The sequence below is a fragment of the Salminus brasiliensis genome, chromosome 5 (genome assembly GCF_030463535.1).
Source record: "Salminus brasiliensis chromosome 5, fSalBra1.hap2, whole genome shotgun sequence".
NCBI lineage: Eukaryota > Metazoa > Chordata > Actinopteri > Characiformes > Bryconidae > Salminus > Salminus brasiliensis.
The window spans coordinates 22352256-22413203 of NC_132882.1; the positions used below are offsets into that span (position 1 = coordinate 22352256).

The 60948-nt window shown below is 40.4% G+C and overlaps 1 protein-coding gene across 1 annotated transcript; it reads right to left on the reverse strand.

Moving 5' to 3' along the window:
- Positions 1 to 30234: 30234 nt before the first annotated feature.
- On the reverse strand, positions 30235 to 60329 carry emc2 (ER membrane protein complex subunit 2). The gene is made up of 11 exons (XM_072679861.1): positions 60252 to 60329; positions 57513 to 57626; positions 54527 to 54591; positions 53400 to 53485; positions 50301 to 50358; positions 42567 to 42652; positions 42348 to 42407; positions 38712 to 38793; positions 38320 to 38430; positions 35887 to 35991; positions 30235 to 30866 (listed from the first exon to the last, which is right to left on the reverse strand). The coding sequence occupies exons 1-11, from the start codon at positions 60289 to 60291 to the stop codon at positions 30780 to 30782; spliced, it is 894 nt and encodes a 297-aa protein (XP_072535962.1). The 5' UTR covers positions 60292 to 60329; the 3' UTR covers positions 30235 to 30779.
- Between the last annotated feature and the right edge of the window lie 619 nt (positions 60330 to 60948).

The window sequence follows — 60948 nt, forward strand, 5'->3', positions numbered from 1 at the left end:
TTTCTGAATCAAATATGAAAGCTACTTTATTACAGAATGTTGTATTCCTTGTAGTTTATAGGGCCAATAGCCCATGCCTTTGAACGTCAATTAAAAAAATGTGAAAAAAACGAAAGGATTGCTGCAAATTTGGGAAACGCTGAGGAAACCCTGACAGTAATGACTTTTGCAGTACGAAACACATCAGTTTTGCTCTGGGCTGCACATGCTCTCCTGTCCTCTGTCAAAGCAGGACTTTATGAATAATTCATTCAGGACTGTCCCCAGAGAGCGGACAGATCAAACTAACCTACTATTTCACTGCAAGCAACAACTCTGCAACATAATCTCCAAGAGTGATCTCAGCCCATCAGAAAGTGGAAGGATGCTCCTCGTTTTGATCAGGGAGCAGTGCATTGGGTTTGTGGCTATGGAAATGCTCTTCACTGGATTTGTGAATTGTTTTATCTTAGCATCCTGGAATTCGGAATTCTTGTCAACATCGGTTAAGCCTCCTGGCTTAGTCCCATGTCTCCAACAGACTGTGCTTCGGCCCTATGTGATGTATGCGAACATATGCGTGCACACTCAGGTAATTGCATGTGGAATTCCTCTACACTCTCTGGAAATCGAAAGAAGGCCTGGATCATGACAGGCACACAAGTTGCCATTAGGCCGATGGATGGGGCCTGTTTGCCTCGCCTTGTCTTATTTCTCCTACAAATCTGCCCCCAAACTGTCTGGATTCCTGCAGCAATTAAATCCCCCGCTTTCTTTCCTGCCTCTTTGGCAGGAGAGGTGACCATGTTGGTCAAGTTGTCTCAAGGCTCGCGTGCCAAAGCTGCCAGAGTCGATTCGCAAAGACTGCCGTGATTTGTCAAACAAAAGGAATGGCGGATTATTGTGCATGGAACGTCTGGGGTTCGATGAGCGGCGAGAATCGCACAGGGCGTGCCATTGTTTCCCAAACGCCAGTGCTTTTCTGGCAGCTCTGCCAGCAGTTTTCTTTCCTCTTCTGAAGAAGTCAGGACGCTCTGTCAAAAAAGCCTCGCCGAGGAGACGCGCAGAGAGTAAAGTGAAAATAAGAAGCTTTTGTGGCTGTTGAGGGATGTTGGAGAAGTGGGGACTGGGGAAAGGGGTTGACTTTGGTATGAGTGTAAGAGGTTCTGCCCACATCACACATATCTCAGACACCCATGTGCATGACAAAGCAGCCAAGAAGCAAATAGCGGAGAAGCATGCAATGTCTGCTTTTCTCAGTGTGTTAGGGTGGTTTATTTGGACACTGACATGGGTTTGAGCACTTACTCGGCTATAGTTGTATGCAAAAGCTTAGACAGCCCTGTTCAAATTGCATGTTTTCTCTTCTGAGAGGAACCATAAACATATGTTTTTCCACTAGCTTTAGAAAACACTTTCTATTTATTTGCTGAATTTAATATAATGTTAAAAAGGTATATAACATGTTAAAATAAGCAAACCTGGGAATGTGTAGCCAATGCTACAAATATTATAAATCTGAAATATTATGAAATAACTGAATTGTGGGGGGAGGAACATGCCTGAAGCTCCTAAATCCATCTTTGCCACCCACCACACTTTAACTCATTTCTCCTCCCTAACTTTGTTATATCTCTCATAGCTCCACTTATCAGAGGGGGTTTGGACCACAAGGCCACCTGAACTTCAGCCCAAAGTTCTCTGAATTCTACCCCCTCTCTTACAGTCTCCTCCCATTTAATTATATGCTGATGGCATATGTCCAAACTCACAAAAAGAAAACCTGTGGTCTGCACTGGATAGTGCTAGAATATTTACAAGATAGGCCACACAGAGCAAAGATCTGTGAGATAAACCAATGACTAATGGCAAAATGTTAAATGTAAAAACCCCTTTACAGTCTACTTATTGTGTAGCACATACACTATATCTAAATGTTACTTTAAGTTGCACCCATTGCTGTCTTGTCTCGTTGCTGTAGAGACATATTGCTGATAGAATTGAACTCTCCGGAGCAGATAAGTATGAACCTATCGGCACCATGTCTAAATCCAGTTGTAGGCTACAGGGGTATAAAGCCTGCATTGAGCCAGCATTGAGCTGTGAAGCAGTGGAATGATGGTGCTCCATGCAGTACTTTTAGAATGAGTTGGGGAGTTTAGGGGAGTTGAGGTGGGGTCGTGATCCCCAACATCCTGACCTCACTAATGCTCTTGTCGCTAAATGCAATCAAATTGTCATAGCAATGCTTAAAATCCAGTAGAAAGCCTTCCTGGGTCAGTAGAGAAAGTTATTCCAGCAGGCACAGGGTTAACAATTGTTTATGCCCTTTTGCTCAAGCTCACATGATTCAACTCACCTGTTAATTGCCAGGTTTAGTAAGTCTGGTAGAGCAGGGAAATCAGCAAACTGTGCTGGACCCCAGCCCCCATTGCCTACCTCTGCTCTATAGGATCTGCTTTGCCCACTACAGCAGCGAGACCACTCGCAAAAGGGATTCTGTATGGTAATGGGGCCATTAGAGATTTTTTTTTCAAAAGGTTCTATAATGAATCATCCACAACCTATTGTCACCATCATCTGGTTGTTATGAGTGTATATATAGAGCCATTGTCTCTAATAAGGAACCCTTAAAGAACCCCCTTTTTTTAAATTGTAGGGAAGCATATAGCACCAAGTTTGACAAAGACACTCTGTGTTCCAGCACCTTTGCAGAGCAGGCTGTTTATATTACGAGTAACACTAGACAATAATAGTCGATTACATCACAGCTGTCTACATTTTAATAAACACAACATTCATCATGTGATGATTGCTGGACACTTGTATTAACTGCAGAAGGTTATGAATAGCCTGCATCAAGAAAAGTATAAAATGACACTACAGTGAAGTGATTGTTAGATCTTGGTGACGTGCAGGTTGAAAAATCAGAAATACTCCTGCCTTGGTCTGAGGTCAGTAATGTACTGAGCACGCTGTTGCCTTTTGACTTTTAGTGTTTGGATTATGTTTCTGTTTCTCGTGGGAAAGCTTTACAGCCGAAAAACACAAATGTCCTTTTTTTAACGGTCGACTGAAGTTTGTCGGAATGATCTTATACGGGTTTTTATTTAACGAGAGCACTGAAAAACGAGCACGAACTTTAAAAAAGGGCTACATATTTTTGATCAGTGATTAGTGGAGTTGGGCTGCAGAGCCACGTGGGAGCAAGGTTGTGTGTAATTAGGGAGGAATGAAATCCCAGGCCTTACTGACAGTGCTGAAGCGCACTGTGTTAATAACACAGAGCACTGGGCAGTCAAATGCAGAAAGAGCTGTATGAAAACCATCTGTTTCAACATCTCCCACTGCCACTGCTCAAACTGACGGGGCCATGAGAGCCTTGAACGTGTTTAGCTTTTATTTGGCCATTGGGCCTTTTTAATGCAAGCTCCTACAGCTTAACCGGCTGGTTGTGAGAATATGTTCATTCATTCATTCATTCATTCATTCATTCATTCATTCGTTCGTTTGTTCACTCTTTTTAACCTGCATGACATTTTGACAAAGGTGCCTTGATGAAGGGAAGGAAGGAAAATAAGTCATGTGGAAGGTGTAGAGTGGCGCTGAACTATCCTTTGGGTAGACCCAACTAGAATGGATGGAACTTGTATCATTGTGATCTGAACATTATGTTTGTGCATTTACTCGATATTATAAGGAGTTAACATGCACCATATGAACAAAAGTATTGGGACACCAGCTCATTTATCGTTTCTTCAGAAATGAAGGGTATCAAAAATTGTGTATCCTGCTTTTGTTGAAGTAACTTTGTCTACTGTCTATGGAGGGCTTTCTGCAAGATTTTGGAGCATTGCTGTGAGGATTAGATTCAGCGACAGGAGCATTTGTAAGGTCAAGATGTTGAATGATCACCACCACACCTCGTCCCCAACTTCCCAATTCATCCCAAACGTATTGGAGGAAGCACCATCTTTCCAGAAAATACAGTTCTACTGCTCCACAGCTCAGTGCTGGGGGGGGAGGGGAGGGGGTGGGTGACCCTCTAGCACATGCCTGGCATTAGGCATGGTACTAACAGGTTCATGTTTATCTGCTTTAGAGAGTCCTATTCTACAGCAGTACTTCTACACAACATTTGGATATATAGTGTATCACTATGTAGTGTATCACACAATCAGCACAGTATCACTCTACATTAGAAGCGTTTTAACAGCAATTTGATGTTTCATTGTGGTATCATATAGCTGTTGGGCCAAAGATTGAGACAGTAAATACTCAACACTGTCTGCCAGGCCCTTCCCGATAAATCTAGCATAAGTGTCTACAGCAAGAGTCACTGAGGACAAGGCAAGCATCTTTAGACCCAGGAGTACCCAGTAAGAGGTTCACAGCAAATCATCCTCTTTATGTGTATGAGTGCCTCTCACTGGGATACTCTCAACCTTCTTGCTCTTGTATGCTTTGATAGGTATGGTGAGGCTGCAAAGAAGTGAGAAACAAGTTTCAAATATAAGAGACAACATCCTCATCAAACACAAATGTTCTAAGGCTGGCTTTATATGACGAAATGCTCACGCAGTTGCAGATGGCAAGGTGTGTGAAACAGAAATACACAAAGCAATCCTAGGCATATAAACACTTGATTATTTTTCTAGTTATCAAGATTAGAAGCTAGTGTTGAATTACAGTGTACTCTCATGTCTACAGAAATAGAAAAGCACCCATGACAAGCTATGTAACAATGGAGGAGACAATGAATAATTTAGCAACTCAGATCATAGCCAACCAACAAAGAAGTCCAAATACTGGCCCAAGCAGCTGTTTATACAACTGTCATGTAACCTTTAGCTGGCTAGCTATCTAGTTAAATACACTGATTTTAAGGAAATATGCAGGGCTTGGGTGATTTGAATTTTTTTTACATATTTGAGACATATCTTAAGTTGTTCCAATCAAGCTTCAAGTGATTTCCTGGAGGCTTTACATTTTGACTGTTTACATCCGGTCATTTCATGTAACTAGTATGTGGACTGTGTCCTGATAAGATTTTAGCCACTCGCATTCACTGGTTAGTCAGACTGAAATCCAATTGCTGTGTGGGACAGAATATACAAATTCACTCATTGTGCAGCAATTATTATTGGTGTTTTGGTTGTTTTGGGAGGAGTTTTGGTTCTAGAATCCATCTTGGAGAGGCAGATGCGTTTACACTGCTATAACGTATGAAGGGTGCTGGAAAGGATTTTGGGCCCCATTGGGCTTCACAACTCTAACAATTCTGCCAAAATAGTAACCCAATACTTTTTATGGCTCATGTCAGTCACAGACCCTAAGAATTGTCCCACTTCCCTTCCCATACAGTGCCCCTAAACATGTGACTGAAATGCATCTCAGCCCACCTCCTGAAGTGGTTTGTATAATCAGATTTGTATCTGTTAAATAGGTCTTGGGTGCATTTACACTTGCAGTTTAATGTGACTTGACCTTAATCTTGACTATAATCCTGAGTGACTAGGTGTAAACGGGGTGTTTCCAACTTAAGTGAAATGAATCAAGGTGGTAAAAGTTATGCAGTGTAAAGACACTCTATTAGAACTGAGAATCCCAGTCAATCAAGAACATGCTAAGAACTGCCAATAATCACACATAGGTATGCAACACCAATCTAACTTCTGAGCCTGTTGGTGTTTTTTTGGAGAACATTGGGAGGGGGGTGTTCTGGGCTTTAGAATGCATCAGAATTTTGCTGGATTTACTTTCACACGCTGCCTCCAGACTCCAGGACTTTCTGCTAAGTCTGGACTGCCTCATGGACAGGAGGAGTCACCCAGAAAGCCAAATATTATTGCTCTGCAACCCAATATGCGGGCATGGCTATGACAGCTAATATCTTGGCCCTCACTCTACTTACCGCACCACCCACTGAGGGACTGAGGCGTGAGTATGTGCTCTCCCACAGTCCAGTTGAATGCCCTCACATTGAGACAAAGTCATGGGTCACCAAAGGTCTTCAACAAGGGCCATGAAAACTTGCCCTCCTCCTGTAATGAGCTGCTGACACACATACCTCTGGAATACTATATAACTCACCGTGGGAGCTTTTAACATGCAGTAATATTCTGTCCCCACACATTACATTTCCAATAGCGTGAGTTTGGTGGGAAGCAGTGGCCGTAGGTGTGTCTCCTTCAGCGTGGGCTGCAGCTGGCGCCTCCATTGTTCCCCTTTTGTTATTTCAGAGTTTAGGCACTTATGACGGCTGGTTTTCTCTGGATGTCAGGAGTAAGGGCTGTGCTAGAGGTGCTGCAGGAGTACCCACCACATCTCTTACGGTCAAACAGCTGATCCATAATTTCCTGGACAAGCTTTTAAACAGGCCACATGCAGATAAACCCTCCTTGCACAGAGTCATCAGTGCTCAGAGACTGCTTCAAGATGAAGCTTACGGGAAAGTGGTCATTTCTATACAAACTACTCCTGTGCAGTAGGACCAGAATGGCCATAAAACACATCTGCAGCCAGAGAAAAAAGCCACAGAGGATTAAAAACGGCCTGAAATAAAATATACAATGTATTACTGTGATAATTATATCTTCCTTTTAAAAACTGTGCAGGGCTGATTGATTCATTGGTTACAATGCCAGGGTGTTAAAAATCCTTCTTTTAGCAAATACTCTCCATATGAGTTCCAAGGTACATACAGTAAATTCTCCAGAACAAATGACAGATTATTCCAGGAAAAAATTTGAATGTATACAGCTGACTTTACCCATCTGGATCAAGCATCTTCATTTTTAAGCCAGTAGGCTGCACATACAAAAAAGTATTTGCCCCTACCTGCCTTCCTCTATTATTTTGTCCAAGTGAAGGCTTTTAGGTCTTTATCAAACACATTTCAATTATAATTTCAGTTTTTAACATGCAACTCACCCATGTGAAAAAGTATTTGCCCCTTTTTTGCATGTTGTTGAACCAACCAACATTTCCTAGAATCCGATATCAGATGTGAATTAGCTTGTCTGTTGTTTCAGCTTCAGCTCATGGGCAGGTAAACAGACAATCTTCTTAAGAATTCTTTCATAAAGAACAGAATTTGAGGTTCATTCAGTAATAGCCATTTGTTGAGGCTGTAAAGCATCCCCAAACCACGATTTTCTGGATTATTTGCTGCTGCAGCTTTGGAGACATTTGTGAAAACCTACCACTTCTGGGAAGATTCATTAACGTTCCTAGGGAACATTCTCTATTTCTGTTTAGTCAGTAAAAACATGCTTGAGTGATGTCTTTCCACATTAAAATATTTCAACAGTTCTTCACGTGATAATGATTTAGCATGCTTGTAAAAAAAAACTGGTGGTGACAGCATCCCAATTGTCTGATTGTAAACTTTATACATTCAGTAGGGCTGACTACACTTAGAAATGGCCTTGTTATATTAGTTGAATTGATTAAAATTATTATTTTTTGTCTGACTAATTATTGGGGTATTTGTTCTTTCATGTATGATGAAAAAAAAAAAAAAAGAACAAAAAGAACAAATCGCCGCTGTCCAATGAAAAACATGTATCTCCAAAATGGTGACTTTACAGGAGAAAGCAAAAATGTTCATAACTTTGAATGGAAGTCACAGGGAAATAAGAGTTTATTCCAAGTAATTTCTATTGGTCTATTCATCCAGGCTTATTTCCACAGTGTACAGAGCAGCTGCAGGGTTCAAACCATAGAAAAAATTAAAAACAGCCAAAATGGAGATTTGTGTTTTTCATTGGACAGCAGTGAAATACATTTTCACAGCTCTGTGTGTGTTTATATGACCATGCCCATTTACAGTGCCTATAAAACATATTCACTCTATTGGACATTTTCCCCTTTTATTGTTTTTATATGTGCATTTGACATTATATATTATTTATTTAATTGACATTACTTTGTAGAAATCTGTTTTCAAAATTAGATATCCTTGATTCCATTCATTAAAGCAACAAAAGAGCCAAAGATTCAAAAGGGTGAATACTTTTTTATTAGGCACTGTATAATTGTTGGACTCTAAATCCATGATAAAGATTGTTTGATGAAGCAAACAATAGACTTGTTTATCTCAATGCACAGTCATAATACTGAAATATACAGTACCTGCTCCACCCTTACAAATGAAAATGGCATTCAAATGGCAATTAATAAGCCAGAACTGCAGCTTTAGATACATGTAGACTTTGGCTTGCCGTTAGGTCCATTTATCTCCCTGGAGGCTATTAACTAAAAAGTCAATTTAGGGTAATTTCTGTGACACTTTTATGCTTAGAAAAAATGTATTGATCGATCCATGAGAGATTATGGTTAGAAACACAGGAGATGCCAGAAGGTACAGAGGACACACTAAATATAATCACCATTTGAATGATCGGGTCCTTTGGCCATTCAGAAAAAACATGGAGGAAGGAACTATTGCACAGCAAGCATTGATAACCCACGCCATATATCTGCTAACGTCACAACGCACCACTGATTATGACAGCCTTGCTGACGTGCGAGAAATGGACAGTGGGTCTCATTTGAACTGTCCACTGCTTTTAGTGTCTTCTGCAAGCAGGGCAATGACATGGGTAATTGGCGGCATGCCAGGCTTCACTGAACAAAAATGCCTTGGTGTCAGTTTGGGATTTTTCATTAGTAGCCAGCAGCTAAGGTGGTTGAGGAGAGGAGATAATTAGTGGCCAGCAGCTGGCCCATGTGCCGGAAGTTTTCCTTCTGAGTCAGAGTTGATAATGAGGAGATAAGACGGAATTGAGCAGCCTGAGGATGTCCTGATCAATCCATGTGGCATTCGACAGGAAGTGGAAGTAAAAATAGGGATGTTTATCGATGATATAAGGATGATGCTGTAAGATAAAAATAGGATAATGAGTTCTTCAATGGGCAATCAGTTTTCAAAGATGACCTGGTTGACCATTGCTTTGTGTCTGTCATGATATACACCAAGTTGTGTAAGTATTTGGCAGTGGGTGATTCGTATCCCCTAGATAGGAAACGTGACATGAAGTAGGTTTCCATTATTTTGAAGTAATCCCAACTGGAATTTTGTTAAGTAAAAGCTATGAGCCATTCATTGTTGGACTAACCTAACAAAATTACATACTACCAATATGACACTATTCAGCATCAGGAAGCTAAAATTTGACTCTACTTAATAGTAATCCTATTGTTTTGTTTGACTAACACAACTAAATTAAATTCAACCGCCATAATTGTATTGAATTAAATGATCTGAATATGCAAGTTAAATAAATTATTATTTATCTAATTATTTAGTTAAGCTAAACAATGACTCCAACTTTTACTTAAAGCTTCTCTATTATTTCAGTTTGATTCTGTACTTATTCTTTAATTCAAAGAGCAACCTTGTGCTTGAGTTTGAAAATACACTTCTGGTATAAATCCAGTGCCAAAGCAGTGATTGGGTTCAGGTCACCTAAATTCCATAACACTGTAACTAAACACTAAACGCTATAAGCATATTTAAATATACTATTTCTGCAGGTCCCAGTGCTGCAGGATTACAGCTGATGAGATGATGGTTTCACATCAATGTATTAAGAATATTGCAAAGTCAAACAGCAGACTGCCTTGGGTTGTTGATGGGAAAATGTATTTGCAGCTAGCAGAACATTTTTTCCACTCCACGGATTTATCAAAGGTTTCACCTTTTGTGTTATTCCTGCTGGCTGTGGATCAAAAATCAGTGGAATATATGCATTCCATGGTTCACTTCAGGCTATGTGAAAACATCTCACCGACTGACGGTTTGATGCTTTGCTCACAGCAGGCACCTAACCAGGCCTGAGCAGTGAAGAAAAAAGAACACTGAATATGTCCAAGACCTCTGGAAGAGTTCTGAGGAACAGGCGTACACTCTGTGTGCTCGCTGCTGGCTACGTCCAAGTCTGTTAAGATTTGGGCGGAACAGCTCTCTTCAGTGGCTTTGACTTCAGGCAATCTGAGAAGTCTTCAGCTGAAAACCAGGTCAAAACTGCCTCTTACAGCTATGATTGGGTATTATGTAGCCTGACCAGTTGGAATAACATTTTACTGAGTTCATAAACCTCTCATGGATGTAAAAATTACTCCTTTACATAAATTGTAAGGTGTTAAAATCAAAACCATAAAGTTAAAGTAGTGGAGAAAGATTATCTATGGAGGAGCAGAATGACAGTAAACCATAAACCTCCTTAACTGTAATAAAGTAATGATAAGTAGTTCCTTGTTTTAGTTCTTGTTTTGTTTGAAACCCTATTCTTCTAAATATGCACCACTCTTCTTAACAGTTAACAAGGTACACTCTAGGTTCAAATGTTTGTGGACACCCCTTTTAATACCTTTGGCTACTTTAGGTTGCTGACACAGATGTGCAAATACACACATACAGAGATTGTCCAGTCTATGCAGAAATATTGCCAATAGAATAGCACTTTCTGGAGCAGATAAACATGAACCTATTGGCACCATTCCTAATGCCAGATGTGGGCTAGAGGAGTATAAAGCCCACCAGTGTTGAACTGTGGAGAAGTGGAATTTTGGAATTCTGGTGCACCAGTCATTACATTTGGGATGAGTTGGGGAGTTGGGTGATGATCAAGTGGAGTGGTGATCATCCAACATACTTACCCCACTAACACTCTTTTCGCTGAATACAATAAATACAATAAAATACTTACAGCAATGCTCCAAAATGTAGTAGAAAGTTTTCCCTGGGCAGTAGAGACAATTACTTCAACAAAAGCAGGATAAACTATTTTTTATTAAGATAAGATAAGATAAGAGAATCCTTTACTATGCCCTTGATTTGGGAAGAAATAATAAATGAGTAGGTGTCCCATTACCTTTGTCCATGGTGACTGCAGCCAAAGAGTTTAATTTTAGCTTCATCAGTATTTGTTTCCAAAATGCCTTTGGCTTATATTGCTGATTTGCATACTTCAGACATTGACTTGTACCAGAATAATGGGTGGTAAAGGTAAAGAAATGATCATGGGCGTGAAGCACGCCAACTGTCAAACATGATGTTGGTATTCTTATTGTGTAGGCATGTATGACTGCCAATGGAAATGGCAGTCCCTTATATTTAATGATAATGTGATTCTCCACAAAAGCAGCAGGGTGAGTTCTGAAGTGCCCAGGGCTATTTGCTCAGATTCAGTCAGAAACCTCTACCTCATGAATAGCAAGCCAAACAAACCAAAACTTTGAAGTTGGAAGTCCTGCAATGGCCCCAGTCAACCCAATCAAGCACGCTAATAAGCATGCCTACCCTTCTTCCTTTTCTTCTTTTTTGCTTCCTTCGTCTTCCGCTTTGCAAATATAAAGCATCTTTTTTCTTCAACTCTGCTGGTCCACAACACATGGCAACTGTTTCAGTGATTCTCCCTCATCATAGCTGTTTCAGCTTGGGGTTAGTGAATGGTAAAACGGAAAAGAAATGAAAAAAGGGCTTTACATGCATAAGGAATTCTATCTATGACAGCACAGAGAGTCATTCATCTCCGTTGTGGTACAGTCCAGAATTTGAAACCCCTTTGGGAGTCAGCTATAACCTAGCATGTGTCATCCTTCTCTGGCCTGCAAGAGCAATCTTTTTCAATGAGAAAAGTCCATGCCTTTACCATGTGTAGGATGGTGGTGAAAAGATATTCCGACTCAGAGAATGAGTCTATAATCACTAGTATCTATCATCCAATAAATGCATATCTATATAATGTGTCCCAGGAATTCTGGAATATCTGTCTAGTATCAGTACTTCAACATTCATTTGTGGGCTGTGCTGATCAATACGTTGTTGAACAAGTTCATTTATATGTGTGTACGTTGGTTGATGGAGATGTGTTCATGCTTTTGTTTACCATGCAGGCAGTATATACATCCTTGGATCAAATGACCATCTGAAATATGTCTCATGCTTCCTAAGACATTGATTGGGAGTAAGATGATGATACGGTCATGACACAATACGGTCACTCATAAATGGTAACACAGGAAAGTTGAGTTATGCTCTGTTATTCAGTCACAGGGCACTTCACATGACTGGACATATTTATAATGTGTCTTCAGTTCACAATCACTGGAATATTGTAATGCAATACTGGAATATAGTCTCCTCACTATCTTCTGCATGGTGAGGGAGTCACTGAGGGCGGCTGACCCCATCCTTTCTCAATATTTGTCTGGTGCCAGTAGCTCTGAAACAAAGAAATCTCATGGCAAAAAAAACCCTGTTTAAAGTAAACACATTAATGGTTGGCTTTTTGGTAGACTTGCAAAGGCCAGCAGCATAACCTTTCCTAAGAAGGAGAATATGTGGTATGTTTTTGAAGTGATATTCGCTGGCTAGTAAAAGTGCTGGCTAAAATAGTCTGAAGATAAGATGGAATCTAGAGGCCTAAAAGATCACTTGAAAAAAAATGGAAAATGAACCTTAAAAGTACATTAGTTGATTTTCCCTCCTTTTTTTGACTTATTTCAACAAACTGTAAAATATGTAGAACATCATTAATAAAAATATTATGTTAGCAATGGTAATAGCACATGGGTATTAGATGCCTGAGAAAGCCTGTTTAAAGAACTGCTCTCTGGACCAGAGCCTTGTCTGTATTTACACTGATTTCTGTCAGTCCTTAATACTCCACCCTCATCTTTATCTGTTTAGAAAAACGTGGCGGAATCCGATAAGTGGTCTGAATTGGCAGGTACTTCAACAGTGGGCAAAAAAACTATCTAACGTCACTAAGCAATAGTCAACATTGGTGGAGACACACAAAACATGGTGAAGTTGGACACAGAATAGAAATATGCATGTGATATCACTGGCGGCGGGAATCACTGCAGCCACGGCCAATGAGTTTCAAAAGACTGAGTGGCAGCGTTTGCATTTTACTGTGAATGCCACTAAAACAGATAAACAGATTCAGCAGGAATTCAGAGCTATCCTTTTACAGACTGCTGAAATCTCAAAAAAGAGAAAAAAAAATGAATTGCTGCAATTCTGGAATCCAGGCATTGAAATGTGTAGAAGCTGTTTGGTGAAGTAACACTGAAAACAGGTTTGAAAAAACCTGAAAGCAAGCAAAACCCAAATGAACCAGTCTACTAAATATCCCTGAAAGCAGTCGAAAACACTCGTAAGGCCATTCGTCTGACTTTGAGATAAGAAGCTTTATTGTCTAAACAGGTGTCATTTGATTTTAGCCTAAGTTAGCTGGACATGGATGTACATGGACCATTGGTTCTTTGGTAATTTAGTTGGATTGCTTTTAAGTCCAATGCCTTGAGCAGACAATCACTTGTTTCATTCTCGGTTTGGCCGCTTTCCCTAATAAGCACAGCCGTGTTGCAGTATGTTTTGACACTCAGTCTGACTAAAGGGGGTGTGTTCCAGCTGGAATGTGATTCATTGCATATCCTCTATTAGCGATGCTCCCCTTGGTGAACTGATTGAGTGACAGACTTTACATTACAAGTTGAGTAGATACGTCTTTATCATTCACTTAGAAAGCTCTGAAAAGTAATGTTTTAAGTGAACTTTTTTCAGATATATGTACTATACATAATATGGTCAAAAATACTGGGACACCTGCTCATTTATTGTTTCTTTCAAAATCAAGGTGATTTAAAAAATTGTTTATCCTGCTTTTGAAGTAACTGTGTCTGCTGTCCAGGCAAGGCTTATAGAGCATTATGAGGAGTTGATTGCATTTAGTGACAAGAATGACATCCAAACTAAGTACTGGATGGAGTATACATCATTCCAGAGAACACAGTTCCACTGCTCAATGCTGAGGTGCCTTATACCCCTCCATAACTTGCCTGTCATTAGGTGGTGCCAATTGGTTCAAATGTATCTGTTCTGGAGAGTCTATTCTATTGTTACTATTTCTCTACAGGGCCTAGACACATCTGTGCCTGCAATGGATGCAAGTGTTTATAGGTTTTCAATTTCACTGTGACTTAAGACTCTAATGCCAGACTCAGAATACATGATTTTAGCCCCAATTTATGTGCCAGCAACTGATTTTTGAGACGATCGCTGAGAAAAGTTTTGGGTTGGCCTTCGCTCAGCGCTGGCTCGGTTTTTAGGTGTGAATTGCTGAAAGCTACGATCCAAGAACTTGATCATAGATGCCTCGCAAGCCCCGATAAATATCTAGCAGGTTTATTATCTGGACCTGTCTGCGACTTTAAATCTGATTGTGTGAAAAATGTTGACTGGAAGTTAGTGCAGCGACTAGCTACAGCCAACAAGAACGCAAGACAGTGTGAGGAGAGAGCCATGGGTCGAGTTTAGCCAGTTAGCGAGTTTTCTTATTTGTATTCTTTTCTTCTTCTTTGGTGCATTTTCCAAGAACAAGAACAGTTGTGTCGTGTGAAGAGTACAATGCTCTGACGACTGACGAAAGTTGTGTAGTGTGAACCTGGCATGAGTCTATAATAAAGCATTTTTCTGAGCAGGAACTACACAACACTTACAGACTTGAACAGACATTTTTGGAACCAATCTAAAGTCTACTAGTCTACAAACCCGCCATGACTTTTAACCTTTAACCGTAAAGAACTCTCATCTCAGAAGTAGCTATGAGAAAAATGAAAAACAGAGGAAATCAACCAGAGAGAATGTGGAGTATGGTTTTAAAACTGTGGAGGAAGGATTGTGAAGATAGATGGAGGAAAAGTAACAATGAAGGAGGAGTAAGCGTGATGGGTGTAAAGCACGCACACCAATTCCCTGGCCACTCGTTGTGGGTTTGTTTCTGTGCATAAGGCCATGTGTCCTGAGCTTCACGCTCTCTCTCCTCTCCATCGCTGTGCAGTCTTGAAAGCAGTGCTGACCCTAACGACCCCATTCAGTAACTTTGCACCTCTTAAGCAGCGCCAACAACTCTTAAAGAACCTCAGCTGACCTGAGACCCTTGTCTGCTTTCCACAGATCTCTCACCTACAGCATTTACCATCCACACTCTACATTCACAGGGGTCTCCTTGATGAGTTGACAGAAATATGTTTTACAAAGATGAAAACTGCACATTTCTAAGTTACATTGAAACTGTCTCACAAAGCAAGGGAGCTTTAGTGTTTCCAGCTTGAAATTAAAATATGCAATATAACAATGGTAATGTCAAATATGTATTATATGTCTTCAAATCCTGCAGCAGTTCAGCAGTTCATCTCATCAAAAAACAAAAACAAATGTTCCATATGTTCATAATATTAATATTAATGTGTTGCAGATGTTCCATCCAGCACAGCATATAGCTTTACTTATATTAATACCCATATGTCATCTTAAGAATCGTTGTGTTAAATAAATATGATGGCTGTGTGCACAACAAAGGGAAAACCCCTAATTTATTGCAATGCAATTTTCAACCCCAAGCAAAAACGATTCATGACACTGCACATGTATAATCTTATAAGATTTCATTGCTCTGGGATTGTGCTGCTAGTTCACAAAATTGGCTTCTTAATCTCCAGCTGTGATAATTCATGAAAATCAAAAAAACTGTAATTCTAACAGAAAACAGTAGCAACAGTAACAATAATCAGTGCATGAACAGCAGGTGTTTTGCTCATGAAGACTGTAAAATGTAATCGACATAAAAAGGAATAATATGCAACAATATCCTGCACTTAAAGCAGCATTGTGTAGAATTGGTATTTCTTGCTCCTGGGTTCTCCCTATAACTGGGAAGTGTAATTTGCACATGCATTTATGGACAAGCTGGGAGATACAGGGCTGTCACTGAAAGTAAAAAAAAAGCATATGAGCTGAGACAATATAAGTAGAGTAATAAGTAAAGAGTAATATTACTGGATTTTACACACAAATATGGATTATGCAGGGTTAGACTGGTCACATCAGCCTATTCTTAACTACATTTCCTTACTGTTATTGTTGTAATTTGATAGCTGTCCCAGTCCCCAGTGGTTAACATGTCTGATCAGAATATGAATTTATTATGGTAAGTTAGTCAATTGTATGGCATATACATTGATAGTTGCTACAAGAAGTTTTGAAATATTCTTACCATAGAAACATTGAACCTTCAGGATTACTTTATTTGTGGTTCACATGATTAAATTGGTTCATAATCTCCAAATTCATGGCTGCCTTAAAGCTTCTGGTTTCCTTAAACCCGGAATGTTCTTCTTTTCCCTTTATTAAGCCATCACTTCAGTTGGAAGTCTTTGGGAGCAGATTGAGTGGACGCAGAGGGACGGTGTTTAATCATGTTGGTTTTACAATGGCCAGAATGGACTTTTCACATGTTTACAATCTCTTTGTGGAGACAAAGCTGAAGTTGGCTTTTGCCTTGATAAAGTGTTTAGAGTATGAATGTGGTCCTGACACTCATTTATCATCAGGACTTGGCTCTCCTCTTTACTGGTGGACATTTGATTGACAGTAGCTCCACCTCTTCAGACACCAGCCCTGACTTCAGAGAGCGAGTGTTGCAGCCAGCCAGCCAAATTGGCATAGTGTTGAGTTTATAATGCTACATAGGTGATGTAAAACAGAACAGTATGCAAATAAAAGGCACACATTAGCCCTACACATCAGGAATCTAGAGAATTTCATTGAACTCACTATCACAGAAAAAGTCATAGACTGTAGTACAACATCAGTCATATCTGTGACTATGGCAATAGGGGCAACAGTTATATTAGCTACACTTTAGTCAGTAATGAAGTGGAAATTACAGCTCTTTCATAGAACCATGGCATACACTGCCACAGAGAGATGCTTGTTCAGAGGAGCAATGTGAAAAATGTTAGTGCTTGATCTGTCAGAGGTGAAAAATGGCAGAGCTGTCTCCAGGACATTCTGTGTTATGGAGTCGAGTTCATTAATCTCATCTGACTGCATCACACACTCAGCCAGGGTAAGTGGTTAATTTTACCCAGTACACATGTAACAGGGTTGGGCTTCCTGAAAGTAGCAAGCCCCTACCCTCTTCCCATTCCATACTAGCAGGCCTCAAAGCTCCCAGCTTTTCATGTCCAAAAATGCTTTGGCACCCACATTTCTCCTGAGATCAAAACCAAACGGTCCATATGGAGCTCACTCCGCATGCACAAGAATCCAAGAATTCACTTTCATTCTTTGAATCTCTTATTCAAAAGCTGAAAAAGTGCAGGTCAGATATCAGTGTTTGACGTGAAGGTAACGTTTATTGGCTCAGTCTGTCTCCAGTCCGTTTTGTAAGCCGCAGAATAGCAAATGACTGCAATGACATTTTAAGAGGTGATTGCATCTTATCTTTAGGGTGTAAAAAAGGGTTCTTAAATTTTAATCTTGGACAGCCCGTGTCCAGCACACCTGCTCTTCAAGACCTGAACTAAAGATCTCAAGGACTGGAATTTGACAGCCTTACTCTATAGCTACAAAATATACTACTACTACTACTACTACTGATAATAATAATAATAATAATAATAATAATAATTATTATTATTATTATTATTATTATTATTATTATTATTATTATTGTTGTTATTATTATTTTTATTATTGTTGTTGTTATTAATAATAATAATAATAATACTAATAATAATAATAATATTTTTATTGTTAAGTTGAAAACATTTAAAGTAGCATTATGTAAGAATTATTATTATTATTATTATTAGTCTTGCTCCTGCGCTCCCCCTGCAGTTGGGAAGTGTAATTTCCCCTTAAGAAGAACACACTTTACACATGCATTTCTGGACTGAGAGTGCAAGAATCATGTGAAATGACACAGTACAGTAATATTGCAAGATTTTACACAAATTTCTGCCCACTTCACCAAAGTTACAGGGTTAAGGCTGTTAAGGCCGTCATTTAAAGGTTGAGATGCTACTTAATGTTGTTTTAAAAGGAATAGCTTTTTAAGTTTGTTACGTTATGATATCTGATGTTTTTTCGTTAGTTTAGAATGCTGAGATGCTAAGCTAATGCTAACAAACACTGGACTTAGACTGTCATCTCATCTCTGTAAATACACACCCAACAGTGTCTCTCCACTTGCTCAAAACACATCAAAATCTTAATGTTGTCCACAGACAGATCGTTTAGAGCATCATATGACATACTTTGGTCTATAAAATCAATGCCTGCACATAGCATGACCAGTGGGGCAGCCATTTGGAGGAACTGAGCATATGTAAGTGCAGTTTAAGAGTTCACATAGTTTTTTGAAGCAAAAATGAACAGAGATGGGATTGATGACAGTCTAAGTCAAGTTGTTAGGACCTTAGGCCTAGCATCTCCTGTTCTAAACTAAAAAAAGCACACATGGTGTTTCAGACTTGTCTTGGCTGGCATGATAAAGCATGCTCAGTTTCTTTCACTTTCAACTATTCCTTTAAGCTCTTTCCACATTGCTATAGAAGAAACCCTCTAGGTTTGCTAAAACAGTGGTTCTCAAACCAGCACTGGACCCCCTGATGCTCCACATTTGTGTTGTTCTATCACTATGTGTTGGAATTCTTGGAATTATTGGAATTGACAGATGACAACAGACATCAGATGACAACAAGTATGCTAGATTTGTGAGTATAGAAACCTTTTGTAGGTTTACGTTATAGAAATAAGTAAAAGTTACAATAAGAACCCTTAACTTAGTACAGAACCTTTACATCTTTAAACATTTTAAAGGTTCTGTGCACTCAACTTTGAACCCATCTCTTGTCCAAACATGGTTCTTCAGGGAACTAAAAGTGGTTCTTCCACAGAATTGATCAAACAATACAGATACAGTTTTCAAAAGACATAAATACACGAAGACGATACACACTGATTAGATTGGCCCTGGGATTGTGTTGGCTGTATTGTGTTTATCAAATTTAATTTAAAAGACATTTAGACTAATTACACATTTCAGTAGACGGGTCTTCTTGCCCACAAACAAATAAGATGCCAATTGCTTTTGTCATTGGGGAAATTAGGATGAATTTCCTCTCTGGTTCAGCGAGATGCAGTCTCTTAGCTTATCCATCATCCAGCAGTATCCATCATAAGTTAGATAGACAGACAGATCGATCAAACAATCTTTATTGATCCTGAAAGGCATTACAGCGTTACAATAGGAATACCTGTAATTGCAGATAAACAGAAACACGGTAAGCAAGGAGGCAGGGGGTAAATAAAAGAGAAATAACATTTATAGCATTCACTAAAGTAGTAACTCAAAAACATTTCACTGCTGTCCAGTGAAAAACGTGTATCTCCATTTTTGTCCATTTGAAGCTTTCTCCTATGTTTAAACCATGTGTTAATAATTCTGGACTATATAGACCCAAAGAAATGCTTACATCAATGTCCATTCAAAGTTCAGAACATTTGGAATCACCTCTTTGGAGATTCATGCTTTTCATTGGACAGCAACAAAAGTACAAATCATAGGTTTTTCTGCATCATTAATGTCTGTAAATAATTACTTTCATACAGACTTCTTTAAGACTTCTAGACTTAAAAAATGTTCTGTAGAAGCTATGTGTACAGGACAGGAATAATTTCAACAAAAAAACATAAAATCTTGTTCAGAATGTGCCAAAAATGTATCTTTCTCCCTCTCTATTGAAATTAAAGGCAAATTGGGGCAATGAAAGTGTGTAAGAGAATGGCGAATAAAGACATTTCTTGTCTTTTTGATTTGGTGAAGAACAGCTAGAAGTATTCATTGTCTATGCTTTGGGACTTTGGAGTGTATTTTTCTGTTTACCCAACATAAAACTTATTCAGCTGTGGCTTTTTTGTCTGGCAGATCCTTATGAAAACAATTATTGCTTTGTAAAGTCCAAAAATGTCTAAATTGCAAAAGTGAAAGAAAGAGAGAGAGGGAGAGAGGAAAAGGAACTGGGCATGTCTGTTTGAGATGGTATTTAGCCCAGCTGAGGGGTAATTGTGACAGTAATTTCTGCAGTTGGCCACGTGTTGCTGATGACTGCGGAGGGAGATAGAGACTCAGTGGAACCCATCACTATTACCTTGGCTTTTTGCGGTCACCCCTCTGCCATTTCTCTCTCCCCACAAACAGATGGTAGCCTCTGCTGCCTGCCAACTATTTAGGGAGAGGAGAAGCCGCAGTGTGTTCTCTGCACCAATATTTTAGCATTAATCTGTTGAGCTCACAGCTCCACGGAAACAACGTCTGGCTCGCTTTTGTGCAACCTCATTGCTCCATGCAAGCTGTGGCCAGAAAGACTAAGTAGGGGGGAAAGAGAGAAAACACAGGGAAAAAAAGAAAGGTACACTCATAAAAGGTACTCCAGTGGTTCTAGGAAAACGAAGGTTCTTAACACTCATACATCTCATTTACTGAAATGCTACTGCAAAGAACTATGAATAGAGGGGTTCCTCAGGGGCCCAATAGACCTAATTCTAATCACACCACTCTAAAGAACCTTTTTCAGCACCTTTATTTTAGTGGGTTGAACTCGGTAGTCTAAAAAATTCTAAAGAAATTCTTAAAAAGTCTCCAAGGTGTGATTTTGAATATTTTATCTCACAGAACAGGCCTGAAAGGAATATTTATGTACATAACTGTAGCATTACATAACAGGCATGAAAGATGCAGCAGAGCATGGATGCTACCTATCCACAATGTCACAAAGGGTCATATTACACTACTGACATTCTGCCTTGGCTTGCCTGAAAGACATATGTGTGCAGGCGCAGGCCTGCAGCACAGTGACCGGACTGTCACCCTGAATGCTGTATGCCCTACAGATGTGCAGGGGAATCTGCCTCAGGGAGCGAAATCAAACAAAAAAGGGAGAGGGAGAGAATGAGCTAGAGCTGTTTAGATCGTATCCTTGGGGTTTCTTAAACCCTTCCATGTCTCCCAATTATCATTTTTTTGAATTAGCAGTGGCCAATTACCTCCAGTTCTGTGGACAGGCTGAACCTCTTCCATGAGGAAAACTAAACAGCCTACTGGTAAATCAAACCATGCGCATCCACAGTTATCGTCGGCACATGTGTAGGCCATCAATAACGCTGTTGTTAGTTTAAGTGCTGAAAAGGATGTACGCACACACATGCAGACACATGGACACATGCGCATGAAAAAGTTCTTGCAAAATGCAAAATGAAGTTCCTGTGGGAAATAAAGTTATCCCATGAACAACTTCATTTTCCAGCTTTCAGTCCTTAAAAAAATAAAAGTGCCATGGAGCCAAGTCACAGAACAGCCTAAGGAACCTTTGATGGATTGTTTTGTGAGGAACCCGTTTGAGATGAGTTGTGAGTGTGAAGATCCTTTCCAGACCTTAAAGAACCTTTACAAAATGTTCTATACTAATTAAAGGTCCTAATGGAACCCTATACCAAACCCAAGAACCTGTAAGGAACCTTTATTTGGGAAAAGCTGGATGCGACGTGAAGGTGCAGTATTAGCACACGAGGCTGAGTTGTGATATTAAGAGTGTGATATGTGTGCATCGCCTGGTAAACTGCTGTTCACAGGGTATCAAAACCTGCAGCAGGAAATGTCAACATCAAAGCAGGGAAATGTGGAGGAATTCCTGTCACCCTCCAATAACTGCCATCAGGAACTTCTCTGGCACACTTCTAAAGACTCCTTTGTCCATGAGCTGAAAGACTGCATTGTTATGGAGGAAGAAATGAGGGGAGAAGTAAACTGGTTATGAAGAGGATGCAGAGCTGGTGTGTGAAATTCAACACGAACCAGTCTCCTCAGCAGAGCTGAACAGGCTTCAGCCTGAACACCACTCAGAAAACCCAACGGAAACCTTAAAAAGAAGGTTCCAGGCTTGTACGTATGTACGAACTTTCCTATTGTGTACTTCAGACTTGTACCTCATCTCGTTTCGCATTGAAAAGTTCTGTAGGAAACCATAATTGGTCCTTCCGTAGCATTGGCAAATTTAGTTTTGAGAGTGCGTCCCATCAACGCAGCTTTTGCTCTCTGAAGCTCTTTTCTTCTCCATTCTCATCTCCATCCTTTGGGTATAAAATATCTCTCTGTGGTTACCAACAACATTCACCCAGGAAGCTCAATCAGTGGCCAGGCTAATTTTTCCTTGGGGTCGTGGGGCTCGTGTGGGGTGTGCTGCATGCCTCTAGGCCAAGAAGACGATCCGTGAGGGGATTTGTGGTTTTGTGGGATTGGGGTGGAAAAAACAACTGTGTATTGAAGCCTGGAGTGTGTGTGTGTGTGTGTGTGTGTGTGTGTGTGTGCCTCTGCTTCTCTTCCTCTGGTCTGACACATGTCATGTGCTGTGACAGAGGAAGCAGGGGGGTTGCTGCTCGCTGGCCAGTTGTTGGACCGCATGATGCCAGAAGGCCATTACTGAACACAGTTTCACAGAAAGTATGCAAAGCAACGGAGAAGCGAGTTAAAACAAGTCTATTGTTTTCCTTTAGAAAATGTGAAGATGATGCTGTATTTTGAACAAGATTAACATTTTGTTTATTATATTACATTAACATTCACATACTGATAATACAATATATTAACAAGTTTTACTTTCAGAAAGAAAGACTGTTGAACAGATGTCAGAAATTGGAAATCAAAGTTAACTCAAGGGGGTCTACCAAAAAAAAAAAAAACAGCACATATTACATATTATCGTTGCTATTTCCTCTACTTGTATAAGTAATATGTAAGGTCAAATCCAGAGTCAATTTCTAAACAAACTCAAAACCTAAATGTATTCATGTATTTGTAGCTATATTACTTTATTACTCTAACTTGAGGTCAAACCTCAATGTACAATTTGTATTGGCTGATGTTATGTAAGCTGAGTCTCACTTTTGGAGTAATACATGTTTAATGAGTTTAAACAATCAGATTACAACTGGCCCCTTAAGTATATATTTAAAGCCAAATAATATAATATAATGCAATTATAATGTAATATCGAAATCCGACCCCCTGAATCCACATTGGTTCGTTAACAAAGGCAATAAGCTGTAACTAGTTAAGTGCAGCATTTCACTATATGCAAGAGAAATGTCCATACAACAAACAGCAATTTTTTAAACAAATGAAAACTAAGAGAAACATTTTTTGAATATTATAAACACATTTAAGGAGCTATGCAGACTCGTCTTTGACAGATGACATGCCTCTCTAGTACCTGCAATAGCCATTTGAAATCAGTTAGGTCTGGAAATAACCATGTTGACCAGTAGTTAATATGTTTTTTTATGCAATAAAGGCTTGGACAGTTCAGCAAATGAGGGGTAAAGTCACAAGACAACGCTCCGTTCAACAACGTCTGGGTTGTTTTTCATGGCTGGCTCTGTTCTTGGAGCACCATTACTTATGAAAACACATTGTTCCAGGAAATTGTGCATTTCACTCTGAACAACAGGAGAGTCCAAAAGACAATGAGATATTGTTGAGCAAATATAGCATATGTTTCTATGCATTAAAGAAACTTTTTTTTTCTTTACCTAAGCCCTGTACCATACTGCCCAAGTAAAAACCCATGTATTGCCTTCAAACATTGTGCTATTAGAAACCATTTATGTTTATAAGCCAGGCAATATGTCAAGGATGAGTACAATGAGGCCCAAGAAACACTTTGCATCAATTCACAAAAGGCAGCAGAGTATGAAGATAAATCAGTTTTAGTGGAAAATGACATCCTGAGAAGATTCCGTATTTGAAGACCTGCAGAGCCTCTCTTGGGAGTCAGACAGTAAAGACGTAGAGAGCCAGACAAAGAGAAAGAGAGAGAATGAGTGAGAGAGAGAAAAAGAAAGAGAGAGAAGACCACAGTGGAGCTGCCGTGGTCTCTGAACATTTTGCCTGACAAGACAACTTCATGGCTGATTGCTACACTGACAGAGAGCCAAATTCAGGAACTGGATGCAATCCTGTTCATCCACAAAGCCACAAATAATTACATTTTCTGTGCTAAAGATCAAAGTCTTACTTGTGGTTCTAAACAAGAATTCTAGTGGAGTTCTTGTTTTAAGCTTTTCTTAAAAAGTCTAATTTGTGTGTGCATATGTACATTTACACACACATACAATACAGCCACACCTGCAGCTAAATCCTTATTCTTCAGTAAAGAAAGTATTCATGGGCAAGCAATACTAAATCTCTGCATGTTTAACTGTGATTGGTGCACATCAAAAGTGTCTAAAAGTATTAATGTATAAAAGTAAAAGTAATGTAAGGAACAACAAATGCCAAAAGCTTAAGCTGTGCCACAGGGACCTATAGTGCACTACCCCCACCTCAGCTGCATATCTGCCAATTGAAAATTAATGCATTTTGGTAATATCAAATATATTAAAGGAGCATCTATGTGAACTACTGAGCATTAATGCGTTTCATGGAGCAGAAAATATTAGTAGTTGCCTATTAGTACTGTAATGGTGCAAAAAGTCAAACTTCAGAGGCATGTTATCAGTAACCTTTATTGGAAGGTAAATGTGATGCTCAGTTGGGACATTTCTCTCGAGTTCTCTTGAGTCTCTGCCACGGACATCTTCATACTAGGCTACATACGTCTGCTGTGTTCTTGCTGGAGTGATGTGGTGACGTGACGTGCAGGTGTGATGGATCGCTTACAAAGCAATATGGTCAGAATGGTATATGTTTATACTTATCCAACCACAATCAAATTCCCACTTTCCATGATTTATCTGGATAGGTAAAAGTCAGCTGAAAATAATTACTCCAGTATGTATAGATATAGATAACCAAAATTTCTACTTAAGTAAGAGCCTAACGTACAGCCTTAAATGTACTAAGCAATACTGTAAAATACTGTTTCCCGGCCACGGTCTGAGAGCCAGGGTCCAGCACAGTGTGCAGATTTCCCTGCTTTAACAGACCTGCTAAAACTTGTAATTAACAGGTTGGTTGAATCAGGGATGCCTGAGCAGGAATAGCAAAAACCTGTGCAGGCATTAAGCCTTACAGTACTACTCTACGCTATGTTCAGACTGCAGGCAAATCGGATTTGTTTCTCAATCAGATCTGGTGAGATGACTGCCCACTTTGCTGTTTGCAAGGGATCAGATTGGATTTGCATGTCCAGACTTCACAAACATATCTGCATGGGTTGCTGTGGTAACTACATAACTGGTAACAATCTGCTTTCATGTGAAAGCAGGAGAGATGGAGGTTGCTCTGGAGTGCGACTGTGAGTGCAAGTGACACAAAAGAAACCTTACATTCTGTTTCGAGTGGCCAGGGTGTCCAGACTGAGATGAATCTGTTGCAATCTCATCTCCAGATATGCAAAGTTTTCATGTGATTTTTGCTTTTCCTACTCTTCCAGTTGGGAAGGCCTTGTTAATCACATGATTAATATGACCAAATGTGTTGTCCTCCAGGACTGGGATTGGGAACAACTGCCATTTCTTTGGAACTGTTTGCTGGAGAGGTCTTTACACCCAGACCTTGTATCCAGTTTCCAGTCCTGGATTCTGTTCACGTTGGAAGTCAAGAGAACAGTTAATGTAACTGAATGGCCATGTAGTGTCACATCTACCAAGGATTACAAGCTCCAAATCCAAAGACCTCTAGTTTAGTGGGAAGTTCTTTGGGGAAGTGAGACTGGTTCTTCTATGGCATCACTCCAAAGAACGTTTTACTGCACCTTTTTTAAAGAGTGTACGGTTTAGCAAAAAATGGGCGATCAATCATCAGCACTTCTAGCCCCTTAATGAAAGCAGACAGAGATGGATGCACCATTTCTTCTCAACAAACCCACTCACCCTATCCTTTCTCTGGAAAATGGCTCCACCCTAGCCAAGGAGAGACTCGTCTGTTCGCACCAGCTCTGTACCTTTCAAACGACTGGGTTTAAGGATTAGGGAAGACACTGCTTGGACCTAGGGAACTCTCTGTGGACTAGGGGTTTACACTCTCTCTGCTGGTGTCTTCCATTCCTTCTGTAAAAGCTGGTGGATGTAGTGATGAGATACAGATGACCCATGATTAATACTGCTGTTGAGTCACCACCTGGGAAGGATCCACAAGGGCTTAAATGTATAATACATAGCAGACATCCAATGTCTCCTACCAGCTTGGAATCACCTGTTTCCATGAATTCAAGGCATACGCTTTGTCGTCTTATGTTGAGGACACAGTAGAGAGACTTGGCTGTGGCATAATATGCCTGGAAAGCAACTAAGCTGGAGACATAATACTACTGAAGGGCCCAGCTGGGATCCTGCTACCAGTACAAGCAACACGCGCCACAAGATAACCCTACAGTTCCCTGTTATGTTTGGAAACAAAGCACTTGTGCTTACTCACTTAACACTACATCATGTTACTCAGTTAGACAGAACATTGCCCCGGAGGAAATATAAACGTCAGGTTTTATTTCTTTCTGTCCCACAAAATTGAATTACAGGATCTATAATAAAAGGCTCAAATTAAGTAATGTTAAATAAAAACAAACACTATTTAAAATAAGATATGGCATAAAAAGACACTGAAGACCAATTATAGACACGATTCTAAATAATCAACTAACTTTTCACAGTTAAAAGCCTTTTTTAAATGCCTGATAAGAGATTTACTTACACAATGCACCTTACCTGCCCTTTTTGGGAGGTTATCATTCACATCACAAAGACAATGATTTATTTGGTGTATCAGCAACAGGGAAAACACCTGGGTAACTGTACTATTAGTGTAATTAGAATTTTTGGCTAAATAATTGCATAGTAAAACAACGTTCATAATATTCTCTGCTACTACTGAACACAAAACTTTGTTTTCAGCACCAAACCATTTGTGAATAACCCAGCGATGAGATGCCCCATAGACAGACCCACTGAGCTTAACTGTAATAGAGGAGCTAGTTGGAATAGTCATTAAAATGTCTTGGTAAAATTGTGCAAACAGATAATTCAAGATGATTTAAAACATCGGCTTCAATAAATAAACATGATTAGGGAAGAGGCTGCATCAAACATGGCCAACTGATTATAGATCACCAATATCAGCACCACATACTGTAACTTTTTACATGTCAAATGTAGTACTTTTGATAAACCTGTGCTTCAGGGTGAATCTTGAGAAATGTCTGTCTGAAATGTTGCTATAGCAATACAAGATGATGGTCAAAGGCATGTTTTACTTGAATCTGTTTAACGACATTAAAAAGTTCATGCTACAATTTACGCCATTTTAGAGTTTGTACCCTAATGTATTCTGAGTATCGGAGTGCTAAAAGTATAAGATCCTTTTGGAGGTTATTTTATTTTAAAATGTGAAAGAAGCTTTGAGGAACCTTTGAGAAAAAGGTTTATTGAAGGTTCCTCTAAACTACACTACTAAAAGTATAAGATTTGAAACTTTATATTAAAGATTATTTTTCAGAACAACATCTGAATTCAAACCAATAGTTTAAAGACATGTATTGACGATTAGCCATTACTTTTAACACATTTAACTAATAAATAAATAAATATATCATATTGATACTTTTGGCTCCATACAAATTCTGATACAGCTTCCATACTTCCAGATAAACAGGTTGTCTGTACCTTTCACTCATGATCAATAATAAATTCTCTTAGTTAGTTTAAAGATTATTGAACCGAATTTCTAATTTTGTGTCAAAACAAGAGTGCAAGTCTTTAGCAAAACAAATTCTCCATTCAGAAACACACCACTGGTTTTATCCCAGTTCTCCCTTTGCCTCTCTTTCCACTGATATATCACTTGCAATGTCTGTTACACACACACTGGAACATTACATACATTACTCATCCTCAGAGTTGTATGGGTAGACATACAGTACGAAGCAAAAATAAGTATGGCGAAAACAACTCTTCCCTGTGGGAGCTCTAATGGAACTTCCTTTCATGTATTATCATTTCCAGTTGTTTTCAAGTCTGTGTCCAAGTTAGTAGCTACAGAAACAGAGCTAGGCTCAGTAAATACTTTAGAAGCCTTGTATCATCAACAAGACAAGCCTCACAGTGGACTTGCTGGTGTTCAACAAGAGCTTCTGTCGTACTTTGCTTTACAAGAGTGGCTTATTGGTTTTTACACAGTGCTTGAAGCACTTTTTTCATTTATACAAATGTCTTTTTTTGGAGTTTTGAAATAAAAAAAACAAAAAAACAAATCTGATTGGATCATTTTCCCCCACTTCTATGGCTTCTACGCAATAGACACAATGCTAGTTTAATAGGAAAAATTAAGGAAGACCAGGGGCTAGTTTATCCACACACTTTTTAAGGCCTCCAGAATGTCATCTGGACTGATCCTGCTTGAGAAGCCGATTGGTCCAATTCTTCACAATTCTTTTACGTGCACTTGAAAAGAATAAGGGAAAATTATGTGGGTAGTGAATCCAGTCCAAGATTCTGCAACTAAATTGGTTAAGGCTCAGCCACATCCTCCTTATCAACATTAATATGTTGCACTGCCCCTTTGGCTGCAGACAGTCTGAGTTTTCTGTTACTGTAACCCTACCTTTTTCTGGAATTTTCTTTTCCAAGGTTTGAACTGTATAGCAATGTCTGTTGGGTTTGTTTTGCTTTTTTTTTTTTGAGTCAGGAAAATACTAGACTGTGCAAAATGTATTTCAACACAGAGCCAGATATTTTCACCAAAACATATTATTGAACTAAATATAATTGTTTTTCATGCAGTAACTTCAGGGAAATTTCCCTTCTATGGTTTCTTGCTGTAATATAACTATTATACAGTTTTATGACAGGTACGCCAATCTTAATTTACCTGAAAATGCTTTCATTTTCATGCGAACGACAAACTACTTCAAATCCACTTCTGTGTCCTAAATTAAAGTTAATCTGTGGCTAGAAAACTGTTCAAGGTAAATAAACCTGTGGTTTCCCATTCACTCTTCATTAGGCATGACATAGCATGTAATTTATTCAAGTCTGATACTTCTCGGAAAACTGAAATTGCAGAGGTGGAGGCGGGGGTGAGTGGGGGGGATTCACCCTCCCGGCAGTGGACTACAGATGGCACTATTGCGTTTACTTGGGGCAGCTAGGGGTGTCTTGAATTTATCATTCACACATCAAAGTGATTGACATGTTCTTTTACAAACCACTTACAAGCATTTAATGACCTTTACAAGAGAGGCCATTCCCTTCTTCACTGCCCAGTTGCCTGGGAGAGGAAGTCCACATGTAAATGATATTCCCTCTCAAATCAAACATCCTTGATGGCTCTTCAAAAGGCACACTCGAGTTCAGCGGTTCCCGTAAAAACAACCGCTCTGTCAGTCTCCCATCAAAGGTCCCTGGGCTTTCATTGGCTCCGCTGGTTTTGGAATGCAGAATTAAACGCAGACACATCCACTGAGCAAAGTATTAAAACTGACGAGTATATGGGTTTCCACCGCTTGTGCTTCGAGCCCTCAACCCCTTTACAACAACTCTGGCTCGCTCCACGACAAAAAATGAGAGGCCATAAAGTCAGCGCTCAACTTTTCCACCGGCCTGCATGTGAAATTATGAGACAATTGCTACGACTTAAACAAAAGAGATGGAAGTAGCAGCTGACCCGGCACGGGTGAGTGAGAAAATGAGTGGCTCGTTTAGGTCCGAAGCAATTCAACAATTACAAACCGAAGCAGGGCGGCAGGAACAGCAAAGCTCCTTTTCACAGCATCTCTCCCACTCTCACTCCCTCTGGAGAAAAGGAAAGATCTTCCAGGTTTGTGTATTGGATGGGCCTTTGGTTTAATTACTGGCAGCGCTCTGCTGAGCTCTCTTGATGGCGTTTCTGTAATTGAGAAGCAGCAGTTCCAGTTGGATGGCCAGTCTGGAAGGCTGGCTGCGCATGGGCCCGGCCTTGTTTTAATGAGAGTTTGTGAGCCTCTTAAGTGTTCCAGCAGACCCTTTCACACTGCCTTCGAGCTAGAGCACAACTGCAGCCCTTCTGCCTCTCCAGAAAGAGTCAGCCGAGGGTGAATTATATGAGCATGGCAGTGGCGATTATTATTCTCTTTATTACCATTATCATCGAGCAGACACACTCAGAGTGGTGCGAGGGTGGTCTGATATGAAGAGCTTGGTTGGAGCAGTGAGCGCTGGGCTCAGACTTCCTAACCGCTGTGCTCCTCATTGTGTGGAAAGGAGACGATCTGCCATACATGGGGAGCAGCTGGTCAATTGAAAATGACTTGCCAAACATCTCTTAAAAAAGAAAAGCAAGAAGGGTATGTGTGTGTGCGTTGTTGAACGCTTCATGGAACCGATTACTGGGGAAATGTGGACACACTAAAGACCCAAGCATGTTGGTCAAACAGTGAAATTGTTTAATTAGACAAACTTCTGACCATAACGGACGCATATTGGTCGGATTTAAAAATGACATCGGACACACAGAGCATAGTCTCAGTCTAAGCCACATCTGCCCCACCTATAAATATCATTTACAGTCTATTCACATTAGCATCCTTGATCCTAAATTAGTCATCTATTCCTGCTGCCAAAAACCCTAGTACTCCTCATGTATGTACTTTCAAACCAAACACACCTCTGAGTGTAGTTTCTTATTTACTGACCAGTCAGCCCCTGTTACATGAATTCAGAAGTGCCGAATCTGGAAAAACAGTATGTGGATTGACCAGGGGTCCTTGAGGGGCTGCACTGTTAGACTAGAAAGGCCTAAAAGAAAAGAAAAAAAAAAAACACGAAACAAAACTGAGGAGATAGGACTAAGAGAGTGTGGCGGGGGCGGTCAGGGTGGTCCGCTCTGTGGGTGGTGGTCTGCTGCAGTGTGCAGGGAGAGCTGCCATGCTGTTGTGGTGACGGAGGCTAAAGAGGAGAGAGTTGAGGCTTAGGACATGGTGATCTGCATGGACTCCAACATCTCCTCTACCGCCTTCATCGAGCATTTGTTCTCCTTCTTCCCACGGCCGGCGAGCTGCAAGACAGAGAAGAGGGGTGCGAGGGGGAGGGGTGGAGATACAGAATAAAAAGGGGTTGAGGCAAGGACATTGCCTAATTCATAATGGTTCTCTACAGATCATGGTTTAACACAAACCTTGTGGTTCATTTGATTCAACAGGAAAGGGAGATCACCTTACAAATAGATTATGTTAAATGACAAGTATTTAAAAACATTCCATATTTCACTGCATAAACTGGATTCAAGCTCGAAGGATGAAAAATGTGTAATGAATGCAGTTAAACCCGGGCCATAAACTGGCAGTTAAGCAGTGGAACAGTTCCTCAGGTTGAACGCCAGCTCTCTGACCCCTGTGGATCCTTGTTCTGTCATGGCCTAATTGAGTCGCTGTCTTAGGAGCTCGTCCCTTCTCTCTTCTCTTGCCCCGTGCAGCAAACGGCATGCAGAAAGAGCACGTCTTAATGAGTCATACGCTCATTAGCTTACGGTCGCTTGCCCGAACACGCCACTCTTCTCTCTCCTTCTCACACACACCAACTTTCTCCATCCGGTCTGACTCATCTCAAGGACCCCTAAGCGCTCCTCTGCTCTATTAAAAGAGGGCAAAAATGGTCATTTATGCCCCGCCACAACTCTTCATATTCCTCCACCCACTGGGACTGCAGACAGATACGAAAAAGGACAAGGGTCCTGCACTCCATTTCTCCTCATTAGCCCTGTCTGAAAACCCAAAATTATTCCACAACTGCCAGCCCCATACAGAGAGACCCAAGGACACACGCTCAACGCTTAGCTCAGCGGTCTTTGCAGTCTAGCTGTTTATGTGTGTGTGTGTGTGTCTGGGCTAACAGCTGTGGGTGCACTGGCACTGGCCGCAGAGAGGAGCATACAGTCAGAGTGAACTCACTGGGTAAACAGCGAGAGAAGCAGACGGAGCATAGCCAAGCACACTGCAGTGCTGTTTCTGGACTGCGGAGCGCGTTTCTCTGTGTCCTCACTGATAACTCATTAGCCCCAGAGGAATAGTACTCCTCCCCGCTTCCCCTTAGCGCACAAACACATCATGAAAAATGGTACTGTCTTACTGGGAAACCTTACTGGATAAATAGGACTGATGTGCGATGCGAACGCCAGGAGAACACATTTCAGTATTAGGCTCTCAAGCTCTCCAGTATTGCTTCAAAGCAAACCGTTTTTTCCATTTCAAATATCTAAACATGCCAAGCATGAACTACACCACACATGGTGAAATTTGAATGTTCCATAACACATATGTAGGGGAACCACAAACACTTATATTCTTATTCATGTCTACAATTGTCAGCTCCAAATAATTCCTCATTGGGACATAAGAATGCATTAAGTTAACTACAGAACTACAGGGAATATGGGCACACAAGCATCTGATATTGTGTCTCAGTAAATAGTGTCTCTCAATAAAGTTAAACAAATGTGCATTAAAAGGGCAGTGCCTAAAGTGCCTATGTGACATCAATGTTTTATCTGTGTGGCAAATGGCAAAAAACACACAGATTGACATTTTCAATTCTCATTTGGGGACTAGACCATGTTTTCACTAGCAATGATTATAACCTAAAGTAGCTAGATGGATTTCTTTTTTTTTTTTTGAAGGCGTGTCCACAAACATTTGGACACTGTATTTCCAGCCAGAGTGAATAACTACTTATTGATGAGCTTTCCTAATGCAATCGTCTTGCACACAAAGTTTTTCTTTTCGCGTGTTTTGTCAGTGTTTCCGTAGTTATTATGTTTAAATTGGTCCTGGCCCGAAGCCGGCGGGGTAACTGCAGCATGACTCATTCACGACATTTAGAAATAGGGGGGTTTAGTGTGAGCCCAATTGCGTCTCTCAACATGCATATCTTTGGGGCATGTCCCATCACTTCTCTGGGAGAAGGCGGCTGCGGCGTTGTGCTCCCCTTTCTCTTAAGAAGGCGTCGTCTACATGACTTTTGTAACGTCAAGAGGATAACACTCGGAGAGTCCCTTGCAAAAAGCTGTGTTGTATAGTAAGAAGAATAAGTATTGAAGAAGTATTGCTTCTGATATTCAAAATACTTCAAGTACTAATTAGTAGGTATAGTAGAGGTCATTTGAACTCATCTCAGTAGTCATAAACAGAACTGGTACTAGGTACTGGAATAAGCCAGGTGTATTCTGAAATACAAAGTAGTAAATTGTGTTTTTTAATAAATAATAATAAAAATAATAAAAAACATAATAAAGTATGTTTTTGAAATCAGAAAATATGTAGATCAACTGGTAGTATATTAAAGCACACATAGCAAAAATTCAAAGTTAAATCCTTAAAAACTGAATATAGATGATCAGATGTAGTTCACTGGTTGGTGGCATGCAGCAAATAAATAGAAATTGGCTTAAAAAATGAGCAAGAAAAAGCCATATTTCAGTATACAGTTTCCTGTAGAGGATTTGTATTTCATCATTATGAAAACTTGTAATCTTACTGCAGTGTCTTTTGCATACCACCATACTATAGACCAAAAAAGCTACACTAAACTACATTAATGAAACTGCATTAATTCCATATGACCCAAGCAAAAATGGTAAAGGGGATTCCAGTGCAGTGCAACACACACAGGCAATACTGCCCCTTAAAAGCAAGCAGCAAATTTTCTTTCAGTGAGAGAAGAGGCATGACGTCCTCTGAGGCATTAGTCAGAAGAATTTCTAATAACCTTTTATTGAGTGTAGTAACTGTGACAAGTATGTGACCTTGACGAAAGCGGGTAACTCACTGACCTGTCTCTCCTGTCAAATGAAGGCATGCTAAGTACCAGGTCGGCAGCCCCGTAAAAACGAACTCCTGCCACCAGCCCACCTTAAACACCTCCATCATTCAACCATCCATTGCTTAATGGTAAGAAGTGATTCAGCTCGCTTCTTTTTCAAAGAGCACTGAGGACATCAAAGCATAACAGAGAACCCTGTGGTCTAGAGCTCTTCAAAGCACACAAGGGAGAACTCACCTCTCATGCTGCAAAACGACATAGCAAATACACCTGAGGTGCTTTAAACTGCAAAGTGCAGGCAACATGTGCTGCAAGCTGCTCCTTTTGAAGTTGAGTGATACTCTAATGCATATTTCACACTGTGACCATCCAATACGACTTATTAGAGGCTGAAGTAAATGTCTACTGCTCTTCTGACATTAGCATCCACTTATTTCCAACATCCACTGATTTCCTTTACCTAACAACCTTAGCATCTGATGCAGGTTACCTTTTTATATTGCTCTGCCTAAAAACACAACTACATTCCCCAGATCTTTTGTTTTATTAGGAGAAGTTTGTTCTGGATAGAAGCAAGAGCAATGTCCACAAGTATCGTCATCCTAAAACCCTAAATGTTCTTTTCTTTAGAGAAGGCACCTTCTAAGAATCTAAGGTTTCCCAGCAGATTCAAGAAGAAATGTCCCAACTGACAATGCACTGATACAGAGAGCAAGAAAAAAATTAGCAAGCAAGACTGATATCTGTTATGATTCGTGTGGAAATTCTATCTGCCGCTTGTTGAAATTGTAACATGTACCCAGGTCAGGAGGAGATCCTGGAATTGATACAGTACCTTGGAGTGCTGGAAAACAGGTTACACTAATTGGCAAAGAAAAAAGCCTTGTAAAACTATACCAAACCCAATGCTCATCATCATCCACTTAAAGGTAAGTAGTTGTGATGGCATATCTAGTTCCTCTTTTAAAAGAGTGTATAGGCTGTATCCCTCTCCTAAGGGAAAAGTGAAAGCGGCGTAGTTTTCACCCAAAGAGAAGCTGAGACTTCTGTCAACTGCATAAATAAAGGGTTTCTACTCCAGGAGGTGTGACAGTAGTTCTCCAACCACACATAGGAACCTCACTGTTGGTGTGTGTGGGCCGAATTAGAGCTTGCCACATTTGCTGAGTAAGGACCCCTTTATTACATATTTCACTGTCAATGCTTAAATAAGCAATGTATATTGCCCTGATGGCAGTTAAGATTTCTCTTAAATGTACATTTATGCTCTGTGTGTCATGGTAACAGCATAAACCATTTTAGTGATACCATCTGAGCAGCACTTCAGTTTTTCCCCTCTCTTGGTCTCCCCACTTTTCCTGCGCTATTTAACCCTTTTCTTTGCCACTATGCAGCTATGGTGTGAGCGCTGCATATTTTCCCCCCTCTCTAGGCCCTGACGCCCATATTTGGCACAGGCTGGTATGATTCATGCGGAGGGGAATCGATAGCAGTGCTTTAACATGTAAACATAGAAAACAGCTGTGTAACACAACGCTGGGCCCTGTGGGCTTAAGTCAACACATTAGCTGAGCCGGGCCTGGGCAAGCGTGCTGCGAGCGGATCCAGCTTGTAGGCAGAGCACGCGCCTGCTCGCCTGTCTCCTTCCTCCGCTTCCTCTGTCTTTCTGAGCGAATCGCCATGTTATTGAATGTTTGAAAATTATGTTGGTTTTCTATATTTATAAAAAAACAATGTGTGGTTTCAAATAGTTTCAAGAATGAATCGGTTTAAGAAGGAATTGTTCTAAATTGATGCCACAGCTATCATGTCACAGGCCAAGAGAGCATAAGTGGACCCATTGTTTCTGATGCACCCTCTGCCCCCAACATTAAGCACAATTTAAGCCAGCACTGGTATAACACTGGTGTACCTAATGTAACAGATAGCAGGTATGGTGTGGGAAGCTGGCAGAGAATATGAGGAGTATGTGTTTCTCAGAGGAAGCATGTGCTGGTCCTCGCCCTCCCAAATAGGTAAGATTGTGTGATGCAATTTAGCTAATAAGCGGACTAGGAAATGAAGATGACTAAATTGTAGAGAATACTGAAGAAATAAATATAAAACAAAATTAAGGTGCCTGCCCAGCCTAATGCTGTGGCTCTGTGATTTACTTTTGACAAATTGTATAGGCTTAGCAACGCTAAAGCAGCATCAGTGGACATTTTTAGTCAAGTTCACAGTACTGGTATATACAGTATACAGAGCTTCCTGGTACTCACCTGGTATGCTCTGTTGATTTGAGAGGCAGCCCAGGCAGCATACTTCACATTGTCCTTCTTTACCTTTGCACTGACCTTAGGGCTGCCAGCTATGTGACTTGCTGACTGTGAGATGTAAAAACAGAAAAGAAGGTGAATGTAAATGAGAGCAAGGCTCCATTTTGGGCACAGACACGCAGCTTTCATAAGACAATTTGGCAAAATTGTATGTGATATATCCATGTCTGCAAAACAACAGACTGCAAGTAGAATATGGAATTTCATTAGGAGCAAAGAGATTCTGGGGGTTTAAAGTAGTGTAATGTCCACTAGGTCTAAGGCAGATGGGCAGCCTGATAGATGAATGGGTGGAAGGTCTGCTGGATGGATGGAAGATCTGATGGATGGAAGGAAGATCTGATGGATGAGGAGTAATTAAAAAAGACGCCTGACTCTCAAAACCTCCACAAGCCACGGAGATAAACGAGTTCCTCATCATGGAAGGATGGTGAAGTTGAGATGGCACTACACAGTAGTCTTTAGAGGGAGGAAAAAGTGAGCTTCCTTACTGGCTGGGTAAAAAGCCCTGGTGCTGCATGGTGTTTAACACAGCCTAATTTCTCCAACAGCAGAGATAAACGGTGCTGACAAGGGCACGAGTGTCTGGGAAGCGGCGTGTGGCTAGTGCGGTGCGATGTGAATCATGTGCTCCATGCTGCCCAAAGCTCTCCCCTCCACAACCACAAAGCCCATGTCTATCCCATGTTACTGCCATCAGCCCCACGCAGCAAAGCCCAGAGGAGCCTACTGGGCAGCACTTAAAAGCCTTCTCCATGGACGTGCTGAAATTTTAACTACACACTAATCAACCTCTTCTTTTAGTTCTGCCGCAAACCTTGTTGGTTTCTGGTGCTTAGTAGGAATTTATTCTGTGATATCAGCTTTAAACGTGATTCCCAAGACACAATTTAAATTCAAGATAATTCTCAGAAAAAGCCTACTTAATGATTCGGCTTTCTCACAGTGGGTCAGTTACTCATCAGGGTCAAAGGGCTACATCAAAGTACCATTCTGCATACTAGGACATGAGTGGCGGAATAAGTATGATATAGGGTATCATATAGAAAATTCTATATATCATAGAAAAAAATCATTACATTTTCTGATTAAGAAAATTTAGATAATTTAGTAAAGTCGGCGTCTGCTAAGGATTCTGCTTATGTGGAAAACAAATACATCAGCAAATGTTATTTTAAATATCGGAATAATTCTAAACTGTAAGATGCCAATATATATTTTTAAAGAAATTATCAGCAGATAATGATATGAACCCACTATAAACAAGCATTTTGCCATTTTTGGACAGTACTTCACATCCCCTGCAAACAACACAGTAAAAACAAACCGCATATAAAATAAACCCGCATTTAACAGCAGACTGATACAGCTGTGCAGTGTCATGTGAGATCACTCCTCACTGCAATCAGGCTTTATAGTTTCCCTACCGTAATGACAGTAAAGTGCTGAATTGCACAGTACTGTGTAAACAGTATCTTGACATGTGCTATGCTGTATTCTACTGTTGCAACACTTTCATTATATACTGTACATTTAGAATTTATTGCAGCTAGTCTACGGTCACTCTCCAATTCTCTATGATCAATTATCTATGAGCTTAACAAAACCTGATGCAATTACAATCATACCGTCATGCCCATACTCCAGACAGGCGAAACAGCCACTGTATAGAAGCCAAAAGGAAGTGCAGAGAACACAGCGGATTCAGAGTTCCTGCAGGAGGCAAGAAACGTCTGTTCCTGCTCCTGCTCCTGCCATGCCTGTGACACATGCTAATAGCACATCAAAGCAGTCGGATTGCCTGGGCCTGTGTTTGAACTACTGAAACATGCGTGTGCGTACGCGTGTGTGTACGAGAACAGAGCGTGTCTGTGTGCGGCTCCCAGCGCACCCACTGCCTTCCTTCTGCTCCCAGCTGGCTGTTTGTGTTCCTATGTCAGGAGTCACTTACAAATGATGCATTGGTGTTAATGGACAACTTCCTGTTTAAATAAATACGCAGATGAAAGGCTTATTCAGTGTAAGATACGACCCAAAGCTCGGCGGCTGGTCCACGTGGGATGAAGCAGCGGCCAGTCGTCTTCCATTCTTTTATTGCTGGCAGCTTATTTATCTTCACCATAAACATAAAATTGCCCCGCAAAGGGCCGGCGGGTTACATTTCAGGAAAAATATGGGCTGGGGCTCTTCCGAGGTAGATGGCAGTAACAAGCAATGAGTCAGCAGTGGCCAGAACTGTCTGAGAACTTGTACTCCTCTAAACCCCTTGGAGAATCTCCATGTATCCAGCAGAAACAGGAGCAACAAGAAAAAAAGGCAGAGGGGGGCAAGAGAAGGTGTTTGTTGCCTGTATCTTTGGCGCAAGTAGTGACTCACCATGTATAGGCCAAACAAAGCCCTCATGTTTCTGTTGTTCAGCTTCAGTGCCTGTGCAAAATACTTCCTAGCAAGCTCCATGTTATCCAGGCCCCCTTGGGTGTACTTCACCTGAGGAGACAAAGGCACTGTAAACACAACACTGAACATCAGACAAGCTTGATATTTTGAGAGCATAATCACAGCTGGAGTGAACTGTTGCATCTCTACGAACAAAAGAATGTGACTACAGAAAGACTACATGTGTGACTGAAGAACTTTTCAAAGGTCTGAAGAACTTTCAGTTGGTGTAAAAGTTCTTTACACACATCTCTTATGCCATCGCTCAAAGAACCCTTTGTAGCACATTTATTTTTAAAGTTCAGGAGGAAATGTGCTGTCAGATACAATACCTCTCCATACTGCTCACAGTACAGGTGATTGTGTGGGTTGGTCATCATCAGCTCCTCCAAGCAGAAAGCTGCTTTTGCATAACTAAATGGGCAGAAAAGAGAAACAGAACGTGTCAAAATAAACATAGCCGCATAAACACACCTGGGAAAAATCGGCAAAGAGCTCTACTTCTGCATATTGGTGGCTAAGTGCAGCGTAGTGGCTGGTAGTGTAAAGTAAATCTTGGTCTTGCTGACAGCAAGAAAACGGGCCGCCTAAGGTTTTCCTTTTATCAGCCTTTATAAGGGCTGATGGAAATGTGTGTGTGAACATCCATATGGTAAAATGATGGATGTAGCTTTGCATCAGCAGCGGCAATTCTGGCTACCCCCGCCTCCTCATCTCTTACGTTCTTGGAAGCTGATGATGAGAAAGAGGAGAGAGTGTGAGATCTCCACCACATTTCTAGACACGTAGCATCAATCTGTCTGCCTTTTCCCCCCCAAGCTTAATATGCAGTTATAAAGGCTGTCTTGAGGTCATTGTCGAGCAGCGGCGCGCTGTGTCACTCTCAGATGAGATCACTTCTCTCCGCGGGCTGCTGAGCTGTGGACCTCAGTCTAATCTGCAACCACTTCATGTCTCGCAGACGCTTTTCCCTTCATGGGCTCAATCAGGGAGGACGACACACTCGACCTCGCTCACACACATACACATACACACACACACTCGCTGATACGCACAGACTTTCCAACAGCTCCCTCCCACCAAATAATCAAACAATTTTACAAAGTAATGCTCCACAAGTACTATTATGACAAAGCCGCAACACACAAAAATGGCCAGTGTGTGTCCAAAGCCTGCAGCAGAGTTTAAGGGGCTGATTACCGCCTCCAGGGCCCCAAGAGTCCCCAAACCACACAGCATTTTCAGCTACTGTTGAAGAGGTCTCCATCTCACATCTTCAGCTTCGTTTGCACATCAAGCACTTTACTGTACGTGCTTGTGCACAAATTAATTTATTAAAACATGTCAAATTCAAGTGCTGGACAGCCTCCAAATTGGTTGTGGACGCTAATCTAAAGCAATCTTAATGCTGGCGAGCGGAGGGGGGAAAAGTGCTCTGACGCAAACAAGGTTCCTTTGGCGGGAACACCGCACTGGCATTACTCCCTCTCACGAGATGAAGAACCTATCAGAACATGTAGAGTATGTTTAAGAGACTTCAAAGATTGGGGGGGTGGGCAGACAGTGAAGAAGTGGGGAGGGAGAGAAAGAGTGAGCAAAGAGGAGGGGAACGGGCCATTCGGAAGGTTGCAGGCTGCTTGCAATTACCACTTCCTTTCTATAAAGACTTTCAGATGTGCTCCTGCCATGGCCAGGCTGCAACAGAGCAGGGAGAGGGAGGGAGGCACAGAAGAGGGGGGGAGGGATGGTGATGGAGGGCAGGAATCAGCCCACACTACTATGGAGCCCAGTATACCCCCACCTGATCTAACACTGATTTAAAATATACACTACAAGCTTTCAGCCTTCATTTACACAAACAGGTTTTCAACACTGTGAGCAGCTTTTTGAGACACAGGGCCAGCAGGCCAGCCACTGACGGTCTTCTAATTCTGGAGGGCGATTGATACTTTCTCTGATCCTCTACTCCAGTCCTCGATGTTTCATATTACTGGAATTTGTTCACCACTGTTGGCGTAGTGTGTGGTTTGCTTGGTAATTAGTATTATTTTCTTATTTGTGCAGGCTCAGCAACTGAACGAAAGACGATCTTCAGTCAGATCATCTCTGATGCATTAGCCTACAGTCTTGGGAGGTGGATTTTATATATATATATATATATATATATATATATATATATATATATATATATACACATACATACACACACACTATAAACATAATATGTATTAGTGGTGGTACATTTTTAAAGCAGGTGGAAAACTGAGTTTGAGAACTATGATTTCTGTGGATTCCAGAGGGAAACTAAGGAAAATAAGCATTGGTGTGCGTGCTCTCTGCGAGAAAATAAACAAATAAATAAATACAGACAAACCACATCTCACGTCATGTGCACCGTGAGCCGAACTGTGGCCTGCCGAATTTCAGAAAACGGTTTAATCATGTACTCACACACACACACACATACTCAAGAACAGGTTTTTAAAAATAATTGTTAACTAAAACGTATATTAAATTGGACAAAGTTAAGATTTCATTATGCACTGAATACTTTCTTAAACAACTGTAATCAAGTTGTACCATGTCGAGGTCAGAGATTTACATGCCTAATCCACATGAACGATATCAACTTTCAGTCTACACCACTAACCAAAATTTCCTTCAGGCTACCACAGGAGGAGTGCTGAGGTACAGGTGGAAGCTGCCACTTCATATACATACGCTCACTTATCAAAGGTTGTCTCTTTAAGGAAGGCATGTGTGGAGCTGATTTCTAGAAAATAAATCTAGATCATGATTTATACATCTGCTATCAGGGAAAACTGCCCACAGAGGCTAAAAAAGGCTACATTCAGCCAGTAGGGTGGCAGTGTAGAGATATGGAGGGAGTTTATTTCTCTTCAGCTCTGCCCCACAGTATGGCTTGTTTTTACTGGCTGGGAGTGCAAGTGCCACCACCTTCTCCTGGGAATCTCTCTCCCTGCGCGCTCGCGCTCTCACAGCGTGGAAAAGAAAGGTGATAATACACAGCTTGCAGGAAGAGGAGGGGAAGGGAAAAAGGGAGTATGTGACCTAAAATAAAGCAAAGAAAGAAAAAGGAGGTGAAATAAAAGAGAGAAATTGACACGCCTGTAGATAGGGGGTTGTCAGAGTGAATGGTGTGATATTAGAAAAGTTGCACTAAGCAGGGCGATAATCCTCTCACCCCTGGATTTCCTCTGGCCACTACAGCAATAAAGCCCTCACACAAAAACATGAGCCAGCCAATATACAGCCCTCTCAGGGAGCTCCTGCATTCCTACAGCCAGCGCCCTCCAACCGGGGTGACCATCTCTCTCCCACACACACGCACACACACACAATAAGCCCCCCCAAAACAATTAAAGAGGGATGGAAAAGAAGTGACACAAACAAAATGATTTTCCTACAGTGTTTATGTCTGGCAGACACTAACCCCTGGCAACAGAGATATCAGTGAAGGGGGGGTCTTATCCTCAAGAGTATGAGAGGGGGCTTAAAGAGCAAATCCTATTAAAGCCCTACTCCATGTGACAAACAGATCCTGAGCTCAATACAGGCCACTGGCTGAGATTGGCATTTCTCTGGATTTCCCTGGGGCTGTCCCACAACCCTTCATGAGCCAGCACTCATCCACTGAAGATGGCCTGAGAGGCAGTGTGAAATGGACCACCTTTAAGCCGTACACATGACCAATCAGAATGGAGAGAATGTTGAAAGTTACCTTAAAGCAGCTATGGATGAATTAACAAGAATAATTCTGCTCTTTAAGGAGAGAAAGGGCAAATTTGGTTAAATTCCAGAAATTCCATGAAGCCAGCTACAGCTAAAAAGGCTTTAAGGACTAATGTGGAAACACTTTCAGCGTGACCTATGAAACCGGCCTCTCAATGATAGTACCACAACTGTCAAAGAACAATGACTATAGAAATAAGATCAATTGTCATTACTCGTGTTCGTTGATGTAGAGGTCTGACAGCTCATGCCACGCTTCCTGGTCTCCCACAAACCTGCAAGACAAAGTGGCAGTTAGGTCCCTCCACAGACAAAAGAGGGGTCAAGGAAGGGCTTAGGGGGCGGCTCAATCAAATGCAAAGCCCCTTTTAATTAAAAAGTGGAGGGGAAGGGGAGGAGAAAATGGGGCCCAAATCCTCTTGTAAAACACTCACTGCTCCAGATATTCATTGAGCTCGCGGATGGCCTCGCTGCTCTTGCCCTGCGCTCGCAGAATGGAGATCTTGCGCTTCCTCGCCGCCTGTGGATCGACATCAACAAAGGATTAGACTGCTGAAGCCTTAAGTGTTTGGTTGAGAGAGAAAAGGGAAAAGAAAGAGAAAGGATGTGTAAGTGATCAGGGTACTAAAAAACCTGCTGGACTCCAGACTTTCTCTGCTATCAAATACACACCTAATTCCTCAATCTTCTTATCAAAGCATGGAAATCCAGGATTAATTTCTCTGTATTCATATCTAAACCATATATGGATATATCTCAACAAAGAAAAAAAAAAAAAACACTGATCTACAATATGTCTTACTTTGAGACACTTGACATCATGAGTAGTAGCATACACCAGATCTTTCTATACCAATACTAAGTTTAATCACAACTAACATGGCTAACAACACACTGCACAAGGAGGACACTGAAAAGACAGCAACACTACTACTACACTACTAAGAATAATTAGTTAAGTTATGCTGTGCTATGCTACGTGGCTCATCGGGGTGGCATAAATCAGCTGATTAGTTCTTTAACCCTTTAAAAGGGATTTTTTCACATTCATTTCACACAACAGGATTCTTTAGGATAAGTGGTCCTTCCACTGCATTGCCTAAAGAACTATTTATTGCATCCTTACTTTTAAGAGGGCAGTCTTAGACTAGTATGTAGCACAAATGGAGAATCAATAATGGAAATTTAGTCTAGATTTAATGTTAACCAAACACTAGCTGGGAAACCAGCTCCAAACATTTACTTAGTTGACCCTAGAACAATTTATCTTCTTTTAGAATAAATTTCAGAGAAGAATGAAGACATTTTCATTTATTTTATGTCAAATATTTTATAACTAAATAACACTAACTGAAAGTACAGAGTACCTAAGCACTAACTAAAAGCACAAGTACTGAAAAACTAAATACTGAATTTACTAAACAGTAGTACTTTTCCTTAATTTAGTCATTCCTAAATCACATGATGCTGCCAGTGCTGAGAGGGTAAAGACCAACATAAGTCACATGAACCAGCAAACCAGATGTTTTTGAACTGCCACTGACGCAACATCACTACACAGCCTAACACGCTTTAAGGAGAACACTAACCATCAGTTCTGTGATGTCAGCCCACACTGAGTGATGGGGTGAAATGGAGGGCCATTCTACCCACCCAGAGAGAGCGAAGCCAATTACGCTCTGTGGGACTCCAGGCCACAGATGGCTGTGGCATCACCAGGGACTGAACTGCCGATCTCCTGGTGATAGGGCCAACCCTTAGATGCTGCCTGCAGCTTTACTGATTTTGTTGACACTCCTCAGACCACAATTGAGCTCCATTGGTTCATTAACACTATGCAAACTTAAATATCACCTGATGCCGAGACACAAATGCATATAGAAAGTACTGCAATATTGATATCACCGATGTAATCCTTTATATTCAATAAGAACAGTGTTACGTAACCTTCTAATGAACACATTTATGGCACAACACCATCAAGTTCTCTAAAGGCACTTCATTTACGACACCCCTGCACCCAAGCCTAAAGCACTATCCTAGATCATGAAAGGTAATGGCTCATGGGAGGAGAACATTCACTGACTCCGTCACATAAATCATTATCCTGCTACTGAGGAGCAGACATGGGCTATACACACTTAGCAGGAGAAGATATGTGGTGACTCATGCTGTTTAAGTGGAGAAAATAGCACATTATCCAAAGCCCAGGGCTGCAAGGATTCATATGGTGTTCTGAAGCCCAGCTTGCATCAGTCCCAAATAACGTTCGCTCCGTTCCCTTTTTTTAATGTAGACGTGACCTTCAGGCGGATTAGCTTCTCATCAATCTGAATCATAAGGCATTACGCCTGCTTCGACGGCTTTTCCAGAAGTCAGTTTTTTCCTGTACTTGCAAGTGCAGAGCAAAGAGTTGCAGCTTTATCCATAGAAGTGCGCAGTCTTGCCACAGAGAATATTTATGGACTGGCATTGGATAGAGTGGGTCTTCCTCACTCCCACACTATAGACCAAACCCTGTCAAGCTGGGCATGAGTCACAGCTGAACAGCCATAAATCTGGAACCGTTCTGACACCACTGCCACTCCAAATCCACTTATCCATCACCCAGGCAGGCACAGCCACCAGCTCTCCTGCTCGCATAGAGAAGCCGAGATGTAGTGCTGACGCACACGCATATCCTTTTAAAAGCGCTTCATATGAACAATCAAACCCCATGTGGAAGCTAATAGCTTTATCAAACCAGGCAGTTTATAAGACAGTAATGGGTGATCTGAATGGGCTATTAACATGCTCTCACCAGAATTTTCAATTATGACTCAGATTTAGATAAACAATTTTCCAAGGATCGTAAATATTATCCAATTATTATATATTTGATTAGATTCTAATTTTACACTCCAATTTGTTTTGTTAAAGGTGCCCAAAATTGGAAAATCCTTTTGTGGTCAATTCAAACCTGCGATGCAGTAAAACGCAACAGCCACTTTGAGGAATATGGAAGCAATAGGTTATCTGTGCTAGCCTAAAACCCGAGCCGACCAAATTCAATGTCTTCTGATGGCTAACAACATACTGCACAAGGAGGACACTGAGAAGACAGCACCACTACCACTATGGCTAACAATTAATTAGAATAAATTTAAGTTAAGTTATGCTGTGCTATGCTTTGTGGCTCATCGGGGTGGCAGAAATCAGCTGATTAGAACAGAGCTTTTCCAATTATTCACAAGAAAGAAAAAAGATTTTCATTGTAAGGTCAAATCATAGGGTTGTAAGCGGGCATGCAAAATCACATCTAGATGTTTTTCACCCCAATATTTGAACTATTTACAGATATTTAATACAATTTATTCCATGGCATAAACATTGCTTCACTGACTGATACGACTACTTTACGAACTGATATTGGCTGATAAGGCTGTCTGTTGTCAACTGTGAAAGAAAAACAAAAAACAACAAAAAAATACAGCAGATAAAAATAAATAAAATATGAACACTATACCATTGGTATTAGAGCATTCCATAATTTATTGTTTTTTGGGGGTTAATATCAAAAACACATGACAAGTTTCCAAAAATGATAGTGTTAAGTTTATTAGTTTAGCCTATTCTGCTGTGATAGGCATGACCAGTGACATCATTTTATAAGTTCCTATGAAGACCTCCCCCCGAGCACAAATTAAGCCACTGAGCTGTATTTTACAGCCTACCCTTGTCTGTCCTTTTTCAGACATGTGAAAGCATGTTTTTGGGTTTGTTATTTTTTCTCCTTTCTTTTAACACTCTCAGCCTTGTCCAGCCATTTTCCCCTCCCTAAAGTAACAATCTAGAAGCAGACCCTGTCGTTGTCGTGGTTCTTTCTGAATTAGAGGCACTTACACTGAGGACTTGACCGTTTACAGCAGCCCTGCTTCTACAGGCCCATAGGCCACAGGGATTACACCATACACTCAAACACACACACTTAAGAAGAGTCTACTCTCAGTCTTTTGCCATCCATAATTTGACTTCATGCTCTGGAATGACCAAACATTACTATTTCGGTCTTGCTATTTTGGAATTAAGCTGCATTTTTTTCTCTCTCACAAAAAGCTGAATTTTCAAAAGGCTTGACTGCTTCATTCAAAACTCTCTAGTACACCCCACCAACCAACCAACCATAGGTATTTAGCTATGAAACTGAAATACAATTTAGTTAAAGTTGACTTGTTAACTTAATGATTCATACCGGTGCTAGGAAACTACACAGAGCCAGGCATTATCCGTCCCCAACACACCTGATCCAGCTCATAAAAAGGCCTGATCATTGGTGGATGAGCAGGAACAAGCTGAAGCTATGCAGGGCAGTTGGTCCTCCAAGGACTGGAGTACATTCATTACATTTAAAAGAAATGCTTCTAGTCTTAGCTTTATTTCACTGAAAAGGATTTTCCCCACATGTCTCAGTTTAATAGAACTAACAGTTTATATCTATAAACTACTAATGAAATTTAGAAGAACCTCCTTTTTGCGTACACAAACAAATGCAAAATTTATTGAAACCAAGCAAAAATGAGCGATTTACTAAAGCAAACAAATCTTTTAAACTTGTGTCACTGACAGACGTTTAGTGCTTTTAAATAACTATGTGGGTGAGAAGCAGCAACGCATTGGACAAGCATCTAGTTTTAGTTCAGAAGAAACTCTGAATGCTTATAAACACCATCAGAGTCTACACAGTAATCATATCTAAACCCATGAAAATTCTTACTGACCTCAACTAATTTAGTCACCAATCAATGTATAAAAGCAACAGACATCAGACCAAGTGAGGAAGCTGACAGAACTTCAAAGACAACTAGTGGATGGTGGGGAACAGAAGACCAAAAAAAAAAAAAAAAAAAAAAAAGGGTCCGCATATGTGTGTATGCATTTGCACATACAGGCATGTGTTTGTAAGAAAAAGAAGGAATTCTCTAGCTCATTGCTGTAGGTACTGGAACACAACAAATGGTGGAAGGGCTAAGAGTTCTAACATTTTTTGGACACCACCATGGCACAGAAACCTTGAACAATTTTTGTTGATTCAACAATTTTGGTTAATGGGTACCACATCTATTCTACAGCCTATAATTACAACAGCTCAGTTTCCAATCTCAGCTCCGCATGCTGGGATGCCTCACAAGTCCTCACACTAGTCGCCAATTTTCCGCCATTTTCTTGGCTCGTCCTTCCCTCTCCCCCAACTCCACTCAACAGTAAAGTTGAGAAAATAGTGTCTAGATAAGCCTCACCCTACCAACGTTCACAGACAGGTAACCTAGATGATGTCATTTCCCTCCCATACCACAACCTCCACCACCCCATCTGCTACCCTGCAAAAGAGTGTGGGATCGTATGGGGGGAAAAAATATGGTCTGGTCCACATCACACCACAGCTCCATTTTGTTCCATTCCCGCCCCCAGGTTTGAGGAGCACACAGGATCTGATGGGAGGAGACGGCTGTTTGGACATCAGGAAATAGGTTGATCCCATCAGAAAGATCTGGGCTGGACCTCAATTTGTCAGAATAGTTCACAGGGCACCTGCTTATTGACATGATGTTCCCACAAGTGGGTGAATCCTACCACAAAGGCACGCCTGGCAGACAAGTTCACCACTAACCGTTTTGTTTGTTCATTCTGGTGCCAACAGAAAAAGGAAACTATTCTACATGAGGCCTAGATACAGTATGCCCATTACAGAGAGGTATGTTTGTACAGTTTGGAAAACAATGCAAACTGTCCCTGATTGTAGAACCCAATGAGCAGAGAAAAATGGTGCACAGCCTAATGTGGGGTAAATGTTATGTCGTTTAACAGATTAACACCGAACATACATACAGGGTGACCTTCTTGTGTTACTATAGAAACATCAGTTGTGAATTTTGACAGCAATTAGATTTGTTTCCTAAATAATTTTTAATGGGTATACGGCGAGTAAAGCCCTATGATTAAGGATGCTGGCGCCAATCCAGGGATATATTAATGTATCCGGTTTTGGCTATTTTAAGCCTGATCCAGTTCTGATCCTTTATTTTTACCATTGTATTTACCACTACTTCCTCTAGGCACCATTACTGCACATTATTCACAGCCTGTGGCAGAGAGGAGCGTTCTCAGAAGGTAGCAAAGCAGTTTTAGTCTGCAATGCGGAACTATTTTACAGCTGAACATATAAACTTTATGTAAAAAATGGGGAGAAAACCCCATATTTTACCATGTCCCATTCTTTGGTTTTAAATCAGCTCTGAAAAAGGCATTCAAAAGTAAATTCACACATTACAATAAAGTGAAATCTTAACACATTTACACTATAAATGCTATAAAGTAGTTGTCAGTAGTCGACAAACAACAAACGATATCAGTTCAGAGTGTGTACCACTACACACATATCAAACAGGTGATTTTACTGCAGCATTTTAAAGTAAGAGAGCTGAATGATCAGGGAGGACAGTCATGCTCTATTATTAAATATTAAACACACCATAAAATTAAAACAAAAAAAAAAAATCTAAGGACAAAGGGATTTCACTAAATTTATCTAAACTGTTGGCCGTATTATTCACAGAAACACAGGTCAGATCAGAATTGGCCGATCCTCAGTAGTAAAGTTCTTGGTTCGGACTGGAGGCAAAAAAAAACACTGGATCAGGACATTCCCACACAGAACATTTCACCAAAAATGTCTCACATTTGGAAACATGCTTTCTTTACATTACAGACCGCTAAGTTAGTTTTGATTAGCCATGTTATACTTGGACAACAGCAGTAACTAGAGAAACTGGTTACCTTGGGGAGTACTGTTTTTATACCCATGTTAACCTAGGGGCAATGATGATTAACAGATTGTGAAGAAAAATAATTTGGCCGCTGGTTCGGTACACATTTTGCACTAGAATTTTCAACCTCCTGTTTACACTCCATGTTCAATGTGCTTGCAATTTAACTGTGATCATGGGAATTGGGAGGGTGTTTCTGAAAGTCTGAAGGAAGAACGGGAAAAAAAAAAAGCCTGAACAACAAATAGAGAGGATCGCTCATTTTTAAATGGAGAAAGACTTGGAGAAGGCCACTTTGGTCCAACAGAAACAGATAGCAAAATAAATACCAACAGTAATGATGTAATAAATGCAAGGGGTGATGGAAGACAGACAGTGAATCTTTTCTAGAGAGACAAGGATTACGATAGGTCAGAAGGTTGCAGCAAGAGAGTGGGAACAAAAAAAAAAAAAAAAAGAAGAGAACGCACAAGAGAGCACGATGACTGCATGAAAGCGCAGGAGGGTTTATTGACTTTGTCAGCAAGGCCTCTGTGTGTTTCAAAAAAGACAGACAGACAGACAGATAGTTAGGTGTGGAATCCTCCGACAGAGTCCAAAGAACGGACTTCTATGCTTCATTTTGCACACTTTGCCAGCCCAGAGAAAATGTTTAACATATCCAAGCAAGTCCATATGTCAGAGCAGCACAGGAAACGTGCCGAACGTCTTCAGGAGAGAGCCAAAACAAATAAGGCCATAGTTTCTTTTGAAAACCCATCAAAACATTTATTTTCTTGTACAGCCACATGCCCTTATGGAATCAATTAACAGCAGGTATAATGTGTTTTGGAGTGATGGCAGGAGCGAGTGGCGGTGAAGGACTGGCAAAACACCGAGCAGACTTGGGTGTTGTAAACGATTCAACAGAAACTCAATATAAATCATATAATTGGACAAAAATGGATAACGCATGACACCAGGCAATTTATATAGCTACGCTTGACCCTGTCTGCTCATGTAGAACCTGATTATTATAAGGAAATAGCAGGTAAGAACAAACTGATCCTAACACCTAAGGTCATCTGACTGCAATGGGGGTGCACAGCAATAAATCCAAGTCTTCAAAGACACTGCATTCAATTTTGTCGAAGCTGCCCCTGACATGTTGAATACTACTGAGGCACATTGTTCAACCTCATGGGGGGATTGTCGGAAAGGAGGGGGACAGAGAGAGCAAGAGAGCGAGAGAGACATTGATCAGCATTGTGGTTGTGTGACAGGATGAAGTTTAACTAAACAGACTCACCGCTGACTTTCAGTATATTTCCGGCACTATATATTAGAGCCACAATGTTATGAAGTTAACTTTATTTTCTTGCTTACCGTATTAGTGGGGTCGTCTTGTAGTATTGAATCATACAACTTGTTGGCATCGTCATACCTGAAAATAGCAGAGAGAGACTGGGTTTCAGGGTCACGACGACACACCGGTCATACTTTATTAGGCAGTGGTGAAATCAAACAAAGCTTAGAGCAATCAACGTGTATACAAGACAGCTTATCTCTATGGTTACGCGAGAGCACTCACACAAATCAGTGGAAGGATCTAAGTAAGGAATAAACAGTCATTACTGTAGCGGCTTCAACAGTAAGTAGTGAGAGCTTTTGTGAAGTTGAACAATGAATCGAGCTCACGAGCGAATATAAACAACAACGGCGAGCCGGCAGAACTGAGCTTGCGATGATTGCATGTGCTTTGATTCAACCCTAAACAAATCACTCCTGCCAATTAGACATCGTTTAGGCGTTTTCTCCTGAAAGCTGAATAACACCAGTGTGAAATAAACTGACACTGGTTTCAGAAGTCTCACAAATCATAGTCTCTCTGAAGGGAAAAGGGGGAAAAATGTTAGATAGAACTCATAACATATTTTTTTCCCCAATATAACTGAAAAACAGTCAGAAAAGCACACAATTTAAATTTACTATATATACACACACACACCATATCACATCAATGTATGCAGACAGGAAATCCATTAAAATCCTCTGCACAAACCAGGCCCCTATATCAGGGGACCAACAGCACTGTTCCTTAAAGAAACCTTCAGTGATTTTTATCATGTAAATAATACTGTGTTCTGGTGCACTCAAACTAAACACAGGGTATATAAATACAGGGGTAACTACTGTGGAACTATTTAAGCTCCACAACTATGCTAACTCAAGTAATGTCCAAACAGCTCCCTTTAAGTCCCCAGCTATTTATAAACAAGGGCAGTCTAAAAGCACTAAAAATTAAATACTATATCTGTGGATTGGGTTAATAAGGGCATGAGCTGCTGATGTGTATATCCATCACAAAAAACAGTGAAAGGCACAGAGAACACACACACATATACACACTAATATATATATATATATATATATATATATATATATATATATATATATATATATATATATATATTTAGAAGTCAGGAAGCTAAAGCATATTACAGCAAGAAATACATCCTAGATCAGGTTTGGAGGAGAACCTTATGCTGATATTTTGCTAACCCAAAAAATGGTGGAATTGAAATTGGTGGCATGGTGGAATTGGTAAGGTGACCCATGTGAATGGTTGTGTGTATCCTAGCAGTAAAAACCCATTATAATATAAATACAAAAACACAAAACAGTACAACTAGTCGGAATGTGCTGCCATCAGTATAGTTACTGATGTGTTGGATAGAGGAACACAGAACACAAGCTTGGTTCCTGGCTTCTCAGTGATTTCCATTCATTGTATGCATTTTATATGAAGCTGGAGCAAATTGAAAATTTAGAAATGTTTGAATGGGGAAGTCGTAAGCAGGATATGATTTCATCCAACAATATTTAATTGAACAGTGAGAACTGCATGTTCCGGAATGACTACGGAGTAAGATCAAAATACCAAATCTACAGTTAACCATGCAGGACTACCCACACTAAATAAGGGGGGCGCAATTCTGCGAGAAATTCTGGAGAAGGACATGGTAGAGAGAAAATGAGTTCTGATAACACTGGAAAGAATTGATAAGTATTGATGCGGAACAGGAAAATTATTTTCTAAATTAATGTCCTGAATTGTAGTAAACAGTAAAGTAATCAAACAAACAGGCATTTAAATAAGCAATTTTAAACAGGCAAAACACAATCCACATCAAAGGAAATGAACAACTGACAAAGAAGAATATTTTTCATTCCCTTTTTGAGTCGTTATATAATAAGAAGTACTTATTTGCCAAAGATGCTAGCAATACTGGAATCCTCCAAGACAGGTATTAAAACATTTCTAGTTTCCTGCAGAAAGACTAAACGTAATCTTAAAAAAAAAAAAAAAAGTTTAATTCCACTGGAAAATCTTTACTCAAAATTGTGTGTGGTTCAGGAACAGGCTTACTCCCTGGCCGGAAAACAAGCTCTTCATTGAACCAATCAAATGATTTTATCCATTTGTTTTCTATTATAATGGATAAGGGATGTTTCACAAATAAATGCACACTGTCCAAAAAGATAACTTTACACATTAATTTCTTACATGACTTTATTTCATTTTATATGTTGACAAATTGGTGTTTCTTCTAGGACTTTCTTTTTTGTTTCTTCTCCCTTCAGTAGACAAATTCTGGCCTCATGATCAAAAGCTGTTTTTGCCTACTCCAACAACAGGAGCGCCTCTGGTTCCTATTATCACTGAACAGCTCCACTTCCACTGCCACTCCTACCCTCACTTCCACTTTATTACTCAACGGCTCTCTGGCACATCTGACATAGCACTAGGCAACCACGCCACCACCACTCTGCCTTATTTATGTACGATTCAGGCATGTTTTCTGTGCATGTTCGTGTGTGTGTGTGTGTGTGTGTGTGTGTGTGTGTGTGTGTGTGTGTGTGTGTACAGCTTCATTTAGGCAGCACGTCTGATGGCAATTAGTCCCAAATTTGCAGTTTATTTAATCTCGCAGTGCAGGAGCAATCACTCTCAATTATGGCATAAGCAATAAACAAGTCGATATGCTACACAGGCCGAAACCAGCAATTCAGGAAACATATTAGCATTCATTTTTATTTCTTTTTCTCTTCACTTAAATGGAGAGATGGCTGGGTGGAAACAAACACTGTAAACATGTAAAAAAAAAAAAAAAGAAAGGAAAAAAGAGGCTATACAAAATAAAGAGAGGGGGGAAAAAAACACAGGGACCTCCAGAATAATAGTGGGAGCCACCACTTCCTTCCAGGGAATTCCTCACTCAGGCAAAAAGAGCCACAGGACGACTGAGCACTGAAACTATCTTTCTCTCTCCCACTTAGCCAGTGGAATGGCGGCGTACTAAATAAACAGCACCACATCCCACTCATCCTGCCACTTACGATCTGCTTACAGATCACAGCACCCCCACCTCCACCACACACCCAAGGCCAGGTTGCTAAAGTTGGTGCTGGTGTGATTCTTACCTCTCCAGAGCCTCTAGCCGCATGCCCGCTAATCGCTTCACTCTGTGACTATCTGGAAACTGCCTCTTCAGCTCCTGTAGACAGCTCTGTACAAAAAAAGACAAGGAAAAAAAATCTGGGTGAGAATTCATGTGATGGTGTATAAAAATTCTTGTCTGTGTCTGTATTCTCACCACATTCAATAAGCGACAAAGTGGGGCTTTTCCAGAATTGCATCACTCTGCGTGTTGTTTCAGTTCAGACCGAGGGCAATAAAATCTCTTTGGTTTTCACTACATACAAAGATTTTTAACTTTACAGTCTACTCTAGAACCCATGAACTGTCTGGTTTGACAGCTATTTCACATTGAAGGTTTCTGCTGACCATTAAGTCAAATAGAGTAACTTTCCAGTTTGTGGGTTCCATGATAAACAGGTCAGCGATACAGCTGTGAGGGACAACGTGAAAAACTGAAACTGACGTGGGTGAGAACTTAGAGTTCTGGGCTGCGGGCACCCGCAATTCCACACCGGCTACTATAAAAAGAAAGAAACAGGATGCTACTTTTACCAGCTTTTTCCTCTTCTACACAGAGCTGTTCCTTGTTTTTGTCTTTTTTTAATACACATTCATGACTGTGAGGTGAGGAATGGTTATTGTCAAATCTAATGTTTTCCTGGACAGAATGAGAATTTTGCTTTGTGGCTCAGTCCACTTGACCCATAATGGCTAAAGTCTTTTACCCTCCACTTTTTTTGGCCAGTGGGGAAAAAAAAAACCTCAGAGTCTGACCTAAGTGTTGCAGTTGAAGCCTCTCTTCTTTCACTACTCCACTGACAAAAGCTCCAAGAGTCAGAATTAAAAGAAAGATAAATTATTCGAAATGTCTAAAAGGCTGTGAAAAGAATGACTGCATTTCTATGGATAATCCCATAAAGATGACACAAAGGCAGCTCAAAGTTATTTTTTACAGTCCTGGGATTAATCTTCAGTAAATTGTTTTTCCAAAGTACAGACAGAGTGATGTTTTCTGGCTGAATAAAAATCATTTCACATTTGGCAAGCAGGGTGATAAAGCAACAACGTGTGTGAGAGATGAGGCATGAGCAGAGTGGATAAAGGAGGGAGAGTGACTGTAAAAACTCACCCAGGCCAAATCATCTCGACTACAGTCCAGCGCTGCGATCATCACCTGCTCATAAATTATCCAGACTGGGCACAGGGGAGAAACACAAAATGACACCATTCAATACACCTATTTTAAGCCAGATATTAAAAATGCACCCTGTTTGGCATCATATTTTCGAGAATTGATTAATGTACCATTTAACATGCACCATTAACATTACTGCTAAAAGGTTCTCCTTTTAATGTTGCTCTATGTAAGCTCATATAAAGGCAGTGAAGAGACTTATACTATATTTGGTCGGTTTCATGGGAAAGCTCTGATTCGTAGTAATTAGTATATCTTTACCTTTTCTTCACTTATACTGAGGTCATTAAGTATTATAATGGAAGTTCCAACCAACTCAGAATGACTGAGAAGATACATGTATTCTTCACTTCACCTATAGTAAAAAATATACAATTTGTGTTTTAAGCATAAAAAGCACATTCCCTCAGGTGCTCCTAAAGTTCTAATAAAAGACAAAGGCTCAGCAATCTGTTTGCTCAACCATTCAACTTCAGCAATAAAAGCACACTGATAAATGGGCTTAGCTAATGTTCCCAATTAGTAGAATTAATGCTCCATATCAGGCGGATGCTTTTCGACAGACAGGGATAACGTAATCGTTTGAAACTTATAAATTGAGAATGAAACAACAATAAAACCCTACACAGCAAGAACAAAACGATATGCCAAAACAAACAAATGCTTCAAGCTCTTTCTAGCTGTTTTTATGATTCCAAGTCTTGCTTTGATAATTACCATCTTGTTTCACAGCCAATTTAAGAGCTGGTTTCAATAAAACCAAGCAGTGTTAAGTGTTTACCCTTCTCCTTAAAGCCTGTATGAATCATAATGACAGCAGCCAAAAAAGCTAAATCGAGCGCCAATAAAGTGCAACTCATCACACAGCCTTCATTCTAGTAGATTTCAGTTCTATACATCTACAGCTGGAGAAAACCCCCGTCTATTCATACCACCATTTACCACCGAATTAGAGCACTAGCCCTACAAAATTAGTTTTAAAATGCTTTCTAAGACCACAAAACCATCCCTACTTTTAGCTTGATGGGGTGAAGGACTATAATTTTAATATGCCTAAGAACATCCAGGCAAAATACGTCTTACTACTTTTGTTAAATTTTCTGATACACATTCTCATTTCCTAGGAAACTATGTTTAGTAATGGTTTGGGATTTACCTGAGATTTGCAAATAAAACATTGAGTACTGTGGTTTGAGGGTGGTGCAGAGGTTAGCTGAGCAGATCTGCTTTCTGCCAATGTGCTGCCAAAACCCGGTTTTATTTTGTTGCTTATTCCCTGAGAGTTTGAATGCAAAAGATCACTGCTAAACAACTTTATAAACTTAGTGACAGTAAGTGAACACAAAATGCTGAATAAATGTCACCATTCACTGAAAAATAAACTGCAGAAAAACCTGAAATGTACGTTTTTGTTTTCAAAAGCTCTGTTAATACTGGGTTCCATCTATAACTGCAGAGCCCTGAGGTACCCCTCTCTCAAAGCACGAAACTGAATCAATTATTTTTTCAATTGAAATATGGCTAGAACTCAGGCTGAAATAGAAATATTCTGTTGTACTAACTGCCTCTGCCTGATATGCCATGGAAAATGAGAACAATGTAAATGTTTCTTTTGTGTCAAGGACGTTGTAGCATGACCTGTATGATTTAATTAGCCTTGCATGACGGTCACATCGTAGGACATGCAATATCACACATACACATTGTGATAATGCTGAAGCGATGTTTTGAGCAATACTTGCTAAAATCGTATGACCGTAATCATAACTATTTAGTTATTAAGCCTACTATTTTCCAATCCAAACTCGAATGTCAAGGATGCAACAGTATATTAACTTCAGATGCATTAGTTGTAATAGACAGTATCAGGCATTTCACAATGCCACAAAAAAATTATTTTCTGGCAATAACCAACACAATAACATTACCACCAAACACACTATTAAAGTACAGCTGCCTGTTCAATATAGCCACAAGCAGCAACATGCAGGATCCAGGCACTAATGCCACAATAAGACCAAACACACTCAAACCATTCACATTCACATCGGTATATTTAACTTAATATACGTAAAGATTCACACACACACACACACACACACACCAGTACAAACACATGCACACTAATAGACAGTTATTACACAGTAGTACATACAGACATACACTCACTCACACACAAACTAACACTCCACTCAGGCAGACTGACACCAAATCTGGCAAATTTGAACAAATATGTCTAGTTTAACCTCAAATAGGCAACACATGGATGAGTTTTAGACATCTGAACTAAATAAGCTCTGTGTATACTTAGGTCAATGAGGTTTAAAGCACCAGTTTAGGCCTTTTTCTTAGACTGAAGTAAAATGATAAGGAGTCAAAGTGCATCACAATAAATTTGCCTCCATAGAATGCTCAATTGGCCACGCCTTTGAAATTTTAAGTTAAAGCTGGATAAGAACTTGATTAATTTCATGTCAGAAACAAAATAGGAAGATCCAGCAGTTTGTCATTACGTCCCTAAATAATAATAAAACAAACGTTTCTCTCTGCAGTGACGCAGGCAATCAAATCAATAAAACGTGGACCTGTAGAAGAAAGGTCTCAAAACTGCTCGTACATTTACATTTATATACACAAAAATATTTCACTGATGTGCTTATCCAGAGCAACTTCAATTGGAATCAACTTCAACTGGAACACTTAAGTGCCTAAGGACTCTTCATATATTGGAGCCACATACCATACAAACAAACACTCAGTATTTATAAAGTTACCAAAACTAGATCAGTTTTACTTGCAAATATCAGTTGTTTTTTTAACAAAACTTAACATAATTGTCTCCCGTAAAATAGGGAGCAAAAAAAATAATTGGTGGACATCCCTAGGCTCAGGCCATGGCAGGGTTGTAGTTAGGACTTACTATCATCCCCAAGCTTTGAGGCATGTTCATTGATCAGCTCCTCGCCCACATCCACAATCTGCTCACTATTTCTGTAATTCTCTTCTCTCCATTTCCGGAGTTTGTCACGCATCTCTGAAAAAAAACACAGACAAAACAAGAATAAAAACATTGCTTTATACTTATCAAACCTCTCAGAGCAGCAGTACTGACACAGTATGGATGATACAAGATCAGTGTCTGCCAGTAACATCCACTTAATTAAAAAGGAAGAATTTAACATGACATTTACAGTAGCTTTACTGAGTCCTAATAAAAAAAAACTGTGGGATTTTACTCAAATTGGCAAGCAACCCTGCTCTAATCTTAACTGTGCTTGCTAGGATATCTCAACATCACATACCTAGAAACACATCCAATTTACTCCCTATTCCTCAGTCAAGATAAACAACCAGCTTAAGCATTAATTAGATGCATATGAAACAAAATGAACATATAAAACATATTAAATATTGATGTCCAGCAGCCTTCAATTTTCAGCAAAGATCTATAGGCTAGCTAGGCAACATCTCTTTTTCATACCAAGAGCATGACCACACTTTACACGGGGTAACAATAGCTATCTTTCGGGAGAGGTAGTAGTAACATTTAGTAGCATAAAAAGACCTCATGGTTTTGTGGCACTCGTATATGACACGTTTGTGGGACATCTGGTTGTGACTTGCAAATGAAATAAATGTGTTGTTGTGGCTCCGTCTCTGATGCTTCGTCAACACTGGCATGTGCCGCTATATTTAGGGAAGTCAGCAGAAGTAATGACAGAAGGCAGAAGAGACTAGCATACAGCTAGAGAGACCACACATTCCTCTTTTTTACTAGACATGCCCCTTTTTTGCCATCTAAGAAAAATGTCCAGTTTTTAATTGTGTAAAAGTTTTAGAGTTTTGCATTGATTTCATGTCACACACACACACCTGTGTGTTAGGGGCAGTGAGTACACACACACCCAGAGCGGTGGGCAGCCAACTCCAGCGCCCGGGGAGCAGAGAGGGTAAAGGGCCTTGCTCAAGGACCCAACAGTGGCAGCTTGCCGAGCCCGGGAATCGAACCCACAACCCTGTTATCGATATCCCGGCGCTCTAACCGCTGAGCCACCACTGCCCCTATAAAATTAAATGTGTCCTCCGCATTTAACCCATCTGTGGTAGTGAACTAGGGGCACTGAGTACACACACACACACACAGAGTGGTGGGCAGCCAACTCCAGCGCCCGGGGAGCAGAGAGGGTAAAGGGCCTTGCTCAAGGACCCAACAGTGGCAGCTTGCCGAGCCCGGGAATCGAACCCACAACCCTGTTATCGATATCCCGGCGCTCTTACCGCTGAGCCACCACTGCCACTAACATATTCTGTATACTGACTTTTAACAGCTTTAAACATGTCTCTGTAAGTCCCACCTTCCCACTGCCACACTTGGTCTATATGTACCTGCATCTACTTGTAACCAGTCAAACTGCATCCTACCCCAATGTGGAAATGTCTAAATGCAAATGTAAAAACACAAATCAGTTTTTAAATCAATAAGCAAGCGAATGTCTCACACACACAGTTATAGCCTGCCGGACACACCAGGTGGACTGAAAAGTGTGTAGTGGAATTAATGGATTTTTATAGCAATTATTTGATTTATGTAGATTTAATTATTATTCTTATACATTGGCAAGACAATTCAACATGAAGGGGTGATGATTTGGCCAGATCAGCTTAGTTTTGTTTATAATGTTTATATATCAATGTTTATAACCACAGTTATACGGTTTTAGAGGTATTTAGCTTACTCCCACCTTCACACTTAGCCACGGCCCCACAACTTGTTCCCCCAAGGCCTGTTTGAACAGCGGCGGACCCCTGTGTGTCCCCAGCGTCCCCTTCTTTGAATACTAAAATATAGACACCGTCCTGTAGCTCACTGTCTATGGTCGTTTATGCTACTGATAGCATATAAATACCGCAGCGAAACGTCTACTACAGGCATAAAAAGTCCGTCTGCATGTCACTTACGATTAAATTTGCCAGTCTGGTAGAGATCATGGAGGGTACCATTTCCAGCTGGCACATATTCCAGGTCTGCAGGGACCATTTCTTAATGGCACTTGTCACTCCTGCAAGGCTCTAGCTCTAGCTAGCTACCTCGAAGATACTGCTGTAGTGCTACATTAGGCACATCGTACTGTAGCATGTAGCGGTAGCTTATTTACTTGTAGCAAAGTTTTATTCTATTTTAATGAACGTTAACGATAATCTGGTTTGCGCCAAATACAATATGTGAATGCACTGACAGTAAAACCAACCAGGTAGCAATAGCTCTAGCTAGCTAAGCTAGCTAGTGATAGCCTTTATCCATAGCTCTGCCAATGCAGCTATCAAGCAAAAAGCTAACGGGCTAATAGCTTCTGATGACAGCTTCGTTGTACAGGAATAAGTTAACGTGTTTTACAGAAAACAAACCTCGCTTATATAGCGAGTGACTATAAGTGTAAGACTTACATTTATCGCTTTAGCCCAGTAGTTATCTAGCATTAGCTACCGTTAGCCATTCGGTTAGCCGGCCTCGCTTGGTCGACTATTGGTTAATATATGAAGAAGGAAGACGGTAAAGAACAATTCCCGTCGGATACAACACGCCATTTAGTTACAGAAAAGCGTATTTACAGTGTCCGATAAACCATGCAAACACAGCAGCAGAAAATGTGTTATTTACCTTCCCAAGTCACATCGTACAGTTCCGAAACAGACGCCATCTTTCCTGTGAGGTCGGCTAGTCAGTGGCTGAACGGTGATTGGCTGGACGCGGCCGGTCAGGAGCAGGTCGGAGCGGGCGGAGGGTCTACCCAGAGGAGGAACACTCTGGTCAAAAGTTTGTGGACACCTGCTTATTCAAGGTTACTTCTAAAAATCAAGGGCATAGTTAAGCCCTTTCAGCAGTCTCACGCGACGGCCATTTTGCCCAATTTATTTTGTTTATGTTTATGCACTTTTTTATTTTTTTATGAGCTAACAAATAAAATTGAAAGACTATGAAAAACATTATTCTAAATAATTAATGCAATATTTTTGGTAATTTCTGCAACATTTTGTAGCATTTATTTAGCATTTATTTAGCATATCAGTAGCATCTCCATCATTGCCACTTCGGGCCAGAACACTGCTACTGCACTTACTGGCACGATGTAACTTTAGTGGAGCTGTGCACGAGCTCTCTTGAGAACTGTGTAATGCTACGTAACCCGAGTAATATTTGTGTAAAATCCTCAGTCTACATGCTTCTTTCACTTAGGATACCAGTTCTGAAAATACTCAGCTTGTAAAATACACACACAAATGAGGGGGTACATGAAAGATTATTTGTTTTTGTTGCAGTAGAGTAAAAGTGAATAACACTCCCCACCTGTAGGGGG

Excerpts from the sequence above, each read along its gene's own strand:
- emc2 (XM_072679861.1), bottom strand. The coding sequence starts at position 60,291 with ATGGCGTCTGTTTCGGAACTGTACGATGTGACTTGGGAAG. Across the intron at positions 38,794-42,347 it reads CTCTACATCAACGAACACGA|TTATGCAAAAGCAGCTTTCT; the intron begins GTAATGACAATT and ends CTGCCCATTTAG. Across the intron at positions 35,992-38,319 it reads CTTTGTTTGGCCTATACATG|TCAGCAAGTCACATAGCTGG; the intron begins GTGAGTCACTAC and ends TACATCTCACAG.